The sequence below is a fragment of the Ixodes scapularis genome, unplaced genomic scaffold, assembly GCF_016920785.2.
Source record: "Ixodes scapularis isolate PalLabHiFi unplaced genomic scaffold, ASM1692078v2 PGA_scaffold10__122_contigs__length_95168666, whole genome shotgun sequence".
Classification (NCBI taxonomy): Eukaryota; Metazoa; Arthropoda; class Arachnida; order Ixodida; family Ixodidae; genus Ixodes; species Ixodes scapularis.
The window spans coordinates 89,268,770-89,335,872 of record NW_024609836.1 but is presented as its reverse complement, the minus strand read 5'-3'; the positions used below and the strand labels follow the sequence as shown (position 1 = coordinate 89,335,872).

Below are 67,103 nucleotides of genomic sequence, written 5' to 3'. Positions count from 1 at the left end.
CTTAGAATACCATGTGTACGTCACGAGCGCTGGTATGCTACTTGGGGCATCGATCTGAAATATAATTTGGATATTCCTGACCATGGAGGTAAAATGAATACAATTTTAGTGGTCTTTATTTGAAGTAAATAATGAGTTTCTGAACTCAAATTGCGTTTCAAGTGCAATGGTTACGTTGCACGAGCTTACATTACAAGTGCGCCGACGAGGATAAACTGCATGTAAGAGGGGCTTGCAGACGTTTTAAGGATGTGCGTGGTGATGGTATAGTGTAGACCTTCGAGTTGGGTTCTAGTGCCAGCTGTTGGTATAGGCACTGGTCAAATCTATCTTGCTCAAGCACTTGCCACCAGCGAGAGTCGCGAACAAGTCTTCTGCACTCGGTAGTGGTTGGGTCTCCGGCTGAATGCAACGGTTTACGGTGACCTTGTAGTCCCCACAAAGTCGAACAAACTCGATCTTTTTTAGAATCACCACGATCGGTGCCGCCCACATGCTTCTATCAACCTTGGTGATTGTGCCGCGTTTTTCGAGGGCCTCCAACTCTTTCTCCACCACCTCACGCAGGGCGTATGGGAGGGGCGAGGTTTGAAGAAAACTGGGGCACATTCGGGCTGGACGTGAATCGCTACTCTGATTCCACTCACCGTTCCCAGCTGTTCGCTGAAAAGCATCTTGTGCTTGTCTAGCAGACTGTCTAGTCTGTTCCGAGCAGCAGACTCTGTCAGTGAGAAGATGCTAGACCTGTTCCTTCCCAGAAAAGCTGGTCGGTGTCCATGGATGACCACCAATGGAAGCGTCATTGTCTGATCTTCGTGGGTTACCTGAACTTGTTCCTCTCCAAGGAAAGGAATCGCGTCGCCGGTGTACGAGCGGAGGTGAAGAGTCGAGGGTTCCAGTGGCAAACCGCGCAAAGACGCGTTGTATTGCCTCCGAAGATGATGGTTAGAGCCGCCCCAGTGTCCAGCAGCATTCTTACAGCATTTCCTGCAATTTGCAGCAGGACCTCGATGCGGTCGCCGACACTGTTGGTGTGCCTATCAACTGGATACAGTGTGACGTAGTTGTCTCGAGAACGTTCTTTGCTGGGTATCTGGTATGGGTATGTTGTTGCAGACGTGCCTTCCTTTTGCGAACTCGAGCAATGTGTCCCTTCTTGTCTTCCGGAACCTCATTAGCCGCGAGCCAGCGTTCAAATCTCTCGATGTAAAGATTGCATCGTTCTTACTTGTTGAAATCAGGAACGTTACCGATGTAGGTCATCCTCACCCGGTTTGTGTCCGCATCGGCAGGGTCCCTTTCTGACGTCGTAGCTTCCGCCAGGGGGCTAGAGCTGTGGACGCTCGGGTTGAAAATGCTTTACCCTACGCCGTTGATGCCCATGAATGATGGCTGGAACACCCTCGTCGGCAGTTGTGGTAACTGCGGGTGTATTTACATGATAATAAGAAAAGGTATGCCGCTAAGGCTTGCTCCATCGCGGCCGAGTCCATATACTCAATCGCACTCGGTGTTCGCAGTGCCTACTCTGTGGACCAGACCACAGGATAATGTTCGGCTTTATTCTGTAGACCAGACCACGGGATGAACTTCAGCTTCACTCTCTGGACCAGACTGCAGGAGATAAGGTTCGCGGTACGGTAGGTCATGTTAAGTTAGCTCAGCTCATTTTTTATTGTTTAATTTGTGGCCTTCCACAAATCTGCGGGGTAGTATATATGATAACTTAGCGCAGCTCTATTTTTTTTTTGTGGTTGGTCCGCAGATTTGTGGCCAAATTTTACGGCGTCAGCCCTATGGTCCTTTCTGCGAAAATCAGGCGTCGGCGTCCATTGGCTGCGACGTCAACATACATACCAACGATTCCCACATACCCACTCAAGCTGTCGTCACTGCCGGCCAGTGACGACAGCTTCCGTCAACCATGGCGCCTTCGGTCCACAGAATAAAGCTGAACATTATCCTGTGGTCTGTTCCACAAAATAGGCACTACGAAGGCCGCACCTTATCCTGTAGTCCGGTCCACAGAGTAGGCACTACGAAGGCCGCGCATTATCCTGTGGTCTGGTCCACAGAATAAAGCTGAACATTATCCTATGGTCTGGTCCACAGAATAGGCACTATGATCAGCTTTCCGTCTAGAGCTCCCTGCGCGGCCCTTCGGCGAGATTTCATCTTCTACCTTTTTCTCCGAGTTACCACAACGTCAAAACGACGCCGAGCCCTGACTGGCTTTCATTGAAAGTATAGTGGGAAGACCTCAATGCTGGATGCCTCGAAGGTCTAACCACTATTTCCTTCTCCTTGAAATCAGCCAATAAGAGCTCGGCGTTCTGACATCATCGCAACCCCTGCGCAAGGAGCGGACGAACTTGCGCTCCGTGTCCATTTACGACGCGGTCACACTGCTGATACATCATACAAAATACAGCCTGCAGGCATGTAAGTAACCAAATGCACGAAGCAAATTCCTGCTTTGAACAGGCGCGAGGCATGTCCACTAATAATTATGTCATCCCGTCTGGAGTAAACACCAGCTGTCTTTCGTGTGATGTACATGAGCAGTGTGACCGAGGCTTTAAGCCCATTTCACATGGGGAGATTATACTTGGGATCTCGCAAGTGCAGCGCTAATAGGTCTCTCTCTCTTTTTTTTTTTTGCCGCACGAGCAACGTTGCAGCTGCGAAATCGCGAGTGAGATCGCACGATGCGAATCAGGCTTTAACGTGGACTTGATGAATGTCGTTCTACCCCGTGTCCCAAATAGAGGCCAGGCTTTTGAAATCAACCGCAAAAATCGGTTTCTTAACGTACCGCGTTAAAATTTTGTACAGCGAAGTACCGGTCTTCAAACCATAGGGCTCCCTATGGTTTGAAGACCGATGGCTTCGGTGCGTTTCCATAGGTGTTAAGCTTTTTTTTTTATTTTTTTTTTACTTTTTCCTCGGGTAAGCTCGCTCTTTGCTCTGTGGCCAACGCTGTACAAAATCGTAACGCGATAGGTTAAGAAACCGATTTTCGCGGTCGATTTAAAGAGCCTGGCTGTTATTTGGGACACGCGGTATAGAACCCAAGAAACGCACAGCCACACAGCGTGAAGTTTTCAAAAACGAAACTCTTTGTTTCATCGTGGTCTCGTATACATTTTCTATAGCGTGGCAGTCGGGTATCAACTCAGGGTTTTCTGGTACACGGGGCTTCGGAGACTGTGCTCGGGGAAAAGAAGTAACAGAAGCGAGGCTTAGCGGTAATAGGCCTAGCACAGCGCTTGAAACCACACACGAGGCGAAATGCAAAAAAGGAAACGCCTCTCTTTGTTTTCGTCCTTCTGCATGCTCCGACTCTTCCGCGAATGTGCACTCACTATATATGGACACGAGATTGCATGGACAAAACCAGAACCCTCACTAGTCACCATTGGTGCATCATGGGTTACATTGGTGAGATATACCGTCACCGCGCGACAAGTTCCGCTGGGGTGATTCGAGAATGCAAAACAATAATGGCGGTTGCAGAGAAGCGGTTGCAGACAACTTGCACAACGACCCAAATCGGTAGTCTAAACTTCATAGGGGAAAAGAAAACAACAACACGAACATTTTACTATAAAACTTTACTATAAAAGACGTACGGCACATCCCAGGAACAAAGTGTATCGGCCACTGACGCAAACCTAAGACTACCGAAAAATGAATCGCAACTGTGTCATTCTTATCAGGCTGGCACACCATAAGTTGTTTCATCGACATTTGCGGACCTGTACGTTTTCAGTAGGTATCTTATTGTCGCAAAGGAGACATTATCATTATTGTTACCACCAATCTTTCTTGAGCATCTACGTAACACACAACGAAACCCAACCTAAGGTAAGCACTTAGCCGAGCCATACTTTCGGGGCAAACTGAATTATTTTCATCGAGTCTTCACGCAGAGCAGAGTGCTGGCTTATTCAAAATAGCTGTAAGCACGCGCTAAGACAGGCGCGACCTATTAGGCTTATTGTCGAGCCTGCAAAGGCCGCATCGAGTCCGTGGTTTAGACCGGGAGGCCCGACTGACCGACAAGGGCATTTTCAGATGCGTAGCTGCGGCTTAGTAATGTTTGTACTCCGTCTGCTGTCTAGGCTTGAAACCTAGAAAAATGAAAACGCCTCATTAAATTCTTCTTGAATGTATAAAAAATAACGGTCAATTTCAATTGAAAACAGAAAACAACAACAACAAAAAACTTGCGTTTAATATTTACGAACGACTAGAGTGTGCTTGGGCATAATACATTAACTCTTTTTTCGCTGGAGTAGGAAAGTAAGCTTAAACTGAGGTCTTTCAGCTGCCTTATCTTTCAGCTGCAGACAATTTGATGTTAAGTACGAAAAACGGTATAAAACAAGTGTGTGGGACACAACGATGCGCCACCTAGCGTTAGAGAATGAAGTCTACCCAAATTATGCTTACATCTACATAAAAAGAAAAAAAAACAAAAACAAAAAAATCGTAAGATTTATTTTGCAGAACATTTGTGCGCGTAACTAATTTGCGAAAACTAATTCTTTCAGCACTTCTAGACTTGGCCAAATTTATCTGCGTTTATTTTACGTGGGCCATGTGGCGTAATAAACGGAACTTGAGTTTATTGAGCTGAAATCGCTGCTTGCTGATTTTTCATAGGAAATCGGGAAACATTTTTGTAACGAGGCAGACGGCGCTGTACACAAACAAAGAAAAAAAAAAGTGCTAAAGACAAAATAAACAAACAATTAATGTGCATTTTTTAAAAGTTGTGTTGCTTGAGCTTGTTTGATGTTGCGACCATTAAGGAGTTAGTACGTCACCACGACAGGCTCCTGCATGAAAAATCAGCTCTGTTTTACGCAAAAACAAAAACGTTCACAAATAAAATTAGGCGGATGAACACCTGTGAGACCGCAGAACTCTGGTGCCAATTTGTTCTTCACTACTATTTCAGATACAAACAAACAAAAAAGATAGGTGTTTATAGTAAAAAACAAAAAAAACCGCAAAAACATTGGTTCATCTAACAAACGAGTGCCCCTGGAGTCACCGACAGCATAAGCAGCGCAGGGTGTGGAAAGTCCTTCGCATCTTATCATCGCCCTATAGCCAATAAGATCGTGCCATTAGCCAATAAGAAAGCCGAAGGACCAATCACGAAGCGAGAAGCGTGAATGCTAATAGGCCATGCTCTGCGCTGCTCAGGATTTCGGTGACCATGAGATCCAACGAACAGTCCCAGACGCGAGCGTCCAAACAACGTGTCCTAATAACTTCCAAACCACGTTCTCAAAAAAAAAAAAAAAAAATAATAATAATAAAAAAGGGGGGGATTTTGTTAGAAAAAACCGCACTGAACATGAATCACAATAGTGCAACTCGAAGGATGAATCTATTACGTATGTACATATAATGTTTATAAATATATGCAATCGCCACGATAAATTATCGCCATCTTCAACATCGATAGTTTTATGATCCGTAACACAACGACGAAAGAACTATTAAATGCCATCGGATATCGACTAGTAGAAATAGTGTTTTTGGTACCATCCAACTAGCTTATCTTACATAAGTAGCCTGCTAAGTGAAGATAGGCGAAGTTGTTTAAGCACGGGAAACCGTAGCTTATGCAATTAACTATACACGATTGTTAAAATTCTAAAATCAAAGAAGAAAAATGTCAAAAACAACGTTTAGAAATGTTATACAATGTCTGCCTCGAGGTGTACAACTTTAATAATAATAATAGTAATAATAATAATAATAATAACATAAACTTAATAATAATAAAATGATTTATTTTATTTTCTTATCTTAATTTTTTTTTTCTGTGGAGTGGTTATCTCACTGGGGAGCACATGCTAGCAACTCCGTAAAGTACCTACGCAAAATTAAAGGTCCCACAAATAGAATGAAACTAATATGGCGCAATATTAGAATAGTTAGAGAAGCAGTTAATTGAACACCGAATGAAATTGCAATGTTCCAGATATTGAGTCCCCTAGGGACTTCAGTATCTTTGAGAGAGAAAATAGAATGACCGGGACAATCGGTAAGCTCAGTTAAATGTTCGGAGAAATTTGTATCTTTGTTTCTTGGCGCGTCTTTTTAACATGTAGCGTGTAAAAAAAGAAACACGCATTAGTTGATAGTTTTAAACATTAGCTGCTAACATTTATAGAAGAGTGATTAAAAGTAGTCTCAAGTTAAAATAACGCAAAAAAGAAATGCTTTAACTGAGTTTGGTGAAGAACAATTTCCCTCGGCCTACAAGAAAAAGAGATTATAGATGAGCTGAGCGGCAGGCGGTCCTTAATTTAGAGAAAAGCTTCGGACCAGTTCGCCGTTTTTTGGGCATTGTCGCCTTCGAGTGGACATCTATTTGTCCACATGGATGTTCGTTTAGCAGTACATAAGCTAACGATTGACATCCAGGAACGGGAACACTTGATAATGTTGCACAACTGCACAGTTCTTTTTCTTAAATCAGTTGTTCCGACTTCATAATAGCAGTTTATATATCTGTGCCTTTAACGTATACCAAATATAAACAGCGCAAGAGAGCGGGATAGGAGAACATGAAGACAGGACAGCGCTGTCCTGTCTTCTTCATGTCCTTGTTTGTCTCTTGCACTGTTTATGTTTAATATGTTAAACCAGCTAAAACACCTTAATATTTTAGCTGTTAACATTGACGTACACATGGCTCCCATTACCGGATTGAGTGTTTTAGTGGTTTTATCTGTCGATGACACTAATAAACATTCAAGAGGCTTTTGAGTTTTCGGTTTAAGGAGCATACCTTGCGAGCATACAATGGACTCAGACGACCAATGCAGGTTCACTTTAGTCTGTGAAAGACAACGAAATATGGATTGCGAAAACGGTTAACAGGGTAAGGTACTTATATATATAAAAAAAAAAACAAAAAAAAAACTTATTTGTGAGCTTGCCAAGAAGACCGGAAAGACATGACAAAAAGCCGACCAAGGTAGTAAGATTTTCGAACAATAACCGTTGTCAGGACAAAGGCCATGGAAACCCCCGAAAACTCATTATATGGAACACTACACCACCGTGCTTTGTTTTTGTATTTTTTCATGTATGAGCCCCCCCCCCCCCCCCCCCCCCTTATGTAATGCCCTTGAAGAAGGGCCCTTAAGGGTACAATAAATGAATGAATGAATGAATGAACTACAACAAGTAACTTAGAACAAAGTGTATATGTCCGTAATGAGAATGAACAGCTGGCTGGCTTTTCACAGACCAGCTGCAGTCTGTAGTCACCTTAAGATATGCGCAAAGTAATACAATGAAAACGATCGGTGAGGTAGAATCGCTTCAAAAACCGAACACAGGAAAACGTATCGGCCATGCTATAGTTTCAATAATCTTTTTCGTGGGATGTTAATAACCTTAAAGCCACGACAAGTGCCACTTAAATTTTGCAATAGGGGATTTCGAAAGCTTGGGTGTTTTGATTAGATCTCACCTTTGTTTCGCGCACTAGATCGCCATCTTTGCTCGATGAACACGTTTCTATCAATAAATTCGAAAACAATAAAAAAAAATGAAAAGGAAAACACGTAACAAAAATACAACAAGTAAAAGTAGCCAGAAATCTGTCGAGCTTTCCATTGATATTTGATAGTCCTCACTCAGAGATTAAGCTCCTATACGTTTGTGGGCAGAACATTTGCTTTTACCGGCACAACGAATTTCGGAATTTTCTTTTTAACTTCCATTTTGCTACGCTGGACAATCCTGACAAATCCGCAAATCTGAAGATGTGGGGTTCTGCCGGGCACTGTTAGTGTATTAGTCGGGATATGAAGGGAAAGAGAAGTGCCGAGTGGTTGATAGGCTTCTAGTATGAAAGTACCTCGGATTTCTTTATCGTCACGTGCCCCTTTGTTATATATATATATATATATATATATATATATATATATATATATATATATATATATATATATATATATATATATATATATATATATATATATGTAATCAAAGTCATTAACGTTTTTGGCGTGCATAAAAACAAAAGTGCAGTGCTCTAAACTTAAAAAAAAAAGATACATCTTGGAAGCATTTAGAGTATCGTTCGGCGTTTCGTTCTATGTCTCAGCGAAACGTGTTTCAGGAGGAATCTTTTTAAGTTCTTGCTATGCCTCCTACGACCGCCTGCGTGTTGTAGCGCTTAGAAATATGGTATATTTTCTTAATGTTATTCGCACACAAAAACAATTAAGGATGAAGACAGCGCGCAAACAAACGAGCAAAATAAGAACCTATTCGCAGTGCTTCAAGAAATTCTATTCCCTTAAAGTTTTATGTGAAAAAAAAAATATTATTGTCAGGCAGAGTTTCACTAAACCTGAAAGACAGCCCAGTTGACACAGTGTACTGCAGCCCAGAAAATAGCGCACATTATTCGGCAATCCCGATAATGTCGAGCTTTGACGCTAAGAATTATACTGAAATGGCATATGATTTTCAGGCCGAGTTAAAGATAACAAAGCAATGACAACCACGGCGTCGTAGTGATCTTGAGCACCATTCAGTAGTTACGGTTGTGGTCATTTAGCTCTTATTGCTAGCACTTTCTCAAGCTAAACCTAAACGGACAATAAGAGTCATTCTAGGCCGTGGCATCACTTTCGATTGCAAAGAAAAAAAAGTTTAAATATGTTTTTGTGCGCCCGAGAACAGTTGCCGTAAACTCGGGGTCACACCGCGTACAGCCCCCCCCCCCCCTCCCCCCCGCCCATCATACAAAACACATCATAGATTGTATACGATGTATACAGGCAGTGTGACCCCCGGCTTAAGTCAACGAATGAACCCGCCCCGTCGAAGCTGCTGTCCTATACCTAATAATATTTACGAACACAAAACTCTTAGCAACTGTCACGAATGATCGTATCGGTACGGGATATCTTATTGTCGAGATTCCGCGGCAAATCATGGCGTAAGAGCGAACACACTGCGCCGTTTTCATTTTATGTTAAGATACCGGTTTTCTTTCGGACAAGCTATCGCGCCCAACCGCCACTGCGGAAGTCGTCTTATCGATGGTCGTAATAATGGGGAGGGGGAAACATGATTAAGAGAAGACGCCTTTCAACGATTAATAACGCCGGCACGGGAGGCAGCGTAGCCAAGTGACAATGATAAGGGTACTAAAGGACCACCACACGACAATCACCCCCAAAAAAACTAAAAAAACAAACAATTCCCAACGATACGCTTTTGCTTCTTGCGAAACACACAGACAACTAGTGCGCATTTTGAATCGGCGAACGCGGCCATCTTGCAAAGGTGCATATATTATCGTCACGTGACAAAGCGTGTGTTTTTGAGTGTGTGTCTGTGTGTGTGTACATGTGTCACCCCTTTCTCGCGAAAAGTGTCGCGTGATCTGCTATACCCCGTTTCACATGGAGCCCGACCGCTTATCCAAACGCTGCAATCCGACGGAGCCGACCGAGCACCGCCGAAAAGTGCACCGTCACGGCGTTTGCTATTTCCGCGGCTCTTCGTTTTTTCTGCACGCGTGTTTGGTTTAGTTGGCGTGTGCGCAGCGCAAGTTCGTCTGCTTCTTTTGCAGGGGGTTGTGGTGACGTCAAAAAGACGTCGAGCTCTGATTGGAGGATAGTAGGGTAGACCTCAAAGAAAGTTGCCCTGAGGTCAGTCAGAGCCAATCGGAGCTGCCCTTAGGTCAGTCAGAGTCAATCGGAGCTGCCCTAAGGTCATTCAGAGCCAATCGGAGCTCGACGTCTCTCTGACGTCCCAACAACCCCCCTGCAAAGGGAGCAGACGAACTTGCGTTCCGCATAGCAAACGCGCGAAGGCGACGAGCGTCGCGACGGTGCCCTTTCATCGCCGCTTGATCGACTCTGTCCGCTCGCGGCGTTGGCTCCGGTAGGGCTCTGTGTGAAACGAAGCGTAGGCAGTCAGGTACAGAGAAATAGTATACATACAGGGGGTTGGCGCGACTCTTTTCGGTTTGCGGCTTCTCGACTCGGTCGAGAACCGCACCGGGCGTGAGCAGCGACGACGACACTCGCGATGCGACGTTGTCGGTGCCTCACCGACGTCCGCCGACAACCAAACACACACGAGGATGACTCGGCATTCGTGGGCATGACGCGTGCCCACACGAACGCAACGGGTCTCGCCCAGTTTCTGCCGTAAGCGGCGCTAAAAGACGGCGTATAGTGTGGTGAGGACTATGGACGAGACGACACGGCGGCGAAAAATGTGTAGGCTCTGCTTTGCGTTTGCGAGAATTTCACGGCTCGTTTCTGCTTCTCTCTTTCGAATGTGAAGAGCTTCGTTCGCTTATAGGCCGCACTTGTGACGCTGGGATCGCTGGAAGAACGAGCAGTGCGCGACGCCCTTTGCCCGAACATGACGTCACCTTCGGCGACGGCATGCTCCGTCGTCCGGTTCGGGTTCGTGGTTGATCCCATCCTTTCAGGTCGATCGCTCGTATGGTCGTTCTTTGAGATGCGTGAGAAGGTATAAAATTGGCGATTGGGTTCGACCTAACTCAATCGCGTCCAGTACTACGCTTTGCGGGTGTGTTCTTAGTTCTTACCCAGTCAGTATGCTGCCCTTCTGGCCCGCGTTGAACTGGGCGACTCGGTAATAGTTTAACGTTATAGGAATAACAGGTAAAAAAATAAAAGCTTAGGATAGTGTAAGGGACACTTGCGTCAGGACAAGAGCTGTACTCGCAACTGATTAATAATCAGTTGCGAGTACAGCTCAACGAAACGAAACGGACCAGTAAAGTGCGTGGATACGGCGACTCTGGCGGTTACCCGACCAACCAAATGGCGGAGTCATAATGTTAACTCGAGACTAGAGTAGCTGTATATGGTGGCTGGCTGTACACGTCAAAGTGACTGTGTACGCTCCTCACGCGAGTTATACGAGGTTACTGAAGCGAGGCCGTACGCTGCGTATTTCGTATCGTTGAGCCCTGCAGCTGTTGTCTTGTCGCAAGTGTTCCTTTCGTTGCCTTCGTTTAGCTGTTATTCCCATATTTATCTTACTTACATTTAAGCAGCATACCTGCAGTCTCGGCTCCTCCGTTCAAATGAGCATCTAATAAATAAATAAATATATTACTATATAAATAATAAATACAACATGCAGCCGCGCCTTAGAATCGCTATCTGTTCAATCGGGGGTCAGGTGTCATGGGCCCTCGAAACTTGTATACAAGTGTAAGTACGACACTCATCGTTTCACGATGAAAATACGAAACGCAGCATGGCATTCCCTAGCCGAGAAACTTTCCATTTTACGGAACGAAGACTGGACGCTCACACATATTTTTACATTGGCCAAGTGGCGGCGATGTAGCCGCACGGTGTGCCGTCGACAACACTCGATCACTAAGAAAAGAGGAGTACATGTTCAACGTCGCACACCCGTGGAGCCGAGAGATTCTCGCAGACACCAGCAGCGCAATCCGTCGTCGGCCACACAGATCCGCCCCAAGTTCCAAGTGGCAAGCGTTTTCACGCCGCTCGCCCGCACTCGGCCGCCAAAGTTCGGTGCCTTGTGCACCGAACCCGCAGGCAACGGAAAGAAGCCAAGGAAAGATAAAACCGAGATGCATAACTGCGCGCGTTCGGCGTAGACCCAATGCGGAACGCGAATTCGTCTGCTTCTTTTGAGGGGGGTTGTGGTGACGTCAGAACGCGGAGCTCTGATTGGCTCTGATTGAAAGGATCGTGGGCATAGACCTCTAAGCCGTCTGCCTCGAGGACTACCCACTATCCTTCCAATCGGAGCCAACCAGAGCTCGGCGTTCTGACGTCACCACAATCCCATGCAAAACAAGCAGACAAACTTGAGCTCCGCAAACCACCTAAAAGAGAAGGCCAGCGTTCTACCTTGCGTCAGCGTCGTCGGCAGCGCGCGTCTCGCTGCGTCACACAACGAGCGCGACGCTAGAACGCGGCGACGCCGAGACGAACGCGTCTGCCGCTTCGCGGCGTCCCTCGTCAAGGTTCGGCGTGTTTGCCGCTTGGGGGCGGGTCGGGGACCCAGTAACGATGACGTCATGCGCGGGGCATCTCTTCTCGGTGGTGTCGGTCGACCGCAACGCAGCACCGCGTCGTGTCAAGGAGAAACACAAACTAAGAAAGCGCTTCGCGCGTGTGCATCTACAGATTAAGGTAGACAGAATAAGATAGAAACACTGAATTTGCACATTGTCGATGCTCTGTTTTCTTTTGTGTGTGTTCAGTTTGGCTAGTTCCTTGGAACAACAGTCGTAAGCCGCGATCTCGCGGAGCTACCGGCGTTCGAGCTCTCCCTCTCCCCAGTTGTTTACGTCGTCAGAGATTACGTTTGAGCTGTGGTGTGCACAGACTTACCGACTGTGAGTCTGCTCCCTCGTTCTGTATGGTAATTTCTTAATTCGAATACCGGCGTAATACTAAGCCACTTGTCGAGGTTAGCTGTCCTAGCGATTGCGCCTTACACTTTACACATCTTGAAGCAAACGTGTTCGGGTCTCACGCATGCTCAATGTTACGTGCACTTTTAGACACTCGTTATAATGCTATAAGAAACATGACACCCCCTTGGAAAGCAAGGGCGACGGAGTGAAAGATTTCTCCTACAAAATGTTCGGTATAAAAAATAAAAAAAAGTACATGATAACATTGCAGTAATCCCACATATATCATTTCGCGTTAACAAATCCTGAACTGCGATTCTGAGTAGTCAACTCCTAAACTAATGTGTAAAGAGTACAGCAGAATGCAGGATTTTCACTAACCGCGTGTTCTAGCGGAGGTTAACTGATTAGAGTCCACAATACGATGTCGATCAAACATGGAGCTTTTCACGCTAAAAACAGGTCGTATTAAACGAGGACGAAGGCATCAAAGAAATGAGAATGAGAATGAAGCTATTCAAGGCTCCAGACACCGCGTCATTACCTTAAAAGTGATTCAACGATGGCCTACGGAGACGCAAATGAGAATGTGTAACGTTTTAGCGAGCATTCAGTTAGAACTTTGATCGTACCCTTGGATATCTTACTACCATGTTAGGCACCATTATTATAAGATGGCGATACGACCGCAACCCTCAATCACAATGGAGTGGAAGACATCGTGTTAATGTGAAGAACGGTGTTCTGAAAGCCTGGCATTAATTACGGACGTAAACAGAAGTGCGGCCGTAAAGATTTGTACTGGCTATTATCCATTATTTACTGTGACAACTGAGGCCGGCATTGCAATATCTCGTGGGTGCTGCATTGCTTGGATGGACTCTGCAACACGCATGAACAGCTCGAACGCCGGCAGCGCCAAGAGAGCGCAGGATATTGTACAGACAGCATACCCGCTATGGCTTGACATGCGAGAGGGTACGAGGTATTTGATCTAGATTAGAGGAAGTGCTTACAGCGCTGAACACGGAAGCTACTGCACAACGAATCCACGACGACTATTAAAAATTGGTTAGTGGCACTAAATGTTCTGGGCACACACGCACAATCGGGCCTCGGGTGAGAGGGGTACGCGGGAGAGGCATCCGCAGCTACATCGCAACAGGCTGGACGCTACTTCATTGACAGGGTCCATCTGCACTCGCTATTTACACATGCGATCGTGAGGACCACGACCAAGAGGCTTTGTTGTTGCAACCGCGGATCCCGCGTTGACGTGACTGGGTGATACCGCTGGCCAGAGTGGAATATCTGGCCACGAAAAAAGGGCCGAACGATGACGACATTCACACAGGCTGCCGGAGCGGATGTAGTGAGGTGCCTGCCGTGGGCCACAGGCCACGACGCTGGGCTCAAAGTGCCGCAGGGGGTGCGAACCCGGTCCTGGACCTTGTGGAAGCTTCGGGGACCGCTGCAGAAGAGGCAGCGGCTCAACTGAAGTAACCGCGGTTCATGGATCGCTGCTTGTTGTGCCATTTGCAAGACAGGATCCGCATGTATGTCCTCCGGAAGTTGGCGTTGCACAGCGCGTAGCAAAGCGGGTTCACCGTACTGTTGATGTAGCACAGGTAGTAGACGAAGTTCCACAATCCCGTCGGGATGCAGTCGTCACACGAGGAGACGGTTTTGATGAGCACGAGAACGTTGTACGGTGTCCAGGTGACGATGAAGGCGAGCAGGATGGCACTGAGGGTTTTGGCTGCCTTTTTCTCTTGCTTCCTCTCCTGCTGCTTCCGCTTCTTCTTGGGTGCCTTCTGCTTTGCCACCTGACGGTGCACCAGCTTGGTATTGAGCGGAATGCGGATCGTGTCGATGCCCGCTTCGGCCGTCCGTAGGGTCGTCGAGTCTTCCGAAGATGTTCTGGCGAAAGTGGTGGTCGTCTCGTTTTTTTCCGCGTCTTCTTCAAGAATCATCTTGATGGACGCCTGCGAGGCTCCGCCTTCCAGGGATGGCTGGGTCGGCAGTCGAATCAGAATCGTATAGACCGAATCCGAAGAGTAGGAGCGAGATGTCGACGGCCTGTCAGAGCGGCGAAGTCCGTTCCTGTCGGTCATGGGGATGCTGACCTGCCGACCTGCCGGGTTCAACTGGACGAGTTGGTCGGCCCTGAAGGTCATTGACGCGGACTGCACGGGCGTCTCGACCGATGCCGGCGTCTGGGTGCCGGGAGATCCTCCATGGCTGGTGCTGTCGTCGTCCTCCTTATCATTGTCGATCCTGCACCAGGATAGGAGGACGTCTTTGAGACGTCGCCTCTTGGGCACCGCGGGCGGGAGATACTTGGAGGTCTCGACGCAGAGAGACGTGGGCACGTAGGTCGTTTCCACGTCGGGCGCGCAGGAGTCACTACGGCCGCGCCGGAAGTCCTCCGACTCGGCGGGGTCATCGCTGGACGTCGACTTCCGGCTGCCGTCTTTCTTGCCCGCCTGGAGCTGCGTCAAGTCCTTCTGTCGTTTTTCGGTCTCCCGCCAGATGCGCCAGTAGAGGATGCACATCACGGTCACCGGCACGTAGAAAGCGGCCAGTGCCGTGCCGAACGTAACGTAGATGTTGGTCTCGAGGAACTGGATGTAGCAACGGTCCACCGGCACGCTCCGCCGGCCCTCGATGTACGGCCAAGAGTAGATCCAGGGGGGCCACAGCACTAGCGAGATGACCCAGGCGCTGGCGATCATAATGGCGGCCCTCTTGGTTGTTCTCCGAGCACGGTACGTGAGCGGCCGTGTCACCGAGAAGTACCGGTCGAAGCTGATGATGAGCAGATTGAGCACGGACGCGTTGCTGGTCAGGTAGTCGAAGGCCAGCCAGGTGTCGCAGATGAACGTTCCCAGCGGCCAGTGGTCGTACAGGGTGTACATGGTGAAAAGTGGCATGGAGATGACTCCGATGGAAAAGTCTGCAATGGCCAGACTTAGCAGGAAGTAGTTGCTGATGGTCTGGAGTTGCTTGTCCAGTTTGAAGGATATCATCACCATGAGGTTGCCGATGATAGTGAGGGTGCTGAGCAACGCCGCTAGTATGGCGATTAGGATGACCTCCGGTAAAGAGTACGGGGACGAAGTGCCTCCGCTTTCCGTCAGAGACGTGTTGGTGATGTTAATAGTGACGTCATCCAGGGGCCCGGCGTCTGTGCTGGCAGCCGAGGCGTTGAAAGCGGCGCCGAGGAGGGCCATGACTTGTGCCTCTGGTCACCTCATGACAGTGGGGCCTGGACAAAGAGTAAAAGAGGTGCATTAGGCGCGTGCGCGGTTTGTCGCCTCTGTATGATATAGAATCGTTTTTAATACGAACATATATAGCTATTGCAAGTCTGATCTGAATCAGAAAGAATCAAGGCTGTGAAAGTGCTGACTATGGCAGTACCCTGACGGTCGCTTATGATAAAAAACATACACTATAACCAAATTTTGATTCTGATATAAAAAAAAATATCGACGCATTTTCCTTAATTTGACTTCTTTGGGGTAATAATTTTTTACCCGAAAGTGGTATTGAGGAGCCTTTGACATACGATATGAAACTTCAATTTATTATTAGTTCAAAAATACGGCTAAAAATATGTGCCAGAAAAAAAAAAGTTCCAGAGAAGTCGATAACGCCGCTCTTCCTACCAGCTGTCACGAAAGAAGTAGGCATGATCTTTGTGTTTTAAGGGTGATAGTGGATTTACTGTTTTTTTCTGCCTCGTTCAGCATTTGCTACTTGAAAATTTTAATATTGTAAAACGAACACAAAAATGCCTAATGGGAACTCGTTATATCGAATCAGATCCCACTCAACTGTGCCGTCCAGATACATTGTCCTGTGTCAGGAAAATGGTGGACTTGGCCAGTTACTTAGAGACAGGCCACTGTTTGTCCATTAATGACCTCGTTCCTGTTACTGTTGAATTTGTTTAATTATACCGGCATAAATTTTGCTCTTGTAAATTTTGCAATTTAAGGTATATATTTCTACGTCTTTTACTGCCAAGATCTGTAAATCTACAAACATACGAATTCGCTCGAAAGGAAATTCAACGAAAACAGGTCATGTTATAAAGCAGCACGTATTGTCCGTCTAAACGTTCAACGTGTACAATTTTGAATGAATGATGGCATATTTTTTCTCACCGCACCCCGTCTGCCTGCGTTTATATGATTTAAAATTATGAGAAATGGCGTATTACTTAACGAATAAAGTAATGTAACCTTTTTTCAATGTGCGATTGATAGCGTCGAATTATTTAGATTGAACTTTGCTGAAGCTGATTGTCGCTTTTCTTATATCATAGACACGAAAACGAATGGAAGATTATTTTATGAGTTAAGGTTCATGCTGCTAAAAATGAACAATGGGAGCAATTGTCCTTTGAGGAAACGCGAAACATTTCACTCTTTCTGCCTTTAAGCGGTACACGATGCGTACCGCTTAAACTTTTCTTTTTATTATATACGTGCATAGAATCTGGTAAACAATGCAACGAAGATTTAGGTGGCCCTCTTTGCGCAGCTACACAATGACTTATACAGAGCCCTTCAACAGCCATCTAATAGACCACCAGGCTGAGTGCACCGCCCCCATACCCCGAGAAAATTTCTTACACAAACCTACGCGCCGAGAAACTAAAACTCCGGACGCCTGCGTCCCGCGTTTTGAAGCGTTCGACGAGCGCGGTCGAGACAAAGTCCTTTAGGCTGCCTTTAAGTGTACCGGCTGATCATTCGAACCAGAGCCTTGCGGTATGCCGCCTCCGCGCGCTCTCGTCTCCGTCTCTCCTTTACTTTCTCGCCGCATAGTATAACCCTCCCCCCCCCCCCCCCCACACACACACACACGCACACACACATAAAGCTTTTAGTACACTTTCAAATTGAAAGTCCTGGATCAAATCGTGAAGCTATTTTTGCAAAATAGAACTAGCAAAACGAAAAAAAAGAACAATTTTATTTAGTTATTATGCGCCGCAAGTTACATGCATGTCCCAAACAGTACGTCCCTTGTACCTTGCCCTAATGGACCTTTTCCACATACCGACGGCACTAGGCGGTGGCTGCACGAACTAAAAATCGAGGAAGTGACCTACCTGCGCTACCAATCGATAATGGGAGCTACGCTACCAGTTGCATCGCGACTTGAAAGAGGGGCATCCGTGGCGTCCACCCAAACGTCGTGTTTTCCTTTCCGTCGATGTTCTTTTTTTGTGTAACACAATTATATATATGCTGCAGTTACGTGTTCTACTCGCTGATATACAGCCTCCTTCCGAATTTCCTCGATTTTTCGTTCCGACTTCCGCCGCTTGGCATCGGGCGCTCGCGCGTGCGCAGAACGCTTCTCGGAAAAGGTCCATTAAGCCTGCATTACGTTCAATCGGAAGATAAAAAAAAATATATATTACTTTAAGCTTTGCGCGATTGAAATAAATCAAACGCAAGGTGCCAAATGAACCAAATGAAGAAACTGACGTCAGGAAAAAAATAGAATGACATAAACGGTGTCGAAAAGTAAATATGCAAACAAAAATTCAAAAAAAAAAAAAAAAAAAAAAAAAAAAACACATTCCGAGGCTGTAGAAGTTTCGCTTCCAGCCAGCCGCTGATATATATATTTTTACTTAATTAATATAAAATATCAAGCAACCAATTGAAGCAGTACCAATTCGAGACAGCAGAGGCCAGACAAAATGGATTCACGAACAAACGACACAGACCCTGACGGAAAAATATGGAACGGAAAGATGTTGGCGCAGCGACGGAAGTAATGCGACCCCAGCGGAATGGCAGCCGGCGAACGCAGGCCGCTATAAAAGTGTAGCTCTCAAGTTTCTGAACAGCGTCCCTGGCGAGCAGCATCGGATATTTTTAGGTCGCGTTTCCACTGTGCGCATCGTTGCGTCCTTTCAAACGCTCTGTTAGTGCTCGTGAACCTTGAGCAGACGCCGAGGGAAGTTCTCAGACGCTAGTTTACCCCCCGTGGAAAGTATACATGATGGGACGCTGGGGCGCCACTTTACGTCAGCGTTCAATGGTCGCGTCTCGCGGACGCTAGCGGAAGCGCCTCGTTTGTGGTCGCGTCTCGTGAACGCTACAGCGCCCCCTGGCCGAGAGAAACAGGCCTATTATGACATCATCAGCCGCGTTTCAGGCACCACGGTACTGCAAACACGACCCATGAATCACGTGAAACCCGATCGAGCGGTTGCAAACACCCTGAAATCTAGGCACACCGGTGTCCTCCAAATAAGGAACGCGCGGTCCGGACTTCGAAGCACGGACTGCCATTCTCTTTTTACGCGAACGCTCCCCCCACAGAAATCCATCTTCCGCTGGCTTCACAGACGGGTGTTGTTTTTGTGTGTGTGATACACTCGAACGAAGAGACATTTCTCGAACGTCCTTCGCTGACAAAGCGAAACACATCTCTCTGGCTTCGCTCGCTTCGATTCGCGGGAACGCGAAGGCGTAGTACGGGCAGGATGAGCGAGACAGGACCGAGGGCACTTTATCGGAGCCGTCACATTTCGTGGCGGACGTCTCTTCTATCGGCCGTTCCTTCGAGGAACCGGTTATTCGAGGAATGGGCGCGGAGGCAACTGCGACGACGCAATCATAAACTTCCATCGTGCGTTTTTTTTTTTTTTTATCTTGGCGCTTTAACGTTGAAGAGAGTGAATAAGGGGAGTCAGTAAATAATCTACGCGTTGACTAGACCGACACTCGGTCTTCCTAGTTTATTGTGGACTCCGGTATTTTTGGTGCTTAGTGCGGGGCGATGGGCGAACGATATATGATTTATTTATTTACGCGTTCAATTTACTACCTGCAGCGCCCTTTTTGGAGCATGGTCGTACGGTGTACAGATATACAAATATAGACGGAACACACATGGGACGTGTAAGAAATAAAAATACGTAAATACGGCTTTCTGAGCCTCGGACATACCGTGTCTGGAAATTCAGGCGGTATCGGTTTGCTTTGTCGCGGGACTGTTTTAGCGTTTCTGGTAGAGAAGAAGTCGCGTTCTCTAATATCAGATAAAACTCCATACAGACGGCAACGACGACTTTAAACACCAATATGGCTGGGGTGCCGTTACTGTAAGTTTATACAGAAACAAGAACGGGTTTACGCAGTTGCCAAACTTTCAACAAATTCACCAAACTTCAAAAATGTGCGCGAGTTGGCCAATGTTCTTTTTTTTTTTTTTTTACTTTCTCGTTGTCCTTTTTTTATTTTCTGGACATACCTGTCACCTGGAGCCACTAAGTAGGGTATACGTTTAGAGTTTCGACAATCCATTCATCGGTTTTGTACAGGCTCGGGCGATATTCTTTTCCTTTTTGTCTCGGACTGTTCTAACATTTCTGGAGGACGGAAAAGCGCTTCTTGCGATTTCAGATAAAGATTCAGATAGATGGCAACAAGAACTTTAAGCCAAGTGATGGCTGAAGTTTCTTCTGCCACCGTCAGTGGTATCGCGGATAATCAGGTACCTGTACTCACGTCTTTGTATGTTAGATCTGCTCTAAAGGGCTCAATATGGACGTAGCATTTTGTTTTTGTAGAAGGATCCAAACTAAAACCGCCCAAGAATGCGGCCTTAAGCAGAGCTGTGCCGTTTAAACGGGTGTCTTGGACATAAATGTGGGAATCGTAAGTCTGTTCTCTTACTAGAAAAAAAAAAAAGAAGCAAAACTTGTCTCGATCGTTCTAATAGACACGTGCGACATCGAATGTGTCGTCCTTTCCGTTATCCGTGCGTTACGACTTGCTATGCTTGCTAGCGGAATGCTTTGGGTGGTTTCGAATGCTCCGACCACACGACACTCTCGCGCACTCTATAGGGAGTATCCACTGGACGCCATATTTGTGGGTGCTGTCTAGAGCGCATGATCAGAGTGAGCTCACATCAATAGGCTAACACCGGCACTCTTGATGGTGCGGAATGCACGTTGCAAAAGAACTGGAAGCTCGCCATCAGCACGCGCTCAGCATTCGCGCACACAGCTATGGCCGCCAGTGAATACCCCCTATTGGAATAATCGAGACCAGAGCCGTGTATTGAGAGTTTGGTCAATGGGAGGCGCGGGCAGAGCCAGGGCGTACGGCACACTCGGAAAAAGGGCTTGGCATGCTTTCTTGACCGACCAGAAGCCGAAAAGAATCCCCTAGCGGTGGTAGCGACAAACAGTTCTGATCAAAGGTGTAGGTTCGCATATGGTTTTAATAAGCGCGTAAGGGTGAAGTGTAGTAACTCTTTGTGGTTGAAAACAGCGTGCACGTGATGTTTTGATCATAATCATGCAGAAAGATGTAAGAAACGAATGCGCCGCTCGAACTATGTTTTGCTCGGACAGAGTGTGACCGCTCGGTCGGCAGATTCCCGGCCCTCGGCGTTTGGCGTACGGATTATGTCGATTGTTCCGCTAGTCGCACTCTTCCACCATCATTTTGGATGAGCGTGATTGAAACATCACATGCACCATATTTTCAGTCACCGAGAGTTACTCCGATGCACTTATCAGTGAAAAAATTGTAAGGGTGCAGGCGAGCTGGTGGAAGTTAACCATAGTTTTGTTTAACCCGAGACTGGGGTATTTCGGAAAAGGGTGGCCTTGTGGCCTCTTTTCTTCTCGTCCCTTTTCCGAAATACCCCAGTCTCGGGTTAAACAAAACTATGGCACTTATCAGGTTTGTTTCTCGCGACCACCGCCAGGGTATTATTTCCGGCTTCTGGTTGGTCACATTTGAATTTCTGAAGACGCCCCGGAACACGCCCAGCCCGCTTTCGGCCAATGGCGTCTTCTCATTTGTCTCCTATACTTCCCAACAAATGGCCACACTCTCTACATATACGGCTCTGATCGAGACAGGTTTAATCTTATTCCCGTGACGTCCTGAAATCACGTGGGGAGCTCCGCTTGGTCATTCGGAAGCTATAGCTGCGCGCGTCGACAGTTGCCTTTGAATCGTGCTCGTAAAACGGCTTGCGCTCCACCTTCGCCGCCCCCCCCCCCCCCCCCCCCCCCTCAAGTGGCCCAAAGTTCCGAACTTGGCACGACAAAGCATGTTTAGGCTCTCTCTCTTTTTTTTGGTGGTGCAGAGCAAAGGTGTTGGGTTGTTGATTTCACAGACCGTGGTTCCAATCCCGCTGCGCCGTTTGATAAAGTTGGCTAACAATGACTAAATATGCTTCTGCATGCTTTGTATCCTCGGGCATTGCCTGCTCGGGGATACGTACGCTTCAATGTGGCCTCGTCCTGCGTGCATCGGTTTTCCTTACACGCGAGCGTGACGGTCTCCGCGTGAAAACCCTTACGCCCGTACGTAATCATATCCTGCGCTGAAAGAAAACCCGCGAACCAGCCTATCTTCCTCAGTGTATTCTAAAGGCCCGTTCACAGTCTTGCGACCGAGTACGACCGAGAGGGACGAGATCTGTTAAAAGTTCTTAAAATTCCTTAGGACGAGGGAACACACTGGCATTCTGGCGCCATCTATGCGGTGACCCTGGAACTGCATTTCACAAGAGCGAAGGGTTTGTGGGATTCCCGAGGTCAAATGTGAGTAATGCCTATGAGAAAGGCTCGTTTATAACGCTGACAAAAGTTTTTCGAGCCAAGAAAGAAAGGATAATGCGCGAGAGAAATAAAAAATATGCCGGACCGCCAAGTTTCCACTGCTACCCAATAGATGGCGCCGCCAGTGTGTCCTCTAGTTGTAAGAGGTTTTAAGGAACCCAGTTTTAAGAGGTCATAAGAGTGTGAACGGGCCTTAACTTTATTCACTATTTTCTTTAAAATATCAATGCAATTAATGGAAAACTCGTCCGCACCTTGGCGTGAATTGCATTAATGCCAAAACCTTAACGTGCAGGCCGTTCACCCTTGTTGGTGTGAAACTGGGGGCAGCTGATAAAACCCGTCTGTTCCACCGCCGCATGACTCCTGGTTAGCTCAGTTGGTACAGTGCTCTACTGGAAAGGCCTCCTGGTTCGACACCGGGACCAGTCGGATTTTTTCGTCAGCGCACCAGTCACCTAGCTGTGTAGGGAGATACATCTGTTCCCTGGTTCCCCTTCTCCAGGGATCATTATCGTTTTTTTTTTCTCTTTAAAACTTCAGAAATTCACACAGACACACACACACACAGACAGAGGGAGAGAGATAGACAGACAGACGCAGACAGACACACACATACATACACACACACACACACACAAAAGTGTCGCCAAAACTGGTAGGGAGAATTTGAAGAAAAAAATAATAGAAACCGGACGTTTTGCTAAGCGACTGATATTTTTTTAGACCGGCCACTAGCCTCATAGTTGCGGTCATGGGAAAGACAGCCTGCATACACCGTCTGTGGTGTGCTTCTTTCCTGTCTGCACGCGTGTTCAAAGCGTGCAGATGACCGAGCCGAACCTGCGAACATGTTTGAGTATGCAACGAACGCCGCGTCCTTTGTGTGATGTACGAGCAATCCGAACGCAGCTCAAGATTCCACAATGAAATGGATGATGGCACAACGAATTTCTAAGTATTTTCCCGTTATATTTAGAATAAGGCGGAAGAGACAGTTTCCGGTGCTTTGGACGTGACCGCCGTGCGTCCACAAACGTTTTCCCTTTCGTGCCCGCAGGGAGAGCTCGAGTGTCTGTCGCCGACCAATCCGATGCTCAGATGGTCCCGAGGCAAACACGCGTCCCTGACCGCGAGAAGTCAAACACAGCGGGTCTGCGCCGAGTACGTCGGTCCACTGACTCTCTGGGCACGCTTCGAGACAGACGAGCAAAAGTAAGAAGACCTGGAATCGAAACTCGCGCCAACGTTTACGTTGAGTTTGGGCTTCGCCAGCTCTAGATTGCTGCCTTATTATATTCGCTTACTCTCGTCGCCTTGGCCAGAGAAATCCTGGCGGCAGCAGCAGCAGCAGCTCTGTTCCGGGTCAGGAAGATAAGGAAAAGGATCTGCTGGATTGGGGAAAGCAACGAATCCTCGGGGGGATACGCAACGGCGGCGAACTCTCTGATGGCCAGCACGCTGTTTGTTTATTTATTTATTTGATCGGTGTTCGTCTTTCGTGAACGTGGTTGTGCGGGTATTTCTGTCCGCATTTCCGTCCGTGTCTCGCGAAAAAATAGTTTTTGTGACAGGTATTTTTTTGGTTTTTGTTTCGGTGCAAGTCTGCTTTTGTCCGTTTCCCGTTGAGAGATCTTCCCCAAACTTTGGCGACCGCGAGGGACCAGGAAGTTGTTTCTACTCATCGTCTTTTCTTGCGTTTCGTTATGCTTAGTAGCAACGAGATTATGTCTTTCTTTCTCTTATGGAGAGAGGGCTTTAGTGTTTCTTGTTATTGCTGTTTGTTTAGTCGCTTCGTGTGATGGACATTGCGAAGGGCCGAGTTTTGCGCCTAAACGCTACTGAATGCTTTTTGGGGTGCCCGCTTGTAACTTTTCTGCTTTCAGTTTATTCGTCACGCAAAATGTTTTTTTTTTTTTACTACTTACTCCTAACTCGTTAAGCAATCTTGTCCCTCCAGAATCATTATTACAATCCTCCGAGTTATCTTTTATTTTTGGTTAACATTATTGAATTCTTAGCATGTTTCATCCTGACTTGGTACGGTTCAAAGTTAAACCCTAATATACTATATATAATAAAAGAAAAAAAAATAGTAGCAAGGAAGGCGGACGCTTTTTTTTTAACACGAAGAATGTTTTACAATATCAATGCGGTACCTTTCGTTTTTTTTTTTTTTTTTTTTTCATATAGCTATACAAACAAGATGTGTACCGAAAATCGGCAGGGCGGTGTACCGGCTAGAGCGACAGGCTGAAAAATGAGGCATCCTAACTGAGGAAAATGTGCGAACGTACGTTTATCGTGTTTCGCGTCAAAATTAACACTGAAGACGCAACTTGATCAATACGTCTGGGCTCTCGCCAGGCTGCAGGTGTTTACATTCACAGGCATCACGTGGTCGCGTCACTAGACGTGGCAAGCTTTCTCGCTACATTGACCGGCAAAAGGTTGCACCCTTCCTCTGTGGATTTGCACCTGTCCGTGATGCTATAGTAAGTTTTTTCTTCATAATCACTCACCGGAAAAGAAAAGGCTCATCCTTTGTTTAAAAATAAACAAGTACAACAAAAACGCGAGTTTGAAAAAAAAGCTCCCCTTGTTAATATTTTTTTTTATACTTTGTTCGGACAGGCATGTTTCACAAAAAATCTTCGTAATTTTTTTTTTTTCTGCCCAATATTTATGCCACAGAACGAATGTTTCGATTTGCGGGCGAAACCGAAATGTTTCCTTGCCCTACGGAAGCCAGCGAACTCGCACTAAAGGCGGAGCTACAAACGCCATTATCATCATCCCACAGGGGTACAGTTTCGGTTTCGCTCGCAAATCGAAAAATACGTATTGTAGCACAAGGATTGGGCAAAATATTGTTTTTTTTTTCGACGAACATTAATTTTGACACATGCCTGTCATAAAACAGGTAGAAAACCAAAAATACGTTTTCACCCTGGGTTCAGTCATAGGCTTATTATAATGAACGCTGGAGGTTCAACTGGCGTTAGTGTGCTGTCGCAAATTGAGGCAAAGAGTCAACGATTGACTTCGGTAATGCATTTCTATGGTCAAAACTCAAAAGTGAGTGCATGCCGCTCGGTTATAAGAGCAACTATCCCAAATAAGTGGCTTGGAATAAGTACTAGGTGGCTTGGAACACTCCCCGGTCAGGCAGACAAAGTAATTGATCATACACGAAGTTTTTTTTTCATATTCATTGCATTAAAAAGGGTGCTAAAACTGCTTCGTACACGTATTTATGTGCACTGTCGGACACTGTTAGCGCGAACATGACGTTGGCGCTTTTCAGCATGGGGGATTTACTGTCAAACGAACGAAGGACATCTGGAAAACCAAGAGAAACGACAAGAAATTCGCAGTAACACTGGATCACTATCTCCCTGTGCATGTGCGATCAAAATAAATTGAAGGCCACGTAATATAGTCCGATTTTCAGGAAGTAAGTACCGCTTTATTCTTTCAGCTTTGTGCAAAGATGCTTCTTCTACGTTCAAAACATCACCCGCACGCTCGAAATTTTTAAAGAACCAGTGCCTGATAAAAGCTACCCAGAATAAAAAAATAATAAAGTTAGATACCTTTCGCAGCCCACGTACATTATTCTTTACGTTTTGAATGTTTTTAACCGCTCGCAAAGATGCAAGACGGGGTCATTTTCATATAATGACAGTACTGGCGTATTAGCAATATATAAGCGTCACCGGAATGCTGGCTAACCTCGAACAGACTTTATATTCCTTTCGATTCTTTTTTTACTTAGAATCCTCGCTTGTTTTTTCACACCTGCTGTGGAAGAGGGGTTTCGGCCAAAAATATAACGAAGTTAAACATCGTTCACTGATGTAGAAAAATGCGCTAACTAAAGCTATTACACTTCTCAGTGTTATTAAGGTACATACTATTCCGTACGAGCAAAACAACAAGAGTATTCATGCTAGTTTCTGGCGAAGAGACAAAATGCACGCGAGTTTTCCCATATGCAGTCCACAGGAGCACCGCAAAAAGTAGACTAGTTGCTGTCTGCTTCAATTTGCCTTCCGGAAGTCGAATAGACACTAGCGCCAGTTGAACCTCTAGCGTACAGTATAATAACTCTATGGGTTGAGTGTCCCTTTAAGAGTGCCAAAGAGACAGGAAATGGCGTCGTCTATCGACGGAAATGACCATTTAGCCCCTTGGCCCTTCCGAACCGTCGGCTCTCTCGAGTGGATAAGACATAAAACACTTCCGGCCGTTTAGTGACGTAGCTGCAGTTGCCGTCATATCCCAATTCCGCCATCGAAAGCATTCGTGACGACTACGAGTGTTTAGATAGACGTCCATGTATGGCCCTCAGACCACCAGGTTCTATTTGTGAACGAATTAATGTTTCCTAGGAAGGAAACCTCACCGCTTGAAATAATATTAGTTTTCTCTTTCTTGTTATGTTGTTGGGGCCGCCTACACCGGTTAAACCAGAGAAGCTCGCGTTCGCCCACAGGCATTGCTCATGCGCAAAAACCAGATTCGTCAGAAAGTGACGAATCTGGTTTCTGCCACCAGCAAGTTTAGTTGGTCTATAGACGTTTGCAAGTATACGGCCTCTGGGCGCCGCCATCTTGATCCTGGTGTCTGTATAGATCGTCCGATTGTCAAGCATGGCTGAGGCTGTGGGTACACCACAGCAATGCTTGACCATCAGACGATCTGCCCACACCAGTAGCAAGATGGCGGTGCCCAGAGGAAAACAACTATATAGGAGTGTTGACTGCTGGCGTTCTAACTTCCACGTTCGTTTTTGACTTTTATGGTAAGGACATCTATCGGTACGATTCAGCTCCCAAAAACCGCGGGCCCGCTTCTGAACGTGGAAGAGTGGAAGCCAGGACACAGGCACCTATGTACACGGGATAGAGAGCATACGCGGGCCAATTGAAACACTCCGACGTACTTTCGATGCAAAAAAACAAAACAAAACAAAAAAACTCTCTTTCTAAATATATATATATATATATATATATATATATATATATATATATATATAAACGCGAAAAACAGAAAGTTTAAACGAAGGAACCACACCGAAAAAAAAAGACAAGATGAAAGATGTTTACAACACCCTGTAACACCGAATTAGAGCGCAGCTCTTGAGGAGGAGGAGGGAAGGGTACTAAAAGGAGGGTATACCCCTTTTCCCCCCTTCTCACCACCTCATCCTGCCTGCAACTCCTCCCTCTGAGTGGCGTCGGCGTCGCCGTCGCCATCGGCGTAACCGGGAGGTCATGTGACGTCACCAGGGTCACGTGACCTCATGGGGGTCACGTAACCTCACGGTTACGCCGACGGTGACGGCGACGCCGCTCAAGCCGTAAACAAGCGCCTAGAGCTGCGCTCTAAAAGACACAGGTCCAACAGGGACGCCGTAAAACTGTGTACGCCGTCCTTCGTCCATCCGTGTCTTATATTTTCGGTGTTCCTCGACTCAACCAACGCGCTCGTCATACATGGCCTTTAGATGAAACTTCACTTCAAGAAAAAAAAAAAAGTGTACGCTGTTCTGCCAAAGAGCTTAAGAATTGCAAGGCGTGGTGAGTTTTGAACACCTTGTCATTGCTCCACGACCGATGAATTGATCCATTGGCCTATAAAAATACAAGGAAAAAAAAAAACGAATCACAAAGCAAGAAGGGGATACATGACAAGCCAGGCACCGCGTCTCTTAATATTCTATCTGGGACGATAGCAAACGTGGCGTATATTCCTCATCGGGTGAGTCTCAGCACAAAATGGAAACATGAATGAAACTAAAAATCAAATTGATTGACGAGTGTCATATGGCGTGCAGTGGCCTTCAAACTCAACAGGATGTCTGCACTAGCCTAAGAAAAAAAGTAACGGAGAAGTGACACCCCCTTTTTTTTTTGTCCTCGTTTTTTTCTTTTGTTTCACAAGAATTTAGCATGAATTTAATTTATATTTAACGCAGCGTATTTGCGAAGTATTTTGAGTATACTAACCTCCTATTTAGGCATTTCAAGGTACTTCAAGTCTACTTGAAACTTATTTTTTGGATGCATGTTTTCAATCAGTAAATCAATTTTATTTTCTTTGGCGAAAAAAAAAAATGGTAGCCGGGGCAAAAAGCTGCAACAAATGCAGCTTGACAAGGCCCCAGCTCCAAGATGCAGACTTGTACGTAGTTCAACTACTCTACTCAAGTTGCTGTAGTTTAACTACTTTTCTGGGTAGTTTAGTAAGTTTGAATTACATTTTTAGTTCGGTAATTAGTAGTTTTCGTTAATTACTTTTTTGAGTAGCTTCTACTTAAGTTACAAATTACTTTCGAATTTTAGTGGTTGTTTTGCCTATCAACAAACATTCCTGCACGAAGGAGATAAGATGTTCGAAGATCAGCTGATATTTGCAAAGAGGGGGAAGCATGTGGCGTAGGAAGGGGGAGGGGAGAAAATGATTTGATGAGTCCGATCACACCGTAATAATAACTGTAAGTACGTTCATACCTTTATTTTCGAAGGCGCCCATATTGCGTCGGCGGCCCTTGCAAGCATGTGCAGTTTGGGTACCTCTTGGTTAAAGTTCCCGGCACAGCCACCAGAGGGAGGTCATCTGGAGACAAAAAAAAAAAAAAAAAAGGAACAGACCAAGTAATGAGATGTACGACCAAGGTAAAACATTCCTTCCACATATTTTGGATATTTTCAGGATATCTGACGACCTTTCGACCGGAATACTGCCTTAAGTTAAAAGAGCGCCATCTGTCGCACAAAAACGCCACTAGCCCCCGACGCCATCTTGAAGGATACTGCGTCGCTCAAGCAAGTGTGCGCACGGTTCAATGTTGCAATACTAATCTCAATACGTTTGCGTTTCGTTGTGTAAAGTCAGATGGAGTTTTTTTGGCTGCCCGAATTAGTGAACAAACTACATTTGTCTTGTTCTGCCTGTCCAGACATAAAGCCAGCCACGATCGAGGTGGTGACTGCCCGTCCTCCGCGTTTAACGCGGAAATTTGCAAGTGAGCCAAACACACTATAGAGTCGGTTGCTATTGTTATAAATGAAGAGTGTGCGGCTTTTATTTTGAATACGTTTAACACAACCTTATTAGTGTGGACGCTTTACTCGTAGACGCTGGCAATATGCAAAACTATACGGCCTCGCGTGCTTGTCTGACAGATGTAAGCAGCTGATTAATGACCGCGTTCAAACTTCTAAGTACTCTACAAAGTGACGTTATTATTATATTAACGTGAAAACATTATAAGGAGCGCAGCCGGCGTTGTCTGTAACCACGAGAAACAGCACCTAGTCTTATTGGCTGAGTGTAGCAGCACCTAAATACCCATTGGCTGAGCGAAGCGGCTTTTACATAAGCAGTGTGCACAGATGATGTGCTACCGCCATTTAAGCAAACGGAAAGACACTGCTTTCACGAAGCTGCCTCTAGACACGAAGCCTACTTGCTTGGAGTGCTGTCGGCAACCATGCTAGCGAGTTTCTCAGTCAGAGAACTTGTGAGTGCAGCGACTAGCAATCGGTGGGCACGCAGTCACCCGATTGCCGACAACTGTGCACTGCGTGTTACATAAGCTCGCGACTGATCGGGAATAAAATCTAGATTAACAGAATGATGCAACCGCAAGCCTTTCAACCCATGTAGCCACGAACACTCACTTATCTTTCCCAAGAGTGTGACTGCGAGCGCATTAACGAAACACACAAAAATACATTTCGAGGAACTAATCCAGTCTTTTAATAATGAACGGTAACCCTCAAAGTCTCGTCCTGACCCCGAGCATAAAAGAGAGAATTTCTTAGCGCGTGATAAAGAAACGGCAGTTGTATTTCACCTACGACCTCCTCACCACACCAGAAAACTCGCACTGGGACGACGTAAACACACCGGGAGCATCCTCCAAGATGGCGTCCCCTGCCCAGTGTACCCAGCCAGTTGTAGCTTATTTCACTGTTGTCAGACTTTCTGAAAGGTGTCTATACGGAGTGCTTACTTTTAATTCGGGCATATTAATTTGGGCGTCATCGAAAACCAACCAATCAGTACATTTGGGAGAGATTTGAAGCAAGTTTTGACGAGTAGATTGTCATCCGCGTTTTCGAACTGCCCGGGTTGCGTCTGTTCCACGAGAGGTGACTTTGGTGCACTCCCGCGCTTCCCACGTGTCTGAAATAATTCCAAAAGACCGACTTAGTGGTTTTCAAAAGACCGACTTAGGAGCTCCGTTTTTATATAAAAACAGAGCTCCATTTAACGCAAATTAGAATAATAAAACGTGGTATTTAGTTTTCTGTATAGCCAGCGCTATAATGGGCACTCAAAACTTTTCTTTAGAACCTATTGAAAACCCAGCTTTGGCGGTAACGCATTCCTACTTACAGATAAGGGCGTTACTGCAGCGCTATTTTTTCGGTAGTTTAGTGACTCACGTGTTACTTTTTTTTCAGAAGAGTACCGAATAATGTGTGTACGTTACTTATTTCGAGGAACGGGTAACGTTTTCATTCATTTGCACGGCGGAATGCTTGGGATCGACATCTAAATTCCGTTTCTTTCCTTTTAAGCTAACAAACGAAGTTTCTCCACGTTTGAACGCTACGATTCAGGCGAAAAAGAAATAATCCCGTAGCAGACGACGTGTAGCCTCGACAGTGCTCGGCGCGCCGACAGCGTTGCGTCGAAATGGCGGTCGCCTCCCCTCTGCTCCCTTCTTTCTCTCTCGCTCCTTCGGCGCTCTCCTCCCTCTCCTTCACTTTTCTCCTCTCCGACGCCTTCGTCGCCACACCCACTGGCCAAACTCTCCCCGGCTCTGACGCCCCATATTAGCCCCGAGAGCGAACACAAGCGTCGCTGCGGTCGCCGCGCCCTGATTGGGCGAGGTATACCGTGACGTCAGGGGAAGGACTCCGCTCCGCGGTCTCGCATCCAGCTCGCTTCTTTGCACCGGTTTCCTGGTTTGGCGTTGTGTGCCGCAAGCACTTCGAGGAGCGGGACCTCGTTTACCCGGTGTACAAGACGTTGAGTGCTGCCGTACATTGTATAAGCCTGCTTGTCCCTTTTACCTTTATAATTAGGTTACAAATCCCAAAAGCTATCAGCAGAGGCAATTCCGCTGATGAACCCCCCTGTCGGTCCACACGACACAAGGCAATTTTGCGAGGGATCGGTGAAGCGGTGGCGCAAGTGTTTCAGACGCTGGAACTCTATTCCTTGCATGTTCATGATTTAGGACGATATTACATCCCGCTTTCAAGGCATTTGAAGTGGCTTTTATATCATGGGCCTTTGGGTGGTCGGCAAATTAGCTCGCGACCCCGACTTTGCGCTGCCACTCTGCATGCGCTGGCCCTGCAGCTGTGTCTGATGATCTTTGAAGTGCTCGTGGAACAGGGTTGTTTTACATAAATATAGCTTCTTCGTGAATTAATTATATAATTTATACAGGTATGCAGGCATATTTCTTAGAAGATGCACAATTACTGGAAATTATTTTATATGGTAGCAGCAAAACGGCCGAACTGCCCCCAGTTGCCTGTATGATATGTACTGAACTGCCCAAAATATGCACAGCAATAGTGCTGTAATTTGGAATGTTTATACTTTTTCCTGACATTCTTTTTTCCATCCTTGGGTATTAAAAAATACACCGTTTAGTCTGAATTGTCATTTCTAATTAAAAGAGACACTGCTGCAGGTCTCCAAAAGCTTCATCAGCCTCCAAACTTCCTACAGCTGAACTCTCTAACAACAGAGGAAAACAGGAGTAAAAGCAAGCATCCGAACGTCTGTCCAGCGGTAGATGCAGCACTAGTAGCAGAAAATGTGGAACCTGTGAAGGGTGACAATCTGCGTGAGAAATGCTTGCTAGCTTCAGGACCATTCGATTTAAGTAAAATCTAAATTTTAGGGCTTAAGGGACTAATACCGAGCTAGACACCTTCGCTTAGGTTTGTTATACATTACTTGAGGGTTGATATAAACAAGTCCACAGATACCACCCGTGTAGTCCATTGAAATACTATCCGAATCCAGCAAAGGTCAAATGCGAGCAATGTATATAATAAATGTTCCTTGTTTCTTTACTTTGCCCCGGCACTTGGGCTGTCTTACTTGTGATTTTCTCCCCATGGCCAAGACTGTATTTAACATGTTGCTCGAGCAGCATGCAGCTTTTCTGCTTCGGCGATCTTGTTTAGAAACAGAGATATATATAAAAAAATAGTATACATAACCTGCCAAGTCATTCAGACCATCAGCGCACTTATTAGGCGAGATGTAAATCTATAGTGATGCTCCTGCAATTGTGGCCATATTTCTTTATTTTCATATACCAGCTGCGATTCACGCGTTGCCTGCCCTGTCAACCATGCTTAAAATGTTGGTTGAAGTTTCGCCTGTAGCTACAGGCCATACCTCAATAAAGGCACATATAAAAATTTGCACTTCCTACAAAAAACACGCAAACAAAATTAAAGAGAAACGAGCGCGCCGACAGCTAGCGTCGTCACAACCTCCACAGGACGACCGGGACGAGTCGGGGAAAAATTCTCTCCTCGCCGTGACGTCACCCCGGTTAGCCGTAAGGGGGCGCCACCCGAACTTCTCGGGGCTATCTGCTGCGCCGGAGCAGAAGCGGCCGCGGCGCAAAGCACGACATTCATGCTTTCGCATTCCCAACTCATAAGAAGTGCTTAGGTGTACCTGGAGACTTTTATCTATATCGATTAACGCGTTCCTTCTATTTTGCGGTAGCGTAGGTCGTTCACGCTCTGCTTCCGTTTGCCGAGCTGTGTTTATTGTTACCACCGGGGAGCTTCTAAACCGAACGCAATGAAAACTGAGTTCTTTAGACTCGGCAAGGAAAGCAGTGGGGGAGTATTTCTGTTTTGTTTACTGTTCATTTGCGTTCGTTTCGATCCTCAATATGAGCGTGCTCTCGCATATGCTCCATTTTTTATATCTATTATGCCCCCCCCCCCCCTCCCCTCTTCGCAGACCTTTCAAGCAGGAGTTCTCCATGGCAACAAGAAATTGAATCATTTACCGAGTGTGCACGCAGCTATACATTGTTAAGTAGTATACGTTGAACGTGGACTTATTTGGAAAGAATTTAATATCGATGGAGGAGCATGCCTGTACCCGTAAATGTCGCCATGGTAAACCTTGGAATTACACTTGTTTTCACGAACGAATATGCATAAAATAAATCGGCCTCGCCACTCAACGATTTGGAGTTGCACGTCGTCATTGGCTCTCTCCGTGTTCCGCGCGAAGGCGAACTCGCAGACTTTTTAAAGTGTTCAGTCGCGACTTTTAACCCAAGGGTTACACTGGTTATACATTGTAAAAAAAAAAAAAAAAGAAAGAACAAGTCTGGAGACTAAGTTTTTTTCTTGTTGTATAAGCCTTGGTCATAAAAAACAAAACAAAACACACTCTATCCGGACATGTTCAATGCATTCGTACCAATAAAGAGAGAATGCTTCATAAATGCTCGAGACTTGTACATGAATAACTCTTTCGTCGCATCTGCATCAAATGCCGTGTGTTTTGTATGATGTGTTATGAGCTGTGCGGCTTTACAAGGGTATAATGCGACAAATCAAAACTTGTCTTTCCTGCTTCCCAAGAGCAGAAAGTCAAATTTGGGAGTTTTTCGTGCCAAACCAACGACGGGCATCTGGTACGCCCCAGCGGAGGACTGAGGACTAATTTGAACCACCTGAGGAAGTTTTGACGTGCGACCGAATGCTCGGTTACACGGCGCCTCCTCCACCATATGCCTCCGTCAGATTGCGGGCACCTCGGCCGGGATTCGAACCCGCCACATGGGGGATCCGTAGGCCGGCGTTCTCGCCTCGGAGCCACCGAGGCGGCTTTCCGAAGAGCAGAAAGGAACGGAGAAAACAAAATGTGAGAAAGAGAAATAAGCTTTGTGCGTAAACACCATTGCTCACAGCGAAGACACGCCATAACAGCAGTTTAACTTGGCTCCCCTTTACGACTTTTATGACGTATATTTCTCGGTGCTAACGCCGCCTGTCACGGTTAGCGGGGGCGAACCGCGGCACTCGCAGAAGCTCTTCCGGCCCTTCGTTAGAGGCCCAAACCGTCCACCAAAGGCAGCTGTGCAAGCAGCGATACCACGCACAAACAATTCGGCCAAGGAGGTCCCACTCTGTCTTTTCCGGCAGGACCTTCGGTGATCCGGTTATTGTGGACATTTGCCCCCTCCGCTTCCCGTTTATAGTAACAGGAGTATCGTCTACTTGAAACTATCGGAAGTGACGTGCGTTTATAAACGAATTAATATTTTGCCTCGTACAACTTCGTACTCGCCCTTACTATACCCGTTTTCACCTCAAAGAACGTAGTAAAAAAAAAAAAAAAAAATCGGCCTCCACGCGGAGTATTACGGTTTTCCCCCTTTATGTGCTGACTTAAGATATACGTAGGTGCATTTTAAGATATTTGTAAGATATAAATAAGAACTACTTCGCGCCGCCGCGTATGAACAATCCTCAAACTTGATTTTCTTTTCTGGAGGTGACAACGAGCACAGAACCACTTCAGAGACAGGACACGTGTGGGCCAACTTTGTCCTTCAAATCAATGTTGCCAGTTATTTGGAGCTTTATTTCAAATCGCAGGAAAGCGGCTTTTCCGCCTTCTAGGAGCGCTACGAAACGTTCGCAATATAGAGCCACATGATGTCGGCTGACGTTCTCGACGCGGTAACTAGGGAGCTCTGGGAGTCGCATTCTCGAATCGCAACGATCCAAAATGGCGCATGCTCTGCACGAAGCACCAAAATGGCGTCGCCTACTGGATAATCGAGGGATTAAGCTGTGATACAATGAGCGTAGCATACTTAGTGGCTCTATAGCCCTAACTTCAAATAAACCGAGACAGTTACGAGCGGTCACGTTACTAAAACAACATGCGCAGCGAAAGAAAAAAACAAAAACAAAAACGCGTGTTTACACAAAGTGTGTTTCTCACGTTTACAATACGCGAATAATTCGTCGTATATTTTTTTTTTGTAATACGGTATATAGAGAAAGCGGTGCATGATAAAAAAGAAGAAAAAAAAGTAAAATTCCAGGCAGAGGCACCACGACCCTATTTTGGGCGAAACACAGGAAGAAGGATTGGGCTAGACCGTGCAAAGATAGCAGAAAACAAAGGGGACGTATATAGGGAACGAGAAAGAGAAAATCGAGCGTAAGCGTCGACAGCGAGAATTTATTCACTCTTTCTGGTTCTTGATTACGTTTTTTTTCTTTTCTCTCCTACTTTTTTGTTCCGTTTTGTGTTCGTAAGGCTGCCTTGGCGTTCCTTAGCAGATCCTGCAGTGAGATGAATAGACTAAGCTTTATAATGTGTGTACACACACGCTACAAAGACTGGGCCGCTTTTGTCTGTGAAAACAAAAGGTAATAAAAAAAAACAATGAAATAAAATGAAATGGGTCGTTGAAAGTGTGCTTTTGCAACAACCGATGTACTAAGACAACGAGGAGCAGTTGGAGAGGAGGTGGAATGGACGAGGCTAGATTAGATACAAACGGCCCATAGATTTGAGAAAGTAAGAAAAAGAACGAGAGCGCACGGAAAAGACAAGTAGACGCGAGCAAAAGGTGTACATACAGTGCACACTGATGCTACAGGCAAAGGATGTACGGGAGCTTAGAAGGAGACACGAAAGTACGTTCGTGTTTGCCCAGGGACGCTGTGTTTTATTTCGATGTGCACGCGTTCGGGATGGAGAAAGTCTCGGGAAATTTGGGGATTTGGAAGGCTGTTCCTTCTGTTCTGGTTACTACTATCTAGTATTTGAACAATTCCTTTAATTCGCTATAAGACTTTGGATGTACGAAGGATTACGGAGAAAAAATAAAACCTAGAAATAGCGAGGGGAAAGGATTTCGTTTGTTGTTCGTAGAAGTCGAGATGAAGCCTCTAGGAGCTGGCGACAAATCTTTGGAAAAAATATGCAAATAAATATCCCCCTTTTGCTCTAGAAAAAAAAAAAAAAGACAGAAAGCGTCGAAAATAAGTGAAAACGATCATAGCAAACTTTGCTCTATGGGGGAAGTTTAGACCTTTCAATTCTATTCGAGGTGTCTAAACCTCCGTCAACCCGCGATCAAGCTGCTGATCCGCCGTACAGCAGACGGTCTCTAGACAGTAGAGAGTTTTAGGGAACCGTATTTGCACATCCGGTACGGTACAATGAAACCTCCGGTACGAGCTGCGCATGTGCCGGTCTTTTGCGGTAGCGCATGCGCAGTTCCTACCGGAGAGCCCATCGTACCGTGTGGGATGGGCAAAAACGGTTCCCTGAAACTCTCTACTGTTTTCTTCCTTGTGTAACGGACCTGAGACGATGATCATACAAAAACCGTCTGCAGACAAGTTCGGAGCACACGCATGTACGAAGCAGACATGCGTCGAAAATGCCCGAGGCGTGTGCGCAGATCATCCTGTCATCGTGCCCGCAGGGAAAACTGTGTATTTTGAATGATGGAGGAACAGGATAGCTCGTCACGGACATCTTACTCAGAGGTCATCACGGTCATCACACTCACAGCTCATCGCGCGACCATCACACTCACACTCACGAGTGCTTTGAACTTACACTCACACGCGTGAGTTTGCATGTAACTCACACTCACACTTACACTCGTGAGTTCTCCTAAACTCGCACTCACACTCACGAGGTTTTCAGAGCTCACGCTCACACTCATGAGTTCGCATAACTCACGCTCGCGCTCGTGAGTTCCCGAAACTAACACTTACACTCACGAGTTTTCAGGACTAACTCTCACGCTCACACTCAAACTCATGAGTTTCGAGATCACATGCTTACACTCATGAGTTTTCAGAACTCATGCTTATACCCACACTCGTGAGTTCTCAAAACTCACATTTACACACATGAGTTTTCAAAACTCACGCTCACGCTCAAACTCACGAGTTTTGAGAACAGATGTTCACACTCATGAGTTCCCAAAACTCACGCTCGCACTCACGAGTTTTCAGAAATCACGCTCGTACTCACGCCCGTGAGTTTGCAAAACTCGCGTCCACATTCACACTCATGAGTTCACAAAACTCCCGCCCACACTCGCAACTTCCCGAGACTCACGGCCTCATCCACGCCCACCTCATATCTGCCGATGAGTTTGAGTGAGCGTGGATGATCGCGGTCATGAGTAAGGAATGCCAATGTATGATAGACAGTCTGACTGCAGACCTAAGCTACGAGCTCCTTTTAGCCTCTGCTTTAATACCGACGACCAGTTCGCGCTTTCCACTTTTCTCTCGCTTCCTCCTCTCCCCCTTCTACCCTGTCCACGGTTGCCTCTTTCCTCCTCCCCCACGGTGAGGAGGATCTTCTGCCTTGCAGAAGCCAGAGTCTGGTCGTCGGCGTTTAAGAACCGAGTTTCCAGCATCTTACTGTTGCTCCGCGGCCGGTGAAATCGCGGCGTTAGTGATAAGAGCGCCCAAGACTCAATCACGAAGCCAGAAGTGTGTGCATGTTAGGCCATGTCCTTTGTTTCATAAGCTGTCGGTAACTACACGCTTTAAGAGAAATCGAAAGCGTCTGCATCTCCCGCAAAGTACTTGGGAAGAGCCCATCGCTGCCATCTACGGAAGGCGCTCGACCGATTGACGCGGCAGGTTCAGATCTAAAAAAAAAAAAAAAACGGCCCGCGCTGTAGCACTGAGCATCACGCTTGAGCATGCTAAATACCGGAGCACCGACTCCCCCCCTTTTTTCAAGCCTAAACATATTTTCAGCTTCGACATTGGCCGAGCTCTCTCCGTAGTTTTGCAGCGATTGGCGTTTCTTAAGTGCTTTGAGGGAGATGCAGACGCTTCAGATTCATTTAAGCCGCTCTCCCACATGCTCGTACACCGTACAAACAGAAGACACTCCTTTTTTTACAGCGGAGCTGTTAAGGGCTAGTTTCCCCAGGATCATGTCCCCCGCAAAGAAATGAAGACACCGAACTCTGGACACCTACCGCCATCTATGAGCGACGGCGGCAAGGCACCTATCTGGTTGCCGCCGTCGCTCATAGATGGCGGCAGCCTTTCCAGTCTGGCTTGCCGACTTGCGGCCGGTCATTACTTTCCATTGTACAGCTCCGCTGGTCTTCATTCTTCTCCAGAGTGGAAAAGCTGAAAGTTTTTTTTTTAGATGCGGAGCATCTCTTGCTCGGGCTATGTCCCGCGGCGTCGTAGTCCGCACTCACACTACGCATGCGCAACTCCCCTCGCTGCGCGTGCGTTCTCTCTCTCTCCAACAGCTGCGCGAAGTGTGTCTCCAACAGCTGCGCGTGCATTCTCTCTCTTCAACAGCTGCGCGAAGTGCACGCAGCTACCAGCTGCGTGCACTTCGCGTGCGTTCGCTTCTACTCAGACCGCGCGCGCAGGCGCCACTTTCCTCCTCTAGTTTCTTCTCCTTCAAGTTTGTATATAAGCAGCGGTAGCGCGCTGCGCGCGTTCAAGGGGAGGAAGTGGCCGAGTGGGCTAACGCGTCTCAGCTCGGAGCGTGGAGCGAAAGCTTGCGCTGGGAACCTCCTGGGTTCGAGTCCCCGCCACCCCGCCCGTTTCGATCTGGATGAGTTTCGTACCGGCACGCGTTCGTCTGATCACTACTGCGTGATGCACGTTAAGAATCCCAGGTTAGCGGTTGTACTGCACTGGCTAAATTTCTCATCTACAGCTAAGAGACCGATTACCCGCTGAGGCGCATCTCCGTCGAGGCTGTATAAACATAAAGAGCAAACCAATTTCTGCGCGCGTTCAGATCACCGCTGTTGACTCCACTCCGTTCTTCCGATGAAGTGTGATGGAACGATGCTCCGCATCACCCCCATGATTCCCCTCGGGAAGATGGTGTATTTTTTTCTTAGGTCTGAACCCATTTTCAGCATCGCCATCCGCCGGGATCTCTCCGGAGATTGCAGCGATTAGCTTTTCCGTTGCTTGGCTGGAAAGCGGACGATTCAGATTCCTTTGAGCGCATATATTATAGACAATACGTGTACGCGATGTACCGTGATCCGAAATGGTTGCGGTGATACGGCCCCTCGCTTGTAATGGTGTCGCCACGGGCGCATTCGGGAATGATACGGCGACGGGTTGCCATTGGCAACGGCCATTTCATCGAGGCATTCCGGTATCGCGAAGGGAGCGGTTCCATCGAGGCATTCGGAAGTCCCTTTCGATTGACTAGGCTATGTAGCAATAACGCCAGAGAAGAGTACACCGCCTTCGGTGGATGTAGTTGTTTGGTCGACAGAAAATGTATACGCGTGGTTGCCGAAATTTTTTTAGCACAATAAAATGTTGCGATGGCAACGCTTAAATCACGAGATGAAAAGTTTATTGTTATCTCTTTCTCTCTCTCTCTCTCTCGGTTTCTCTCACATTTCATTCCTTTTTACTGGTACGTGTTACAGACCGTTGCTGGAAATGTTGCATAAGAACTAAACGAACAAAATTAGACACGGCAGAAAAAGGGCAAACAATCTGTATTAAAATAGCGCTACATATCACAAACGTATATATATATATATATATATATATATATATATATATATATATATATATATAGAGGTGAGGCAGAGTAGTTTAAGAACAATGGACCGGGAAAATATAATAAGTCAGAGATCCGTACTTGCGGAGTTGCTACGCTAGGAGTTTATTGTATGTATCACGACAATTTCGCAGAGAGGCTCGGCTTCGTCAGGAGATGGCATACATGCATGCCATCTCCTAACGAAGACGAGCCTCTGGGCGAAACTGTCGTGATACATACAATAAACTCCAAGCATAGCAACTCCGCAGGTACGGATCTCTGACGTATATATATATATATATATATATATATATATATATATATATATATATATATATATATATATATATATATATATATATATATATATATATATATATATATATAAAACTGAGAAGAAAAAAACCCTTAGTGAAAACAGCAACAACGGACGATTTAATCTTCGACGTTTCGGCCGGAGTCCGGCCTTCGTCTTCCTGACGAAGGCCGGACTCCGGCCGAAACGTCGAAGATTAAATCGTCCGTTGTTGCTGTTTTCACTAAGGGTTTTTTTCTTCTCAGTTTTATACCCACGCCTTCGGCCTCCCGCCACCATGCCCGTTATATATATATATATATATATATATATATATATATATATATATATATATATATATATCCGAACCGTTATATTGTTATCGCGATGAACCCGAACCGGAACTGAACCGGAAAAAAAAATAACGGTTACCGGCTCATGTCAGAACGGTTCGGCCACGCGCTGTTGACAATGAGTGTGCTATCAATGCCATTTGTTTTTTAAGTGCCGTCAACAGACACACACCTCGCTTACATATTTTTCTTCTCCACTCAGTCTTAGGAAAATAAACGCTGCATCCATCAATCTTGACAAACGCTGCATCCATGAATCTTGAAATAGGAACCAGTATTGCGGTGGTCGCGGCTTGCGCGGAAGAAAGAGAATTAAAAGGTTGTGCAAAAAAAAAAAAAAAAAAATCGCGTCACGGGATTTTATTTTTCTACAATCTCGTGAATCCTAATTGCTGCTGTGTGCTCATTTCATAACACGTTTCTAGAACGCGCGAGTTCTTGAAGCTTGCTTCCATCGGAATGAGAAAAGAAAAGGCTGCGGAGTTTGATAATAATGCATCCGGTTTCGTATAGGCACTTAGAAGCTATCATATTTGTGAGACAGCGAACTCTTCTATTTTAATATTTATCCTATTACGTCCTTCTGGCGTTGCGTTCAGTGAAGTGTTTTTCATATTCCGTATCTTGTTTAGTGAAAACTTCTTTAAGGGTCTAATTTGAGTTACCGAAGGCTAGTTCAAATAAAGAAAGCTGTATTTTCTCCCCACTGTTCCTTCAATTGCTTACACGCCGAGGTGGCGGGATAGTTAGCGAGTTCTACTTGTAAGTGGGTTTGTAAGGAGGTCGCGGATTTTACAGCTACTGCGTCGGACCCAATTAGATGAAGTCCGAATGCGTAAACGTCGGTGAGGTAACCTTTGAGTGCACGTAAAGAAACCATTCCTGGTAGAAATCCCTGAGCCTTACACTACGATGTATCCCGTTTCGTATGTGTTGATTTCAGATGTTTTATTTGTAATTTATTTTGATGTTGCAATTTGTCATTTATAATTTCCGAACCGGTTCGCGAACCGGTTCAGCGCCCCGAACCGGTCCGTGAACCGGTTCGCGGATATATATATATATATATTAACTGAGAAGAAAAAAAAAAAACCTTGGTGAAAACAGCAACAACGGACGATTTATTCTGAAGAATAAATCGTCCGTTGTTGCTGTTTTCATGAAGGTCTTTTTTCTTTTCAGTTATATACCCACGCCTTCGGCCTTTCGCCACCATGGCCGTTATATATATATATATATATATATACAGTTTTTTTTTTATTCTTACACATTTGTTTAAAAAAACCGTGAAAGCCACACTAGTGCGGTTTGTGCAGGTGGGTTATACGGCCAGGCGGACATTATGTGGGTGGCTAATCTTTGGTACAAGTCGGCTGATTAATTATAATTCGTTAATTAACTTTTTAATTAGTGGAAATAGACATGGTTCCAATTAGAAACTTGCTGAGCGTCGTCTAAAACCCCTAAATCAGTAATTTTTAGAAAGACTTTGAGCGCGTGAGAAGCGCAGTAGTGCGCTGAAGTTACCACTCGTGGAGCAGGTACAAGGCTGGGGCTAGTTAAGAGACGGAAAAATTGAGCAACCGCTAGCCTTGTACCTGCTCCACGAGTGGTAACTTTAGTGCGCTACTACGCTTCTCACGCGCTCAAAGTTTTTCTGAAAATGACTGATTTAGTGGTTTTCGATGACGCTCAGAAAGTTTCTAATTGGAACCATATGTCTATTTCCACTAATTAAAAAGTTAATTAACGAATTTTAATTAATTGGCCGACTTGTCCCAAAGATTAGCCACCCACATAATGTCGGCCTGGCCGTATAGCCCACCTGCACAAACCGCATTAGTGTAGCTTTCCCGTTTTTTTTTTTTAAACAAATGTTTAAGAATAAAATAAAAACACCCTATATAAACACCTATATAAAGAGTGACGAAAATTGACAAATGTCATATATATATATATGTATATTAATTCTTTAAAATTTGTTATCAAATTGGAATAGTTCACAGAACGTCGAAGCGATCTCTTATTTAAGCTGCTCTCAAAAGAGCGATCCAAAATAAAATTTCGACACTGACAGCGTACACAGTGTCTGGAAGGCGTCTCCGGCTGGTGGGTTTTTGCGTTCTGTACCTATATGCATCGAAAGTTGTCCCAAAGTGGCAAACAAGTGCCATCGCGGAAGCCGGGGCGTCATGCTGTCGGGCGACGCGATCATGGTTATTGGTCGTAAACGTTTCGGCAAAGCCCCTCCCACTCCTCCTCATCCTCCCCTATAAAAGGAGTCTAGGTTCGACCAATTAGAGCGAGAACGTACCCTTGGCCATTTCCGTGGAGGCAAATCAATCCAAGCCACTTGAAAAATCGACGCACACCCTCGACGCTGCCCGAAGTCACCTGACTCTCGTTCTTCCTGAGCCGAGCCTCCAGCGATGAACTCGCGAAATTAATCTAGGACACACAAGTCACGTTCGTCAAGATGAAGCTTCAGGTCGTAGGAGCGAAGCGCCAACGATCCAGCGTCCGTGGTTGAACCAACACGCTTCCCCCGCTTCTATTTCACGTACGTGAAGACATCAACGTTCCCCACACATGTTCGAAAACGTGCGGAAATCTCGTCTAACTGTTTACGCGATTCCCGACCTCTTACACGGCCGACGTTCCTTCCTTCGTTTTCCTTCCCCCTTTCCTCGACGCCTGAGCGCAACGGAGTTCCGTATACCTTCCCTAGCTAGCTAGCTCGGAGAATATGTCTCAGTTCCGAACAAAGCCCCAGGATTTAAAATGCACTTCTCCGCGCGAATGTAAACATCGCACCAACGTAACTATCAAAATGTGCGTTTTCGGAACTTTCAGCAAACAACAATTCGCTTCACAATTTTCTCCCCTTTTGTCGGCATTAAAGCAAACAAACAAAAAACAAACAAACAAGATACGAGAAATGAGAAGACGATTAGAGCAAAGTTGGGAGTATTATTCCCGATTCCGTTTATCCTCTTATGCACTGCCTCTCCATGATTGCGAATTTGGAACCTAGACATACACTTGTTCCCGAATACAAAACTTGCCGACGCCACCTCCGCCTTCGCTTTACGATCGTTTTTTTTTTGTTTTTTTTGTGCATTGTAGATTGGTGACAAGCTATAGCGGCGATGCATCGATCTAAGGGAACAAAGGGTACCGATTTGTTTCTTCTTGGCTCAAGTCGTTTGAGAACACTCGCCCGGGTTGCAAAAACAAGCTTAAATATTTTTCCGCCGCGGAGAAAGCTTTTTTTTTTTTGGAGTGCGCTCTGTTGTGCTCTCTGCTCGGAGTCGGTAGTCAAAAGACTCGCTGTTTGGCTGGACGGCGAAAAATAACAGTGAGCGCTCGCGAATTATCCAAGGAGTGCATTTGCGACGTAAATAATGAAACCAGTTTGAATTCGCGACGGTAAATGCGTTTTCGTTTCGTTTTTAGGGCGAATTTGGCCATTTAGAACACAGGACGGCGCGAAAAAACCTCGTTCAAAGATTGTGGACAGAGCATTAGTGGTGCTTTATGGGCCTCGAGACCCAGATTGAATTTAGGGGAAGCGTGCTCTTGCTTATCCGTGGTCCTCGTTGGCTGTGTTCCAAATCTTACCCAAATGAAACTGCGACAACTCAGATTGAAAAACGCTGGAGGCAGGTAGGTTTTAGAACGCCAAGGTACAAAACCCTTACCCCGGCACGCCCTGGAGTAAGATCGAGTAAAGTGTGGAACACGGCATATAAGGTATACGTGGTGATTCGTTTTGTCCACAACCTGCCTCGGCAAAACTCACTCGTGAGTGCACTCACTCATATCAATCACCTGATCAGGCGTGAAAGTGAGTGAGTTCATATAAGCCTCGAAAACTCGTGGGTTTGAGGTTGAGTGAGGGGCGTGAGTTCACTGAGTTTGGTGTGTTCAGTGAGTTCATGAGTTTGGTGAGGGACGTGAGTTCGTGAGATCGGCGAGTTCATGAGTACAGTGATGGGCGTGAGTTTATGAGGTCGCTGAGTTCATGAGTTTGGCGAGGCATAAGGTCCATGAGAGGCCATGGATTTGGTGTGACTTCTCCGTAGATTTCCGGGGAATTTAAGTGGACGCTCGATTCACGATGGCGCTGTCAGCTCGTACGGCTGGTTCTCTACGAGTGATAGAAAAGGGGGAAAGGTGCCTGTACATTTTTTCTGCGCTCTTCAGCTCCGGGTCGCTTCGCGGCGGCTTGGCGTGATCTTTGGCCGCTGGTCGCTGCTTCGTGGCGGGACGACGAGAGAGGGCTTTCCCGCTCGTCTCGGCCGCTCTCGTGTAGACCGCGGGTCACCGATGTGGCGGGCTGCGTTTTATTGTTTCGTGAAGGAGGCAAAGGAGCGCTACGCTACAAGAAAGACAATATTGTTTTCTTTCTTGCCGAGGACTTTGTTTCACTGAAATAAAGGCCGCAGGCACCCAGATTATCTTTTCGTGTATTGGCGAGCTTAAGCTTGGGAGGACAACGGCTCATAAACAAATTTCATTTTACGCTTTTATTTTATTTCGTTGTTGATCCGGGTAAGGTTGCGGTCTCGAACTTTCGCAATCATTATACGGCGAGAAAGTCTTCCCACTGCTAGCTTTCCATTCTGACGGAGTTGCAGCTTTCTTTTTATGCAGTTTATCTATGCGAGCCATAAAACGGGCTTTGAATTTTTCGATTGAACCAGGTATATAAAAAAACTTCACAATTTATACATTTCGCAACTAGCAATGCGATTGGACAGATTAACCGATTAATTAACGAACAAAAAAGTTCCCGATGATCAGAATGAGTTTAGATGTACGAGTCGTCGCACAGCAAAAATGACAACCAATAAAAGTCTTCAATTTTAATCGTAGCTTTGCGAAGTGCCCTTGTCGAAAAGCCTCCGGAAAAGTATGAATTGTAGAAAAAAATGACCGGGATCGTAATGAAAGGACACAATGAGCGAAATTACTTAAGTCATACTTCGATTTCTATTGTTCAAAAACCGCGGACACCGTCAAAATTAAAGCAAGAAATATTGAAAATTTAAAATCGAGAGGAAAGCACTCGTGCTAATTGTGAATACCTTCAGAACAAAGAGTTAGAACGATTTGATTTTAAAATATATAGTCCTATGTATTAAATTAAAAAATAAAACAAAAGAAAACCGGACGATTGGCGTGCAAATTGTTCGACGACCCGAAAGAAAAAAAAAAAATGAAGGCAGAAACAAGAAATCAAAATGTATTTTTTAATTAAAAATAAGTGTTTCCAATTTTGGTCTCGAGCCTTATATTTTTTAAGAAGAAAAGATAATAATAACGAGGATTGAGCGATTTTGAAATAGGGTTTGCGAAGAGGTACTTTTGTTACTTAAAATCATCCGAAAAAAAAAATCGCTTTTTTTTTTTTTTGCGATCTTTGTGTTCTTGAGGCAAAACCAATTCTTATATAAAATAAGTTAACCTATCATAAAGAAGAAACACCGTGTGAATGGCAGCACAGGCACGAATCTATTCAATGCATGCGCTTTGAAAAGAAGTCTGGGACCTCATTTTTCGTGCAGGAAACACAGAGAGCCAAACACCGCGAACAATCGATGAATCCTATCGGGCGACGAAACACAGAATACGATTAGGCATGAAAGAATATTTTGTGCGAAAGGACAATGAGAATGACGTTTCGGTTTGATGTCCCTGCGAACATCTTTTTTTTTTTTTCAAGTCTAGTCGTATTCCCAGCTCCGTCATTGGCTGGAGTATCTCTGTTCTTCGCGGTGATTGGTTACCTGGTTGTTACGCAGGAATGTGAACGCAGATATTGTTTTGTTAGGGTGTGGAGAGCGCCAAACCTGAGGGGCTATTATTGGGGACCCAATCACACGCACACTAACCGAAAGTAATACCAGGGCGCGACTGAAGCTACAGAAGCCACGTTTCTCTAAAAACCTACCTACAAAAGTTTTTCCGCGGGGTAGAAAAACTCTACTCGCCACCCTTTCTATTTCCTCGTCCCCAACTGCCATCTTGAAGGCGGAGGAATTTTTTTGTCTGCTGCATCTTGGGGCTCGATAAGCCGGGGCAAGATCTGGGCTTATACAGCTTTAGTAAAAGGAGTTCCCCCCGTCAAGATAGCAGTGGGAGAGGGGGAAATGGGAAGGGTGGCGAGGAGGCCTTTTCTACCTTGTGGAAAATCTTTTTGTAGGTCGGACTTTAAACAAAAGCTGCCCATGTCGTAGTTTGGGGTATAACTAGGGCACTGCGTTTTCGAATAAATCCGAAAAACTCAGAAAAACACTCCCGGTAAAATCTTGGTCAATTCGGATTTATGCGATAAATTCCGAATTTTGATGTGCCAATCCCCCTGCTCCCACTCCCATCCACCACCACAACCACCACCACCGCCACCACCACCACCACCACCACCACCACCACCACCACCACCACCACCACCACCACCACCACCACCACCACCACCACCACCATCACCACCACCACCACACACACACGCACGCACACGCACGCACACACACACGCACACACACACATACACACACAGAAATCACGGTATTTTACAAAAATTTGATCAGCTTACACAGACAATGGCCCCAAGAAGCCACCAAAGTTATCTTTCAAATCTCGAATGTTTGCTAAAAGGGATCTAGCCGCTTACGTCGTCAAGGTTCGTTCAGGACAGCAGGTCATTGTCCTTTCGGGTCACAACAAAAGTCACTGGCTTGGTTTCCACTTAGGGCCATACTATTTGTGCTTATGGAGAGGTTGTTTTTAGAGCGCAGCTCGTAGGGGCCCGTTTCCAGCCTGAGCGGCGTCGGCGTAACCGGGGGGGGGGGGGGGTCACGTGACCCCCCCCCCCCCCGAGGTCACGTGACCCCCCCCCCCCCCCCCCCGAGGTTACGTGACCCCCCAGGTCACGTAACCCCCCTCCCCCGAGATCACGTGACCCCCCCCCCCGGGTCACGTGACTACCCGCAGGTGACGTGACCCCCCTCAGTACCCTCCCTACTCCTCCTCAAGAGCTGCGCTCCAATTCGGCGTTACAGGAATTTGTAAACGGCTTTCATTTTTTTTTGTAACAGTTAAAGCTATGAACCATAAAGAGTGCATGCAATGAGGAAGAGGGGTGGTTGAAACTACGCTATTGCATCCTTTACCATTCCACCTCGCGCGGACACGGGGTAGGTTGAGGAAATGGGAAGTGATGAACACGAGCTTCACAATGACTACCTCCAGGCGTTTGTTGATTTTAAGGTATTAAAGTTTATCGAAGCAACACTTGTCTGCAACTTTTGTCATGGGACAAAAATATTATTAAAATGGCATGGCGCCAACGCCAAATCCAGATAAAGAAATATTAATTATTACAAGGGCGTTTTTTTTTTTCTTATCTCGCACACGTTGACACCCTGATTTTATTTATTTATTTATTTTTAATATGAAACACTGCGAAATAAAACTAAAAATTTCGGAGAATTGGAAATGAAACAAAAGTAAACCCCGATAACGTCTGAATTCTTTGGGAAAAAAATTCTGAAAAACGCCCTCCGAAGTTGGCGGAAAATAAACTCCGGCAACACAGAATCCTAGGAATAAACTAGTAAAAAGAAAAATGCCCACCATGAGGGCAAATTGTTATGACATATTTTTACGTTTAATTTACTGTCGACGCTTGGATTTTAAGGAAAGTAAACATAGCTTGCTTAAGGCACTAAAGGATTTTGATATTAATTATTGTTATTTCATCGTTTGATTCGCCTGACATTTGCTTGGCTGTCCAGTGGTGAAAGCGTAGCATTTTCAGATAACATAAATAAAAAAATAAAACACAATCGGACGCATTAAGCTATTGTACTTTCAACTACTCAATAATAATTCATTCAGAAAAAAAAATGAACCCAATAAACTTTGTAATTTTATGGCAAAAGCAGGAAAGCGCCTGAACTTCGGCCAATTGTTCGAGGCACCAAGAAGCTGCTTTTGGCATGTGCTAGAGAACACAAAAGCAAAGGGGCATGGCGACCCCCGCATGGGTGACACCCACTAACTATTACGTTGAAAAAATAATAATGACAAAGCAGTCCCAAAATATTTGTAGCAAAATTGGTGTTGCGGCTGTGCCATCTTCCTGGTAGCTAATTATATATAGGGATTGATCCCCGTTAATATCCCGGTTAGCTTTCCCTCATGCTCCCTCTTACTGAGGCAAAGCCAGCTTCTGGTTGGTTTTTAGAAGAAAAAATGTGGTTTTGAGCTGCCCCTGTAATCCAAATTAGGTGGTAACTCCGGTACATTTTTTCGTTTTTGGGATCGCGACTGTTTTTAGTGAAGGAAGTGTCGCTGAATTACCAGGTGTCATTTTTTAGGGGCGAAGCTCCTTAGGGCCCAGCCTTGTCCGCCCGGCGTCCGTGCTCATATCGATCTTGCTCTTGCTCTTGCTCTTGCTCTTGCTCGTGCTCGTGCTCGTGCTCGTGCTCCTGCTCGTGCTCGTGCTCGTGCCCGTGCTCGTGAGCTCGAACGAAAGGCTCGGCATGCTGCGGCTCACCGTCAACGCAGACAAGCGCCACCAGAGCTTCACCCCAATCAACATCATTCATTACGTGGAGATGCGGTCAATTTTTGTTTATGCCTCATGTAGTTTTGTAGATATCGCATCTCAAAGTTTTCTTTCGGGGTTCTACGGCGAAACGGAAACTATACCGGATCGAGCATGATGGGTCAGCTGCATCGTCATCGCGTGACGCAAAGTTGGTATTGCGGCATCGCAAAACGTGCGACTGGCCTAGACGGAAAAGCTGTTCCGATCAGTCAGGTAGGATGCTACGTTTGTTTTACCGCTTTGCTTCGTAGGTTAATACACATTCTCAAAGTAAAAGCGAGTTCGCCACGGTGAACGCGAGCTAGGGGCGGACTCAAAACGATCACCCACTTATCTTCTAAGAAGAACTACAATCTTGGTGGTGTGAAATGCACGTTGCAGATGCGTTTGGAGGGGATAATCGTAAGTTCGCGCTGAGCCGGAACGGAGTGAACTATGGCCCAGAGTAAATGCGAGCTTCGGGAGCGCGACGCGCTCAAGCGAGCAGGAAGTCAATGATCTTCGTACGTGATCGCCGAACAGCATTTACAAACTACCGCCGCTAAAACATACTGACGCAAAGCCAGCTTCCTGCTTACAAACTACCGCCGCTAAAACACAACATAACAGGCAGAAATCGTCCGCTAAGATGGCTAAAAAAGCAGCAAAACAGAAAAAAAAAAAAACGGCGAAAGAAGTGGTTGTACGATCGGTTAAAGTGCTCAAGTACAAACACGAAGTCGGGGCACACGGTTGCTCAACAAAGAGTCAACCCGCTGAATGCCCCCTGAGAATCTGTTGGAAGCATTTTTAGTATCGGTTTTTAAAGCGGATGGCGTTTTTCCCAGTAGCGTAATACTTTGACAGTGCTCGTATTGAGTCTCCGCGAAACGATATCGGTCATATATTTAATAACACGAAAAAAAAAAAAAAAAGAAGATAACACGGGCCATCACGAGCACATGTTTACGTGCTTGCAGAAAGTGGTTGAAGCTTCCCTGCACGCGCCCTTTGCTAGATCGGAGCCGCTTCTCGCCAACTCAAGAAGCTCCCCGCTCGAAAGAAGAGACTGCGAGCCACGTAAGGACCGTGTCGACCGCTGCGATGGCCGTCGCGGAGGACGCCAGCGGAACACGGCATTCTATACGTGTGCGCGCACTTCTTCGAGGATACTGGCACGCTTTTGTTTCGAGGAGATTTCGCCTTCATCTTTCCCGTCGCGGTGCCGGACTCGCCATCGTTGAGTGGCGACGATTCGCCGATTCGGTGCTCGAGCGAAGCTATAGAGTCTCGCGCCGAGAGCGACCACGCCGACTATAGCGACGCCGACACGAAACTCGAAGCAGACAAAGAAGCGCCCAGGGCACCGAGTTCGCGCTCAAGGGCTCAAGTTCGTGTTTCGTCGTAATAAAGAGCCTAGATTTAAGAGAGAGAGAGCAACTGATCGATCGGAGTCACGTGGTCTATGAGCAGCGTACAAAAAAAAAAAAAGAACGAGCTGCAGCCTGCGAGGCGCCAAAAGCGTTCACCGTCTACCAACGTGTCCGCCTCACCACTGGATTCCTCGCCACGCTGGACACAAGACACCCAAATGCAGGCGCACTTGCGCCAATCTGCCTGCAGGATGCGTTCGCCATTAAAATAAGATTGCTCTTCTTCGATGGGGGTTGTTCCCTCTCTTAAATCTAGTCTCTTCCCGTCGTCGCCGTCGGTACTTTGTCGCTAGGGCTCCAAACGCTCCTACCGGCACGCCACGACGGCTTCTCCGCGTCCGATGCGAAAAAAGCCTCTTCGCAGATAAGGAGCGGGGAGCAGACGACAATGCAGAGGCTGCCGCTGGCGACCTTTGCTGCACGTCTGTGGCAGCAAAGCTCGGCGGTCTGTGACTTCGTAAACTTTCCAAATTCGATATGTGGGTGATTTCAGATAAGATCGACCAAAGGGTGGCTGGTCGACATTTTTAAATCAACTGATGTTTTTATATGACATTGTCTAGTGTCTGGTATAAACGAATCCGCACTTAGTTTTGACCAGAAAAAAAATTTGGAGACAAGAAAAATCGTAAGGCAGGGAGAGGTGGACAGTTGCAATAACGCGCACTGATGGAGGGGGCAAGTTTGGAAGTGAATAATTAAAACAATAAAATTAGGAGAATTTTAAAACTGTTTACAAACAAACTATAGGTACAATTTGCTTGTAATATAAAGTAATATTATTTATTAAAATTTTATTTAGTTTTCTAAAAATTGCCAAACATGCCTGCTCGAACGACAAATGGCAACATTTGGAGGCCTGTATCTCATGAAATAATTTAATCATTATGATATAATTTGCAGATATTATTCTACTAATATATAACTAATATTTAAAAAATAACTAAGGTATCTGTGTCATACAATAGTTAGGATATATTTAGTCAAACATGGAAGAAAAATCAAACAAAGAAAAATTCCGATGCGAATAAAAAAAAAAACTCCACCCTCGATTTTTTTAAAATTTAGGCAACCTGTTATACTCTATTTCGGCATTCATTTCCATTAAAAACATGTTGCACCATTTTATTGAGAAAGAAGATACAACTCCCCAAAGTAGGGTCCTTTTTCAAAGCCTACACTTAGCAGTGTTTTATACAAGAACTGACTCTGAGTTCCAGTTTCATGAAACCAACACACATCTTTTATATATTTTTATTCAGATGAGGCCAATGATAACTAAAGAAATCCTTCACACACTTAAATTAAGGAGAAACTACTGTGTACAAAGAGGTATCATATTACGGACTAGTGATCCGAGAAAAGATCATGCAGCCATCGGCCACTAGGAACTTTGTTTACTTTATTCTCCTGCGATTCTATATGCTATTCCCTCTTCCGCTCTACCTTCATCTCTCTCTCTCTCTCTCTCTCTCATATATATCCCTGATATATATCCAGAACAAAAACATGTTCAAGCATTCCCTTTCTGCGTGGTAGTGTACTGTGGCTAGCAAAAATAATTTCCTCGCTAAGCTCACGATTATGGCAAAATAGTTGCCGGAAACCGCAGACGACACTCGTCGCTAGTTCTGGCAAAACGGCCGATACAATCTTTTTTTCGCATTTCCCCGCTCGCTGTCAAGGACAAGGGGGTTCGCTTCAACCAGCAAAACATGGCCGCCGACGCCTGTTTACTGAGCAGTCATGCCTGTCGCCATCTCACTCGCTGGCGTCACGGGCGATAATATCAGGCACAAAGGGGCACACCAACCGGCAGCATTATCCCCAAATACTCGAGCCTCGCGTAAATACATAGAGTGTAAACGCTGTCGCCATGTTATCGTAGTAAGACCGCCCCCCCCCCCCCCTCCCCCAACGGGGGACTGCAGTACGCGACGGCGTACTAACACAACGGCGACGATATCGACATCGCGGGCTCCGAATTTTCCCATAGTTCTACTCCACGGGCATTTCTCGAAACGCTTGATATTGTGTACGCCCGCCTGGAAGGATTTCAGGCGCGTAGTTAAGATAAGGCGGTTGTCCGCGGCAAAAGAAAGCAATTTCACAAAAGCTTAAAAGCGGCGGCGACGCGTGTGCGGTGAACGCTTGTAGTTTTGGTGTAGACAGGGTGTGTGTGTTCTCGTTGTTGACACCAGCCGGCGATAAGGCACTGCAGGCGGTAGCTCAGTACAGCAAAGGCTAATCCGAGTGACCATCAACGTAACCCTACCGCCAACCCCTCGCGAACCGGTCGCCGACATGGCTCAGGCTGTGTCATGAACCACGTGGTAGAAGCTCGGGTGCTTTCATATCAGCGCGTGGAGGGACGACAGTGCGATTCCGGTAAGTCTTTTTCGAAGGCCGCTGACCACAATTTTTTGTCTGGAGACTTTCCCTCTTTCTTCCTTTGACGTGGATCAAGCTTTGCCGACAGCCTCAGTTGTGACCTCTCTTTTCAAATGTACGTTTGCAGTGAGTGAGCTCCTCAGCCTCGGACTTGTCACTTGTGCACCCAGTAGTTCTTTCACTTGGCAATTATATGCCATCAGTTGGGGTTTAATTTCTATTATTTATGTATACATTATGAAGACGTCCTGGAGCTCCGAACGAGTGTTTTGTGCAGATTACTTTTGCAAACACAAAAAGACTATACCAAAGCAGCGGAATTTTCGAAGTGTTGGCGAGTTGGACCTAAACTCGTTGAAGCAAATTCTTCCGCCTGACTGTTCCACCAAAGTGAGTGCGACGGACTACCTGTGCTACCATTGCTTCATGCACATCACTAAGGAGATCTCGATGCGAAGCTCAGAGCAGTGCCCTGACATATTTGTGCCAGCTGAAGAAGCAATTGAAGATCTAAATCGCAGCATACTACCTACAGATGTGTCGCCGCTGAGACAACCAAGCGTCGTAAGAAGTCGGGACAGGCCTGCCTATGTCAAGAGAAAGCAGACAGAACTGGAGCAGGTTGCTGTCAAGAATATACGCTCAAGGCTACGTATTGCGTACGACAGGGACGCACCATCGGGGTCGTCCGAACCAACATGCTCCACATGCACTGAGTGGGTGGACAACTTTCGGCAGGCCTTTGAAACCGCCACCTCTCTCCGGGAACGTTGTCAACTGCTTACACTCCTGCCGTCAACACTGACGAAGCATGAGGTTCAAAAGATGATTCCACAGGCCTCAATGTACCTCATCAGTAAATCCCGAAAACTCAAGGAAAAGCATGGCGTGTGGTATGAGCCGGATCCTTACACGAGGTGCAAGGTGAGCCCTGAGAACCTGTCTGCTGCCCTAGAGTACTTCACGAAAGACGAGCTACAATGTTCGCGCCAAAGTCCCAACCAGAAGGACGTCATCTCTGTCATGCTCAACGGAGAGAAAACGTTCGCGCCAAAGCGCTTCATGACACGCTCAATACGAGAGGCCTTCCGTATATACAAAGACAAGCATCCCGATTCCGGCGTTGGGCTAACGAAATTTTATTCGTTGCGCCCTAGATGGGTCCAATGTATTCCACACCAGGAAGTGTGCGTTTGTGTGCGCTGCGCCAATTATTATCTTTGTATTGCCGCTCTAGAGAACGTTACAGGCTCAACATTCAGCACTGGTGAAATGAACTCGGCATTTCTGTGCGACCCAGCAACAGAACTGTGCCTTCAAGGAGACTGTGATCACTGCCCAAAAGGCCAGTTTCTTACACTCCAGGAACTTGATATCCCGGAGGATGAAGAGATTGTGCTTGCAACATAGGAGTCCGGCGACCTTGTGAAAAAAACTTTGGAACCTGAGACTTTCCTAAAAGTCATCCAAGTGACGGTTGGAAGTTGGGTGCTTCACAACCATATCCGGCAAACGCAAGGTAAAGCGATCTACGATGAAAAACAGTGCATGCAACGCGGGAGCATTGTCTTTCATTTTGACTTTGCTGAAAACTGGACCATCGTGCTTCCTGACGAAGTGCAAGCATATCACTGGAAAAAAAAAACAAGTTTCGATATTTACATGTGTAGTGACGACAAGAAAATCTACAAACAGCTTTGCCATCATCAGTGAGGACCTGTGTCACGACGCCGTTCACGCTTGCTTGGCTCTAGAAAAAGTGAAGGAGTGGGTTGAAGACAACGTTGCGGTATACTCGTACGTGACGTACGTAAGTGACGGCGCCGCCAGTCATTTCAAGAATCACTACCAGCTTCACCAATTTGCAAAGGACGATTGCCCACAAGCCCAGTGGTTATTTTCTGCATCTGGACATGGGAAAAATGCATGTGACGGAGTTGGCGGACTCGTGAAGCACCAGGCCACGCTGAACAACCTGAGAGAACGTTCAGTAAGCGCAATTCAGACGGCCAGGACAATGGTGAGCGTTCTATCAAAGAAACTAAAAGGCGTGCATCTTGTATATCTGGACGAAAATGAGGTTGTTCGGTATCGTGAACAAAAAAAAAAGAAGAGTGGCTGACGGTGCGCGCCTTCCCTGGCATTCAGTCTTGGCACGCGTGGCGGCTCAGCAAGTCATCAACAGAAGGGACCTGTGACGTATATGTAGCACGGACAGTCGGATCTGCTTGGAAGCAACTTTATTAAATGGGTACAGCGAGGAAAACCTTAGCGTAAAGTGCCGAATTTGATTTCCCAAGGACTGCTCATTTTGAATGCAGGGACATCTTATTTATCACATTTTTCTTCACGGGGTATTTAACCTACTGTTTTTGTTGGTGGTTACTAATAATTTTTATCTGATCACTATAAAAAAAATTCCAAAATGTTATCCTCGAGCAGGATAAAATATATCGGCTTGCCACAATTCATTCATACACGGAGAGCATCGAAGCTGCTCCAGTTAGGCACTATGGCATCCGTCACCTGAAATTGTTTGTAATCGTAAATACACAGCCAACCTAAATATCTTACTATTATATCTTTGTTTTTGTGTGTGGAAGTAAAGTTATTTATTTTACTCTAGATGTAAAATATACCGGAAGGTACAACTTGACACTGCATCATCTTTTCTCAAATCACTAGTCTCTAATATGATACCACTTTGTACGCTTATGTAAAATGCTGTATATAGTTTCTCCTCCCTTTTACTGTGTGACCGATCGCTCTTTTTATCAATGACCTCATCTGAATAAATGTATATAAAATATTTGTGCAAGTTTCATGAAACTGGAACTCAGAGTCACTTCTTGTATAGGACACTGCTAACTGTAGGCTTTGAAAAAGGACCCTACTTTGGGGAGTTGTTTCTTCTTTCACAGTGCAATGATGCAACATGTTTTTAATAGAAATGAATGCCGAAATAGAGTATAATAGGGTACCCAAATTTAAAAAAAAAATCGAAGGTGGTGTTTTTTTTTTATTCGCATTGGAATTTTTCTTTGTTTGATTTTTTTCCCATGTTTGCCTAAATATATTGTAACTATTGTGTCACTCAGATACCTTATTTATTTTTTCAATAATAGCCATATATTAGTAAAATAATGTCTGCAAGTTATGTAATAATGATTAAATTATTTCATGAGATACAGGCCTCCAAATGTTGCCATTTGTCGTTCGAGCAGGCATGTTTGGCAATTTTTAGAAAACTAAATACATTTTTAATAAATATTATTACTTTATATTACAAGCAAGTTGTACCCATAGTTTGTTTGTAAAAAGTTTTAAAATTCTCCTAATTTTATTGTTTTAATTATTCACTTTCAAACTTGCCCCCTCCATCAGTGCGCGTTATTGCAACTGTCCACCTCTCCCTGCCTTACAATTTTTCTTGTCTCCAAATTTTTTTTCTGGTCAAAACTAAGTGTGGATTCGTTTATACCAGACACTAGACAATGTCATATAAAAACATCAGTTGATTTAAAAATATCGACCAGCCACCCTTTGGTCGATCTTATCTGAAATCACCCATATATAATTTTTAATTATCACAAAATTTCTCTTCGCTATATCTGCGGGAGCTAATCAGTTTCCTTCGATAAAAACAGGCGCAAATGCACTGGAAAAGTGCGAACGGGAATGGAAAATCGTCATCGCTTCGGTATAGCCGCTATTTCGTTAAAACCGACTTCGTTATAAACGGTCGCGATATATTGCCGCAATAATTACCTTGTAACAAAACAATTTTCGTTCGTATATTTTTTTGTATTGTATCGCGTGCAAATTATCGGTGTACGCGCGTTCATTGTAATAAATTCACTGTTGTTTCTGACAGCTTAAGAAATTCTGGGCGCGGCCTCTTTTTTTTTTGTTAACGTTTCTTACGTTGTGATTCGTTTCTTTCTGCTTTCTCATTTCTGCCAAAATTTCTGTTATTTATATTTTTCCACTTCGTCCTTCACACTTACTCTTTCTCTATTTTTTTTCCGTTTGAAGGACTTTCTAATTTTTATAAAATTGAGACAAAAATGTAGAAAGGAAAACTGAAGAAATCCACATACCATTTGTAGTTCTCATCCCGGACAAACTCAAGAACTGGACATTATCAAAAAACGAATTGCAGCACGAACTAATAATAGGCAAATCTACTCAAAAGGTTGAAGGTAAAACTTAAAAAAAAATAATAATAAACCCTAATTTCTTCCCAAAATTTTACAAAAAAAGGATTAAAAATAAATAAACGAGAACAAACTTGGAATCAGGCAAGATGACGCAAGCTACGGCCCGTTCTAAAGAGTTATAGTCTTTAACATCCATGCATTCCTCCATCCGGAAACAAAACTTGTATCCACCCACGAACAGGATATAAGAGAAACAAAACAAAATTATTGGAGGCTTCAACACGGTCTTCGCGCTCTCATCGATCGTACACTTTTAGGGAGAGGAGAATACGGCCCTCGGTCATACCGCTTGGTCCAGCCTCAGGAACGCAATAACAGGCCATCGGTGCCGAAGGGATGAAAAATGCCCGTAGAAGATAAGCCCTAAAGATGGATCGGGATAACAAAGAAAAGCAGTCGGCCAAGCCATCCCAAGCCAAACCAAGCCAGACATAAAGATGCGGAAGAGACGACTCCCCCCTCCCCCCATTTCTTTCCTTCCCCAAGCATGCGAGTGCCTTCAAGTTTCACATCTCAGCGCAGAAAGGCCCCAAGAAAGAAAGAGAAAGGGGAGGGGAGGCTATCTTTCACAACGGGTCAAAGGGTTGAAGTTCTGGGCCGGGCTGGGGAAGGCATGGGAAAGGGGGGGGGGGGGGGGCAGAACCGAAATGGGCAGCGATCTCCGACGTAGGTGCCAATCTTATCGACGCTGGACAGGGGCTGGGGAGAATGTTTGCTGTGCCACGGAAAATGAATGGATGGCCGGCAATGGGAGGGCTTGGATGTGAGGGGGAGAGGGTAAAGGGGGCGAGGGACGCGATTGTGACCGCTGAGATGGGCCATAATAAAAGGGTGGCTCTTCTCTGGCCTGGAGATTGGAGGTTTCGGTTCGTTGTGGATGAGTAGAAAAAGGCCCACGTAGCGCGGTTCCATATTTTTTTTTTGTGCGTGTGGAATTACGTGGTAGTTAAATGAATTGAGGCGGGGGGGGGGGGGGGGGGGCGCCATCTAGCGTGAGCTCATTAAACTCGATGACGCAAAGCGGCTCGCCCCGTGGAGAACGATTGGTGGGCCCGTTCGCTGGTCGTGGCATGTGGTTACAAGGGACGCGAGTTTTGGACAGTATCGACGGTAGAAAAGGGAACACGAGGGCAGTCAAGGCGTCCGCTGTCTTGGAGGGTTCGCTCTCGTCGGATAAACCAGTCACGCGGAGAAAAGACCGAAGATTCACGGCACGTTCACTGGGCGCGATTGCTTTAGCCGCGATAATAGCAAACGCACAAACACGACAAGAGCCGTGACTGTGCACTCTCGGCGCAGTTTTATTGACTGCATTCGATCGTAGCTTCGGCTGCGGTAAGCCTTAAAGTAAAACGAATCATGGTTAAAATTACCATCCCCATTGCCACCGTCGCACCGTCACCACAAATATTATCATCATCGTAACCGTTATCATGTTTCTGTTTTACTTTTAAATTTACGTTTCGAGTACAATTATACGAATTTCACTTTTTCTTCTCCCCGACTGCTTTTTATACCCTTCTATTTACCCCCTAAAAAGGAGAAAATAAAATAAAAAGGGCTATATTCTTGTTTACCCGTTTTGTGTTTCTTTACAGCACTCTGCCTGTATACGTCCTCCTACAGTTCACTTCCTGCTTTTGCTCGTGTGTCATTTCTTTTATTCTTTTCGTACTAAAAGGTATCCGTTGTAGCGTGCCTCGACAAGAATTACAACGAGGGGTGGAAAAAGAAAATCACAAAGAGTAACACAAAACAGCAACAACAACAAAGTGTTGTTTACGGAAAGGCGTCCCTTGAATCGAACGGACGCGTTTCGTTTTTTGTAGTTTGTCGTAAGGTTTACGAAAGTACGGCTTCCGTTGACACACTGCATGGCCGTATGAATAGGAGGGGCAGCTCTGTCGGAAATAAATGCGGCACAATAAAAAAAAGAAAAAAAAGATAAGGAGTTGAGAATGCCGTATAGCGGATCAATACGCAAGATTTTTCCTACGATGAATGAAAGCTCAAAAAAGCTTTTTCTCGCGTAGAAATTTAAGAACGGTCGTTGGCTGTGAAGAGCAGAGGTTAGTGTGCGTCTGACGACACTTAATTGTTCAAATGGTTTTCACGGTTTGTTTTCACAGTGTACTCTCCAAACATTGCTTCCGGCCGGACCTTTCGGCGGAGCACTTGAAAGGTCCGTGGCTATGATAGAGAGCTGTAACGGAACGTTTCGGCCACTCCGATAACCGTACACGATAATCGGTTGGCGCATTGGGGCATGCATCGTATCGTCAACGGAGGCGCGTCTGACGGATCTACTCGAGCTTCCTTATCTAGGGAGCACGTCCTCGGCGGATGAATAACGATTCCCATTAAATGATTTCTCCCCGTAACTGAGAGGATTAAACGACAAGGTCGAACGCCAATTAGAAATACAGTCAAACTTTTCGCAAAAAAGCAAACAAATAAAGTATGTTTCATCGAATATAGTGTTTGAAATAATATAATATAGTGTGAAACCCTAAAAACAAAACGTGCTGACACACACACACACACACACACACACTCACACTCACACACACACACACACAGACACACACACACACACACACTCACACTCACACACACAGACACAGACACACACACACACACACACACACACACACACACACACACACACACACACAGGTCTTATCTTAGGGGTGCACTTAAACCAAGCTGCTAACATGTTTGAAAGTGAACACCTAACTGCTAGTAAAATAAAACCATAAAATATGCGCAGAACACGAAAGGGAAACCTGGCAGAAACATTCTCCGTAATTTACAGAAAGAAAAAAAAAAGAGGCGTGCATAATACATATAGTGTTAACACATCTTAGTCCTTTTGCTATTCCATTCGGCTGTCTCGGGGGAAATAAGAAACGCGTCGACGCAACAAGGCTCAAATAAAAAGAAAATAACATCCTCTATCATCCGTGCTCAAAATGTAGAGGCCTCAAGTACACGACAGAATTATTTTTCTTCCCGTCGGTAATTTTATTTGTTAATCAAACTCTCGAAAAACAGATGTAAGAAGCAAGTAGGAAAACAAGGACGCTACACAATATCGAAAGCGCAGGCAAAATACTTCGAGCATTTGACGACGCTGAGAGCGACAGTAATGACGTAACTTACTAAAAAAAAAACTGTAAACGATTTATTTTTTGCGGGCTCAATATTTCGCGATTTAGGTCAAAGCTGAAGTTCTTAAATAATATGCGGGTTCTAAGTTTCGCGACGCGGTGGGATTTCAATATAGATTCCAGTGTGTTTACATTTTACCGGAATTGTTCGCGGGACCTGTTTTTCGTGAATTGTAGACGATTCGTGAAGTTCGTGAAAATTAGGTCCTCGCGAGAATCAAGTCGTTTACTGTATATTAAATTTAAAAAAAAAAGAAACAAATGCAAAAAAAAAAATAAAGTTAACCACGCAAGACAGTACATGAATTCATTAGCAAGGAAAAGCGTGATAAACGACGCCATCGCCCCCATTCTTGGCGAGACTGAAAAGCACATTCGTTTTCATTTCGCATCAAGAAGGAAACAAAACACCCACAAGCGAAGAGAACAGTCCGAAGTGAAGGAAGCACACACGAAGCAACGAAGACGATTCATCACAATTACCGAGGGCTCCTTTTGCGCCAGACCTATAGTGGGCCGTACTTTAAATATAAGGCGGTAAGGAAACACCAGAATTTATCGAACCCCATACTAACCCAAGTGATGGTTGTTTTTCTTCTTCTTGGTTTTACATCGTCCATTCGCAGCTGCGGCAAAGGAGTAACACTCCAACAGCACACTCCGAGACGGAATTCCCGAATGTGTTTCGCCTCGGTTGCAACGAAAACTTGACAAATAAGCGTCGAAACGATGCCTATTTGACACAGTGCCAAGGAAAAATGCACAATAAAACTCATTTGTTAAAAAAAAAAAATAGTGTCTCTAAACAAATATTTTCGCTAAAAAAAAAAAAAAAAGCAGAATTTGTTAACTTCCAGGGTACATTTGCTCAGACACATTCGTCGGTCACATCTGACAAAATCATCAAATGTAGTTTGATCATGATGTTGAGACCCCGAGGCGAAGAAAGGAAATTAAAGATAAATAAAAAGGGACAAAAAAATGTGACAAACACCGTCTAAACAAAATTAACAATGCTACGTATACTGATAATGCGCACCAGCTCGGCTCCACTTCGAACATTTTTTTTTTTCTCGCTAATATGTTTTGTGGTTCGTAAAGACGCGGTGAAACTTACAAAGCACGGTCCGTAAGCACTGTCTACGGCGTGTTTGTTCTTTGTGTGTGACATGACGGGCTTGCCACATTGGCCATGCAAAAGCTGTCTGCAGGCAGAGCGTACACCATATAGCCTCTTCTATACTCAAAAAGCCTTGTAGTTCGACGACGGAGCCATAGAGTGCCCGGTCGCAGATTTGGAGCGCGAGGATTTGGTAGTACAGAGCATCAAAGAGTCCTTTCTCGGGGAACCCGGACGTCAGCGCACAGTTTTTGCATCGGCGAGGACCCGAAACACACTTGTTCGCTCGGGAGAAGTGTTTCGGCGTCTCGACGCAGCGGGGCGCCAGTCACGTGGCTCTTCTCTCCTCCGTTGTCTGCCGCGCCACCTTTTCCATTTCGGCGGCCGCTTCTCGTGGCAATATGCCAGGCTTTGTCAGTATACACATGCATGCATACACATATGTTTGGAGAAAACATGCTCCGAACATATTTGAGGCCTGCCCGCATATAATTATGTCGTCCAGTCTATACAGCGAACACTTCGTCTTTTGCGTAATCAACGAGTAGTGTGCCCGGGGCGCCATCCGGTGGCAGCAGCGCCAGTTATCGGAGTCCGCCGTTGTTTGGGCGCGTGTTACCTGAGCGCGGATTGGACACGAGGGCAGCGTCAGCGTTCGGCGAAGACTCGAAGCCAATGAGAAGCTTCGTGCCCGAGGAATGGCGGCCGCCAATGTTGCTCGATGGGGTTTTGAAAGCGGGTTCCATTCTCGGTGCATTCCTGTTTTTAGCTAGACGCATATATACCGCCAATTTCGACGAGAACGCCATCTATTGTCGCTGTGGTCGCACGGTCGTTTACACTAGCCGTCATTGTATCTATAGTAAATATGAAAGAACTCAGACCAAACAAATGTTTTAGACACTGGAAAAAAAAAAGAAGTGGAAATGTTCGCGTAATTTGTATCACGTATTGGGGTTTAAATCACAAAAAAGCACCCAATAAACGTTTTGCGAAATCATTGTCCTCCAATGTTGAGAATTTACGCTACTCACCTTTTTATGACGTCACGCACGTCATGTTTGTGACGTAGAAAGGTGAACAGGCAACGTCACGCTTCCTGTGGCTCCCGTTTTAGCCCCGACGGAGAAAAGGCATGGCATGAACGCGAACCGGCGTGTAACCGAGAGGCTCTGCGGCTCGAATGGGTTCGCTGTTAATTTTTCTAACGGCTACTGACAATACGATTACTTTGATGCAATGCACGTACCCGTTATCAGGTTGCCTACTTTTTCAGCTTTTTTTTTCGTAACTGTTCATATTTGAACTCTGGGAAATAAGCAGAAAAACAAAGCGGGCTCTAATATCGCGTAACAGCTAATATTGTTCAAGGCTCTTCTCTCGAAAGCGAATCCGTACGGGGTGCGAGGATATTCAGTTATCCGTGCCTTCGTCACACCGTTACGAAATTGGGCTGACAAGGAGAATACACGGACACACGAACGCACACGCACACAGACACACACAACACACAGAGGCTTACTCACATGCGCGTATGCACGATAGAAATACACACACAACACAAACACACAGATACTTACGCAATTACGCGCTCGCATTCAGTAACTAGACAAAAAACTTGGTCACGAACGGACTGGAATGCAGAATGCACACAGTCACACACACACGTGATCTCATTCAGACGTCCGTGCACATACATTTCCGCACACGCACGCACGCACCGCACATACACACGTAACCTCATTAAGACGCATGCAAACATCTGTGAACACGCAAACACACACACACACACCCATACACACACACGTAATCTCATTCAGACGTATGCGAACACAATTTTGCAAGCGCACATACGCACACACACATACACACAGGCGCTGCGTACACACATACACGCGCACAACCTTATTCAGGCGTAAGCGCAAATATTTGTGCACACGCACACACGCACGCACGTTCACACGTCCCAGAATAGCAGGGTAGATCATAAATTAAACCAAAAAGGCGCCGACAGTGCGGACGCAGCAAGGACACATGACCGAAATAAGTAACAAAAAGACGCACGGGCAAGCTGGTGTGCGATATCTATATTTAGGCCGCGACTGGGACAGCAAAATGAACAAATAAATACAGGCTGGTGACGTCATCTGAATTGCACGCCAAGTCCCCACGTTTTGTCTGGAGCTAGAGTGGTTCCGTCGTGCAGGTTCAGGAAGTTCTAGTATGAAAATGCGTGATCGCGTTATCATGCGAGCACAGGCACTCAATCGACCAAAGAAGCTAGGTCCTGCTGGTTTATCGAGCTGCAGTGTGACCTAGATTTGGCTTCCCCAAAGCTCCTTGTGTTCCTATTGTGGCTTAACTTTTGCTACGAAGCTCTTTTAAAAGCGTTCCTGTCATTTTTTTTTCGAAATACGCGCATTGTTTTGTCTTCAAACTCGTCAAAAGGAGTTTTTAGCCCTCGGTAGTCATCTATAAAATAGTGAATTTCGATTCTGAAATCTTGACCATCTTGACGTCACTGCGTCAAGACTTGTTTGAACTGGTGCCGAAGGTATCAGGGGAAGAGGGTTTAGAAATGGTTTTATGGACAATCTCCTTTGTTTCCTGTGTTTTCCTCATTACTTTCCCAATATATATATTTTTTACCAGGTGAAGGTGCAGGTGCTTCTTCTCGCTTTTGACTGGGGAGGACAAAGTACTCGCTCTTGGATGTTAGTCAGCAACAGAGGCTGCTGTCCTCGAGTAGTTGCTTCTCCAGAGCGTGCACGTGTGTCGTTCACTCGAGTACGGATGAACAAATCTGGCCGGCAAGTCAACTCCTAGTTCACCTGTTATGGATGTGCCATGCCGGACTACAGGTCAAGTGCCCCGAATCGCGGCGGGGCAGATTGCGAACTTACTGCGGAATGCGTCATCAGTCGAGCCTGGGATACACGAGTCTGGTATGTCCCTGAAATATTTCGGGACGCATTATGTCGTATATTCCGCATTATTTCGGAGTAAACTTCAATCGCAGCAGCTAAGAGGCTTCTTGAAGGTCATGAAGATCACAGCAATATTGGATTTTCGGAAAAGTCATCGCAGATAAAGCGCCCCTATTTTGACTTTTTTTTATTCTTATATTCCTATATAAACTTGCCAGTATCTTCGAATGTAATTCAATTACTCTTTCAATGTATTTGTAATCTACTCAAGATAGTGCGTACTAGAAGTAACTTGAATACTACTCTAATTACATTTTCAAATAGGTATATTCATTTAGTACCTTTTCCTAAGTACTTTAGTTGAGCATTTGGCACAACACTGGCTTTCACCTTACAACAAACCGCATCAGACTCTACGAGACATTAGAGTCAACGGGGGGGGCATGATCACGTGGTTTATTTACAGCACTGGATCGGTTGGGATGGCTCCTATTGCGTCCGCAGCAGTCCGTCGCCAGCTGAAACAGAGTATATAGGAAACGTGGGCAGGGGACGAACGTGGGGGATAAACGGGAGAAGTACCCGTTCGGTCTTTCAGTGCGGGGCAAAACGGGTAGAGGGAATAGGGGAGGAGAGACGGAGGCGGGGGTGGTGCTCCGGCGCTGCCATCGATCCCTTGCCCCGACGAAGCGTTAGACCATCGCGGATCGATGCAACGTCGGGCGACCCGAGCAGCCCGACCATCTCTCGCGCTTTTTAGTTCATGCCACTTTTAGTAAATGCCGCTCGAGGATGGTTTACACGTGCTGCGTTTAAGCACGTTACGAAGATTATACGTGCGCTCGTGTCGACCCTGCGAGTCGACGCGGCACTTTCGTGCTTCGTATGCCGCCCGCCATTAGTTGCTCCTTTTTTAAGTGTTTGCGACGCTTCGTACACGAAGCTCGAATGTGACGGTGACTGTCTGTCGTGTCTGGATGTGAACGTATACGTAAGCTGCGTCACGTAAGAAAACACTGTTGTGTGAGCCATTCTTCTCGTTGATAACTTACGACACGCCCGGTCGTTTTTGTCTTCACAGAATGGCAGTCGCTGAAAAAAAAAAAAAAAACACGTAGAAAAGAACGTGTTACATTGACCCCCTCAACTCGCAGCCAGTAGTAGTGGCAACGTACATAAAATATTTCAAAATAGAGCTTTTTCATTTTTTTTTTTTTCACTAGTATGTTCCTTCGCAAACGAGAAGTCCTGTCCCATACCGAAAACCATATGCAAATCTAGTTTCCAGGCGCCTGCCTTATACAATGCATAAAATGTAGTGAAACAAAACGCGCAATATTTTTTCTCTAAAAAAAAAAATAACATGTCGTCATCTCACCCACGAAAAAAATATAATAAACACGCCAGCAAAACTTAGGAGGTGGGGGAAAAAAACTGCGAAAATCGACTGAAAGGATATTGTCAAAAAGTACCGAACCCTAGCGAAAACGGATACTCTTCAACAAATTAGTGACAACAAATTAAAACTGATTACCCTCATTCGAGTCCATGTCTTAACGCCAAAAAAAATAATATATAAAAATAAAATGATAAAGAGATGAATATACCGCTGGGAGAGTTGATTAACTTTTAGAGGATTAGGACGGATTTGAGGTCCTTTCCGCAAAGAGATTAGGAATACTAGAGGCCCGGGAAATCCAGCAGGTGCGGGAGGTCGGATTTTGGTTGAATCTCGGCTCCCCATAACCTCAGAAATCCAATTGCACTCCTAGCTTTTTTTTTTTTTCTTCTTCCTTTTTCTTCTTTTCAACGCGACCGGAAAGAGTTTATTGTCGGCAGAGCCGATTCAGATTCAACGTTGGAAGGAAGGGGGGGAGGGAGTCTTAGAGTTTTTTTTATTTTTTGTTCTGATTCTGTTTCGTTTGGTGTCACCAAAGTTTGAGAAAATTCAAATTACGAACTCGGCGCAACGTGTTCGCTGCGAAGGAAAAAAGAAAAATTCGTTGCTGTTGAATTTTTTCTTTTTATAATGGGAAGATCTTCGATATACTAATTAAAAGATTAATTACGCACGCCTGCTCCTAGAATCTCTTAGAAGAATTACCGCTGAGTGTACGTTATACTCTCTGTTTCGGAGGGGAAGGAGGCTGCGATGAAAGTAAGGGCATACGAATCTACGAAGCAGTTAAGACATAATTAACGACAATGAACAATGGTACGCGCATAATTATCTTCGAATGCACGCTTCGCAGATCATCGATTGAGATATGCATCCGTAGAAATGATAGGCTTCTGCTTCGATAAAACGAAATACGGGTTTTCTGATTCACCTCAGCGGAGACATTCAATCGAAATATATGGGGCGACCGCGAGAAAGCCAAATTCTGTTTTTTTGCACCACGAAAATAAACTAGACATCGCGGAGAGCTCGAACTCCGGCAGAATGTAGCCTCTGCCGTTCGAGCAAAATGTCAAAGTTTCAGTACCAAACGTTATCTTATGTAAAAGTTATAAACGATTATCTGAAACTTTCAATGAAAAAATCGCGGCCGACGGAGCTGTCGAATACATGGAGCTTTATGGTGACAGAAACCGAAAACGGGCGAAAATGGGCCCCATTTTTCCATTTAAAATTTCAAGAAATCACTAATAACTTTTAAATAAGATAATTTTTGGTGCTGAATCTTTGATATCTTGCTCGAACGGCTGGGGTATACGCGTTGTGATGGAGTTTGATCTCTGCGCAATGTCTAGTTTATTTTTGCGGTGCGGAAAACAGGGTTAAGTTTTCTCCCGGAGGCCCGGTATATTTCTCTGTGCACGCACGCACATAAAGTCAGATACACACACTCGAAGAAACCGATAAATAAACACGCAAGCACACACTGAAACACACGCAAGTAAAG

General features: G+C 45.6%; 1 protein-coding gene across 1 annotated transcript; it reads right to left on the bottom strand.

The window, feature by feature from the left end:
• Positions 1 to 13,932: 13,932 nt before the first annotated feature.
• LOC8026302 (muscarinic acetylcholine receptor DM1) lies at positions 13,933 to 28,662 on the bottom strand. Its single transcript, XM_002403091.4, has 2 exons — positions 28,583 to 28,662; positions 13,933 to 15,710 (listed from the first exon to the last, which is right to left on the bottom strand). Exon 2 carries the CDS (start codon positions 15,673 to 15,675, stop codon positions 13,933 to 13,935), a length of 1,743 nt encoding a protein of 580 aa, XP_002403135.1. The 5' UTR covers positions 15,676 to 15,710; positions 28,583 to 28,662.
• Positions 28,663 to 67,103: the final 38,441 nt, after the last annotated feature.

Bases quoted from the DNA above. Each gene is read 5' to 3' on its own strand.
- LOC8026302 (XM_002403091.4), bottom strand. From the start codon at position 15,675: ATGGCCCTCCTCGGCGCCGCTTTCAACGCCTCGGCTGCCAGCACAGAC.